This window comes from Barbus barbus, assembly GCF_936440315.1.
Source record: "Barbus barbus genome assembly, chromosome: 20".
Lineage (NCBI taxonomy): Eukaryota > Metazoa > Chordata > Actinopteri > Cypriniformes > Cyprinidae > Barbus > Barbus barbus.
Window position 1 is genome coordinate 15232096 of NC_136748.1, and position 72089 is coordinate 15304184.

At 35.9% G+C, this 72089-nt stretch overlaps 1 protein-coding gene across 1 annotated transcript; it reads right to left on the reverse strand.

The window, feature by feature from the left end:
- Nucleotides 1-4978: 4978 nt before the first annotated feature.
- Nucleotides 4979-27249, reverse strand: LOC306886728 (spermatogenesis-associated protein 17-like; the record flags this gene model as incomplete). Its single annotated transcript, XM_079444052.1, has 6 exons — nt 4979-5059; nt 16143-16257; nt 20299-20447; nt 23851-24036; nt 26431-26554; nt 27191-27249. The coding sequence occupies 6 exons, from the start codon at nt 27247-27249 to the stop codon at nt 4979-4981; spliced, it is 714 nt and encodes a 237-aa protein (XP_079300178.1).
- Between the last annotated feature and the right edge of the window lie 44840 nt (nt 27250-72089).

Sequence of the window (72089 nt, forward strand, 5' to 3'; positions counted from 1 at the left end):
TACAAACCTGTCAATATACCTGTTTAAGACAGACACCTGTCTCTTTGTGATGCAGCGGGCAGAACAAATGCTTGTCAATACCTCTTCTGATCAGTATTCATCATCGCCTCGGCTGTTGGATTACATTTGGATCCCGATTTGGTGTGTGGAGATTCCTGTGTGTTTGGACTTAAAACACAAGGGCTTTTTGTTAGTGTCCTACAGTGTCAGGAATGTACCAGCTAATCCATGCATGATAACAGCACTGATAACAACATTATGTAGTTAATCTTAGTCTCTGCATTGTGGAGAACCATGATATTCAGCTCAGGGCTATGGTGTGCAAGCACATGCCATCTGTGAAAGCATCATTTTCACACCGCTTGGCCCAAGAGTGTCATGGATCGGTTTTATTTGAAAGGGCACCAGTGGCATTAAAACACCTTTTAATTTTAGAAGTTCATTTACTAGTAAATGCTAGTTCAAAATACAGCTACAAAGCTTCGGTTGTCATAGTTCAACCTCAAATCAAGAGATTTTTTAATTTCATTTTTAATAATAATAATAATAATAATATCAATAAATCTTTTATTAAATCAGCATAAAATAAAAGTAGCAGAACAGATTTAATATAATAATAATAATAATATTTTTTAATGTAATAAAATAAAGGAAAAAAATCTACTTTTCAATAACAAAGGCCAACTTTTTCAGTTATAACCCCATAATCAAGTGTTTTTTTTTAAATCAGCATAAAATAAAAACAGTAGAACATATACTAGTATTTACAATTTAAATAAAATTCGTTCATTAGTATTAATAATAACAATAATAGTAAATATTTAATATATATAATTAAATAATACTAAAAATAAATTTTTTTTTAGGAAATAAGAATGAGACTTTTTGCATTACAGTAATTGGAATGAACACACACACACACACACACACACACACACACACACACACACACACACACACACACACACACACACAAAACTGGCAGTGTAAAATGACAGTCATGTTTTCCAGCGTTTAACATCATGCCTTTAATTGTAAGGAAATTGACCATTTTCTGTTCAGTATTAAAAAGTCATGGGAGTTCCTAGCATTGTTTTCCTAAAAATTCTATAATCACTTTTATTAAGAGAGAAATGGTCAGATATTTGGGAATTGTGGATGAAGAGGTATCAGAAAATAGTGTCAGATTCAAACTCATATTACCTCCCCAGCTCAAAGTATTTCTTAACGCTAAGCCACAGCTCTGACTTCTAATCATCATTAACCCAAAGATTCAACATTTCCATAACACAAATCAAGCTTAACCACACTCTCGAGCTCCAATTGACCCATCTTATCTAAGTTAAAACAGCACACAATGAAAACATGGATTGATAGCAGACCACAAACATCTGTTGCTGCTTGCAGCGGATGTTTTGAAACACATAAATCAATAGGATGATCAGTAAATCACACTCGCTACTGTCACAATATTATGCATTAGTCTGAAGGAAGTCAGAAAGGCTGAGGCTTTCGTGAAGCAGCATGAAATGCCTGCTCGTATCTGCATGCGAAATGTAATTATGGAATCACCCAAGTGAGAATGGGCCACACATCTGCCACAGCATCTGGCAGCCTCTCATCTCGACTCGCCCGCTCCGTTCTGTACAATTCAAATTCCATGCCTACAAGCACATTAACGCAGATTACAAAGCGCTCAGTCTCTACTTAAGGTTCATTCTCCGCTCAGGGGACGATAGAGGAGATTTTTGTCTTTTAATTTTGCAGATTGCCGTGTGTTAGTCTCAAATGAGATGCATTTGAATAAAAGACTGCAAACGGTTTCCAGGTTTCGGAAAGATGGATGAAAGCCGATGTGTTACTGTAGGCGGCAACACAGATTTGGCATTTAATCATGAACTGAAGCAGACAAAATTCCTTCAGAATCACAAATGCATGAAAGGATGATTTAAATGTTAATTGTCTTTAACATTAGCTTCAACTTCAGGGTAATAAGATCACCACCTTTACAGAAGAGAAAAACTTTAAACATTTTCCGCTCTCATTATGCTAAGCAGGATTTCTTTATTTTTAAATTTCTAAAATTATAATGCTAAAATGTACACAAAAAAAAAACAATATAAAAAGTTAAACTTTATATACAATTAAAAATATATATTTCATTTTAATCAGCATAAATTAATATACAAACAAATATAACCATGATGTATAAATACTTTTCAATTTAAACAATATTTATGATAATAATTATAACAAATAAATAATTATTTTAAGAAAAAAAAACATTATTTATACATGGTAACATAATTATTGTACAAGGTAACAAAATTAGATTTATCTATTTATTTATTTTTGCATTAAATTAATGAGAATTAATGGGACATTTGGCTTTTTGTTGGAAAAATAATGTAGAAAATCTCAATCATCCTAAAATTGGCTTGTTTCCTTTGATTTTGGGACACAAATATGATAACATATGATGCAGACAGAGATTCGCCCCTAAATCATACACTTCCATCTCATACAATCTTCTCAACTTTTAATACCGACACTTGAATTTTATGCTTGACTGCCCCTATCTTAAAGGGGCAGTTCACCCAAAAAGGAAAATTCTGTCATCATTTACTGATCCTTATGTTGTTCAAATCCTGTATGACTTTTTGAAGAATGTTGGTAGCCAAATATTAGAAGTCAATGTGAACTGAAACTGTTTGGTAAATGAATAAAAAATTTTATTACCCCTTTAAAATTGTATCCCATTTGCATGTGGTGTCATCTCCACATTCTCCAGGCTAATTACAAAGAAAAAGTAGGAGAGAGGCAGAGAGAGAGAGGTCTGCTGGATTTTGAAGTGAGTTGAGAAGCTGGTTGGGGTAGACAGACAGGTAGGAGGCGAGCCAGTGCAGGGAGCGAGCCTGCAACTCTGACACATCCTGCTGTGGCTCAGCGGTGAACTAAGACAGCCCATCACTTCACTGTCAGCACTCTGACCCCCTCTCTCTCCCCCACACACAAGCCATTGGCTTTGATTCCAAGTAGAAGGACCCCCCACCCTCCATGCCTGGACCCCTCTCTTCTATGTGAGTGATAGCCTGAATGATGACTCTGACCCCAAACCCCGGACCGACCCAGAGTCTCACCACTAGCCTCACACAGTAATTCTCTCAAAGCCAGAAAGAATGAATGATAGCTCGGGTTCTTTAGAAAAAACTTCAGCCAGTTTTACAGCATACATTCATGATTAATATCACAATTAATTCGCAAACAAGACTTTTTTTTGGTTAAAGAAGCTGCAAACTTAGTTTTTTTTCTTCCTTTTGAGTCTTCTGAAGCTAACAAATTATGTAAGGCACAATTTATAGTGTTTTAAAACTGACCCAGTTTGACATCTAATCTTAATTCAGTACTTAAAAAATTCTAATTATAAAAGAGGCATATTGTAAATGCATCAATTGCATTTTTTTATATCTTCTGTAAAAAAAAAAAAAAGGAAATCTATACATGTTGCTGAAGTAATAAAACTAAGAATCTAATGTATCACATAAAAAAAATCACATTTCAAATCTATTACACCCTTCTGGCCAGGGAAAAAGTTTTCCCAGAGACAGGAATATGAAGACGAGACTTTTTCATATTTTCCCTGTCTCTACTCATTAGCAAGCTTTACCGCTCTTCTTCATTCTTTCCCTTCTCAGTGGCGTATCCTCTCTCTTGCATATGGCTTCACTCTGTGAAGAGGACGTCCCGCCGTCAGCGTGCCTCATTCTCTTCGATGCATGTTGGCTGGGCTCCACGGCAGAGTTGAAGCCAAGACCTGTCTAGATAGCCCATCAAAAAGCACTCTATGTGAGCCCACACTATGAGATCTGGTTCTTCTGTGAAGTTCTTCATTACTGTAACTCTCTTTATTTCATTATCTAATAAATGAATGGCAAACTACATGCTATGATAGTATTGTGAAAAGGGAGAATAATGTCTTTGAAATGCTTTCAAAAATTGCACATCTAGTATGTCGTTTTTAGCCAGGTGCTACATCATCAGCTGATAATCTGAATGAAAGTTTTTCCATGAACCATCACAAAGGCCATCTCTTGAGTGCATCAGCTCTGGGATGTTGTCTAACGCCCACATGTCCAGTAGCTATAAGCAGTGTGCTGCTTTCCCAACATGGGGTCAAACTTAGCGTTAAAACAGGGAGTAATCAGATCAGCCAACTAGGGCTTTTTCTAATCGCCCTGATGGAAAAGCGTGTTTTTTTTCAGAGGCAGGAGTCAGCAGCAGGGTGAGTTATTGTGAAGTGATGGACTACCTCAGACCAGGAGCAATCAAAGAGATAGCCCTTGCATCTCCAAATCATTGCTGCCTGTGCCTCAGATTCATCAACAGGGTGCTGGTGGCGATGCCGGCCAGGAGGCTTTGTACAGTTGTAGGCCCTCACACACACACACGCACACAAACACGCACACACACACACTATAGAACAAAGCACTCAGAATTATTTGTGGAAATGAAACCTCTGTAGCAGAAGACTGGATCAGTGCTTTCACCTTTTCCCACTCACTGAAATTAAATGATATTTATTTTCTATGGCAACAATGCATGGGAAATGTTTCAAAACGACTGATTCCGGGAGCGATGCAATGAGGTGATTGATGGAAGTGATGTAAGAATCTGCGTGTGACATCTTTAAGTGCGTAAACAAATGGGGGGGATTTCATTAGTCTCTTTTCCAGGATCAAAATCATTGCTGTTAAAGAATTCTTTCATCAACGGTGCTGATATTGAGTGCAAAAAGCAATTGTGCGTAATACAAATAGCATGTAATTATGCTAAGAGGATGAGATGCTTTTACTCTGAATGTGGTACTGAATGATTTCTTCACCTCATCTTACCTTCTGAACCAGACAAACAAATGATGCATGATTAGATATTTAATTTCATTTATTTATTGATTCTGTCAGTTTTCCATTCGGCTATCTCATACAATATTACCAGAGTTGGAGTACAGTCGTCCAAACTTGTCAAAGACATGGCAGGTAGTGAAGACGGTCTTGAAGGGCTGAAATGATAAGCACATTGATTGGATGTCAGCAGTCAGCAGAAAAACTGTTTTACACTCAGAAGAGATGGTGCAATTATTAATAGTTTTTCCATTTAACACACACACACACACACACACACACACACACACACACACACACACACACAAAACAAAAACAAACAAAAGTGCACATGCTTCCACCAAAGGAAAATGTTATTGCTCAGAGTTCTCAGTTATGTCAAAATATCAACAAATATGTCTCTTTAAAACCTTTAAGAATAACTTTTTGGGTCAGTAAGATATTTATAAAAATATATATTAAATAAAATATATTAAATAAAAAAGATATTTATTTATTTAAAGAAATGTATCATTTTATTCAGTAAGGATGCATTAAATTGTTCAAAAGTGACAGAAAGACAAATGTTACAGAATATTTATATTTTAAATAAATGCTACTCTTTTAAGTGTTCTTTTTAAATATATTAAAATAGAAAACATAAAAAAATAGAAAATGATATTTTACATAGCAATAATATTCAATAATATTATTATTTTTATTTATATTATATATTATTATTTTTAACTGTTTTTATGCAGACTTCTTTCAAAACCTTTCAAAAAATCTCACTGACCCCAAAACTGCAAATAAAGCAAATAAAATGCATAAGAATAGAATAGATGAGAAAATCGGGTTTCTTAGAAAAAATAGGACAATTTGATGGGAATGATTTGAGTTCATATTGAAATCTTAATTTTGATGACAGATTATTTTTTCAAATCTGAGCACAATTTGAGAGATAATTGAGATCAATTCTGAAATTCTAGAGCAGAGATGTCAGATCACTATGGTTTTTTCACTCTGCATGAGAAAAATGTTTAAGTCTCCATTTGTTCTCAATTTAATCATCTTGCTGTCTAAGAAAAAAAGTGAGATATTAAAAAGATCCCATATGTGATTTAAATGTGTCCTTCTTCTAGATAAGATTTTAAATTTGAGCTTTTTGCAAAAGTGAGTGGCGAGTAGCACTCATGCTCTAATGATGCAAATATGCCAGTAAATTGCATGCAAATAATCCATCCATCCATTTTCCAAACTACTTGTCCAATGTAGGGTCTGGACAGATGGCCAGTACATCACAGCCATGCTAATCATTTCATTTCCAAACACGCTTAACATTTATTAAAAATTAGTGTGTCTATTATAAAGTTTTACAGTCTATTTCCACTTAGATCTAAAATTAGTAGTTAAAAGGTGTTTAAAATTACTACACGCAGAAAGAAAGACTATCGTTCTCTCTCTGCTCTCTTCCCTCGATCCCTGGATGACCACGCTAACCTCATACTAGCTGCTGTGACTAGCATTGGCTCTTCATCACTGCTATAATACATTCTCCCAGTCAGCCAGTTAATGATGAATACATGAGCCACAACAAATCCTGCCCTCTATTTTTGCAGCACTGCACAAAATATCCGCGTCAGATATTTTTAGTTGGACTGGATTCAGCTTTTGCTAGTGGCCTAGTTGCTGCAGCAGCTACACAGGCTGTCTTAAAGCGTCTCTCCAAGCACGCTGGCTCTCAGTGACCCCCCCTAGAGGCTGACCTGGTCTAAAACACGCCACCTTCATCTCCACAACTGCTTAATACAAGAGCCTGTGAGGAGCGTTGCTGCGTTGAAATGGAAATAACGGGCTGGAGTAAGAATGGGAAGAGGAAAGAGGGGTTGGGAGAAAGGCGATTTAATTATATATTTCAAAAAAAGCCGAAGTTGAGTAAGGACAAACTAATGTCATAGACTGGGGTGCTGACTGTTTCCCTCTGGCAGGCATGCATGTGATCCCTCTGTCAGTCAGCGTACGCTACCATGACAATCATCTGTGTGTCTTGGCCTCGGGAAACGCTGCAGCTAGCTGTCCTTGTAAACAGCACCCGCACTCTTAACAACTGCACAAGAAACGCAAAAGGACACTGTCTCCAAAGTGGAAAATAGATTCATTCACAATGTTCGCTATATGAAAAAAAAAATCACATTTAAAAAAAAAAAATATTATTGCAAATACTTTGATTGTTGTTTTCATAACGAGGCTTAGTTGGAGACGCATAATTAGATGACTAATGACTGATGCCAGTCGGTGTAGATTGCTACAGTATGTCTGAGTTGAACTATGACTGGTTTAAGGTTAATACAGGGGGATGAGAGATTAGTTGAGTTCGCAATCTTACAGTGGCAAAGGCCGGAGGAAGGAGCAAATACATAAAAATGAAGAAGAGGAGGTATTCAGAGATGAATGACTGTGAATGACAGAACTCATTCTCGTGGACAGAGGTGAAATTGGGGCAGCAGAAACATTCCAGAAACACTCATTTGTACTGACAAACACTGACAAATAAGCTAATTACATAAAACAGATCATATTCTAATTAAGACTGTCAAATGTTTTGATTGTTCGATTGTCTTGTGTACTGTTATATGCTGCAAAATTATAAATATATTAAATATATTATATATATTGAATTATATTTAAGCTACAACAGTTTATTTATGAATTTTTTTATTATTATTTGTGCTTTTTGTGTCTTCTTTTACGCCTAATGATTTTATTGATACATGTTATATTCTACAATTTTATTTATAAATGAATGAATAAATGAATAATAATGATTGAATGATGCAAAATTAAATAAAAATCATATATTATATATTGACTTATTTAAGCTATAACAATTTATTATTTATTAATTTATTTTATTTGTGATTTTTTTATTCCAGAATATGTATGTATGTATGTTCTTTTGTCAAATTATTTTATTAATACATATATGAATTCTACAATTTTATATGAATTTTATTTATAAATGAATTAATGATTGAATAATAATAAATGAATTGATTAATTAATGCTGCAAAATTACAAATATCTAAAATATTTTATATTTACTTATATTTAAGCTATAACAGTTTATTATTTATTAATTTATTTTATTATTATTCATTATTTGTGTGTGTTTTTTTATAAAGGATATGTGTGTGTGTTCTTTTAATTCAAATTATTTTATTAATACATATATTATTTTTTACCATTTTATATACATTTTATGTATAAATTAATAATAATGAATTAATCATAATGAATGAAATGATAAATGAATCAATGAATTAACAACAACAATAAAAATGTTAATGTTGTTATATATATCAAATATTTATTCTGTCTACAATCAAATATTGAATGTTTCAGAATTCTAGCATGTGTTCATAACCGACTATAACAAATGCCCTTAATTAGAGTCAGCCAGACACATTTCTAAAGTGCCCTCAATCCTTTTGAATGTATAAAATGAATCTCTCCGCTAGCTGATGTTCTTATTTGTCACGTCAACCTGTTCTCTTAAAATAGCCGTAGCCCATGTTCTTTGTTATCTTTCACCTCAGAGTGTGTTTCATTTAACAGCAGTGGAACAACAGAAGACTTCAGATAAGCACTCAGGGCACTTAGACACTTTTTAGCCCATCGAACCCATATTTTAACCAAACATTTGTTGCCTCTCCCTTCAACATTACCCAATAAAAACAGACAAGGGATAAAAAAATATGAGATTGATTTATTTGCTCCAATGTTCTTCAGAATGAAGCTTTTCTATTTTTTTCCCCTCACAACTGAAACCAATTAGCACAGCTAGCACTTGTAGTGCAGAAGGTAGGTCAGCCCAGAGTAATAAAAAAGTATTGACTTTTCTCTGACTGTAAGCAGGCTGAAAGGGGTGCCGCGGCCTTGTCGTACATGAAAAGAGCTCCATTAATTTCACTTATTTCAAGAAGGGCCCCTGTCAAGTCCTAATGCGTCCAATGCACTTTTCGCATTCATACACGTTGACATCTTAGCTGGGCCTCAGCCGAAATGAGTTTACATTATTTTAGCTAGTGAGAAGTTGACGGCATAATTCCCACTGCACAGCTCTATACAGGCCGGTAGGGAAATGGCAGAGGTCTCTTTCATACGTGGCTACTCCTGGCCCAGTCTAAAGGGAACTGAACGTAGCCTTTGTGCTTTTGACTGCTCAAATGCACATTAAAGTATTTGTTGTTGTTTGTGGACTGAAAACATTTTTGGTAACATGTGAAATGCTATTTTATTTTAATGTTAGATTTTGCACAAAATAAAAAAAATGTTGCACTAAGATTTTATATTTTAAAGAGCTTATGTTCCCAAAAGCACATTTGATATGCACATACACTAAAAATGGTCTCCAAAAACATCAATCAAAAACTTAATCAGTCTAAGGTAAAACAGAAGCTATTTATGCTATATTGTAATCAGACCAATTTGACATGGCAGTGCATAATTATATCACCTTAATCAAATGCTTGATTAAACCTAAAGCCGGGCTCACACTGTGTGATTTTTAATCGTCTTTTGCGATTGTTGCTTGTCACACTGTACGAATATGATCCCCATGTCAGACTGTAGGATCTCAGTTGTCTTAATGTCAGACTGTACGACAGTCAAGACGCGACAAAAACGGACGTACTCAAGAAGACTTGTCCGGAGTTTTACGTCATCAATACGTGACCCGCGTTCTCTCGCTATAATGATAGCTAGCAAACAACAGCAACGTGTAGCGTTAGTTTTATTAATTACATGCCTTGATGTTAAAAAAAAAAAACGAAAAAGACGACGTGTGTGGAGCAAGTCATGGCTGTGCAAAAGAGGACTTTATGGACTTCCAGTTCTACAGAGCGAACTTGAGGTAATTTTGTTATTCGAGTTTAAACATCCTGCCCCTTAATAAATAAACTTTAAGTAAACTTTACTTTGTACATATATTGTTTTTACAAATAACGAAGTTGAAGTTTGAAGTTGTCGCGCTAATTGCGTCATCAAGTTCAGTGCTCCTACTGGTTCTTGGTTTGACGGTCGTCGTAGGAGATGTCACACTGCAGGAAAGTGTCTGAAATCTTCTGACACTGCCAGAATTTAATCGGAGGAAAAAATTTATCGCAACGGCCATTAATGGGCTGTCGGTGAACATGTCAAACCAGCGATCTAGACAACCGATTTTAGCCTAGGATTATAGGAATCTTTTAGGATTTTAGGATTTTCAAAATTTGTCTCAGACGACCAAATCGTGGCCAAAATCGCACAGTGTGAGCCGGGCTTAACATAGTTCTTTTTTTTACGCTGAAAAAGTCTTTTTAGCTTTCAAAAATGCTTAATTAAAAAAATACTTCCTTTTGAAAAACAAGAAGCTACATGCACTAAAAATGTTGCAATACGTTTTAAAGATGGTGGTGGGATGAAAAAAACAAACATTAAAAATAGATTTATGACTGATAGCTGGATATGGTTTTAGGCAGTAACCCTAAATTAAGGTTTTTCACTAAACAAACATTTTATTTTGTGGATAATCACTCTTATCTAAATCCTTAATTTACTTTATTGCACTATTCAGAATGCTGTAGATTTGACAATTAAGTCACTGAAAATCATAAACTTGATATAATCAATTTATTTCAGGTGACACGACCCTAATATGGCTCTCAATCAGACAACACACACTAACACACACAGGCAATTTCAGTTAGATTAACTGGCAATACCAGAATGATGCAGTTTTCACACAATTACGTAATGTTGTGCGGCTAAAGTAATCCTTCTGTCTCAATTGAAGAGACCTAGTGCATGGCATCTAAATGAGATTTCTGTTGAACTGCAACAAGTCTCATGTAACACAAATCCCTGTCCTTGGATGCTAACGTACAGTAACTGTGATTTCATTCATTCATTCACACTGTGAAGAGAAAAATTATTTAAATTCATGCTATGCAAAAACTTCAATAGCTGCATGAGCCACAGCACAGATGAAATTCAGAAGGGTCTGTTTTCATTGTAAAAATGAGGTACCAGTTCATATTTGTGTAACACGCATAGAAGAAAGCACAGATGGAGGAAACGGTGTAAAAGAGCTGGGGTCAGAAAAGTACCGTACATGGTACTGTGGAGTCATTTTATTTGAGCTTTTCTCACTCCGCCCTACAATACAATGTTTATTTGCATTGTGTTTTTTCTAAAACTAAATGCATGTATAATTTTATATCTCGTAATGTGTCTTTATATTTCACAATTTTCACAAATTAAGTCATATTATATATTATATGTTTGCCGTTTAAAAGTTTCATGTTGGTAACTTAAGTCACCCGTGATTGACTTTGTTAAATTATCTTTGCTGCTGAAGGATGATATTAATTTTCTTAATGTTTAAGGCAAAGGCCATTTCAAATCAATCGCAGTGCAACATATTTATTTACTATTTATATGAATGACTATAAAAAAGGAAACGCTGACATAATAGAAGAAGGTGTAAAGTTAATTGATACATATGTAAGAAAAATGTGAGAGACATGTCAGGCGAATTGTTTATTACGTGGCAAATGAAGGGGCCGAGGGATTTTATATCCCTATAAAAAGGATATAGTGAATCACCCAGAGGCTCTTGGTCACTAATGTAGTCCGGTCTGGAATATGAGCATATGTGTGTGTGTGCGTAATAGAAACACTCACATGCCATTTCCTATCCTGGAGTCAAAGCAGGTTGTCCTACTTTTATATCACTTATTTATTGCTCATTATGAATATCATTCGCATTTAAACACACCTCATATATCACACATATCATGGTGATGCATTATTCCGCCAGTGATTAACAAGAGCAGCAACTAACAAAGCATCATTTTAGGCTAAATATTCCAGTTGCCTACAACAATAAAAAAAAAAAAAAGAATTCTGCTCCGGTTGTGCTTAGAGGCAATATTTGGTAGGGGGACAATGGAGATGGTGGTCTAGCAGAGGGTGTTTGGAAAAGCAATTACTGAAGCAACACTAAAATAGAAGAGAGAGAAAATAAATGTAGGCCCAGGCTGTGTGCTGGTATTCTGGCGCTAAGATATATCAGTTTGAAAACATGATTGATGAAAGTCTAATGCAAGACGATGGAGAGGCTTTTGCACTGAGGCAATACACTTTATTAGCCACCATAATTAGCCCTTGTGGTTCAATTTGTTAGAATCGGTGGTGATGATGCAAAAATCAGATCGCAGGGCTGGCTAGTCAGCGGCCGGCGTACAGCCTGATGAAGGGTCATTCTTGTCAAGGGACTATTAACTTATGCACTAATTACAGAGGAGAGGGAAAAGCGCGGACCCCGTGCCTCTCTGTCTGTCTGCATCACTTCTGATCCGCAACTGGGCTGACTACACACCGCTGTGGACCGTCACTTCATATCTGAAAGAGCTCAAATCACTGTAATGCCACCTTCCACTGATTCCATTTAAGGGTGTTTCTTCAGCTACGAGAACTTGTGGACATATAGAAATTAATCTCTCTTAAAACACACTTTTGATACTGACCGGTGTATTTAATTGGTTTACTACCAATTTCCAACAGTGTGTATATTGTACATGCACCACAGAAAATAACTGTCATTTTTTTTCCCTGAACCATCTTAAATAAATGTAATTTCCATCTCAAATCGCTATTCAATTTTGAGGTGGAAATGACATTTTTACGCATTTTTGGAATAAAGTACAATTAAATAGTATTTAATATTTTTTGTATAACTTGGAAATGACGCAAAATAAAAATAATGTGCTCACAAGTGATATTAACAGATTTTCTTTGTCTTATATTTAATCGAAAGCATTCTCTTTACGAACACCATTGTAAAATGTGCTTAACTTTTGATAAAAACTATTATTTTAAAACTATAACAAACTTGTTGGAAATGAGAACTAAGGGACAGTCATTTTTTTAACTGATCAATTCAAGGGAAAATGTGGCTTCACATAATAAAAATGTAAATATTAAGTTTATTTCACACTTTTTAGATTATCTAAAAATTGTATATAATATTTTGGATATATGTTTGTATTTTAAGATTAAATACATATAAATAGCAGTTAGCCTAAAGAAACGGAAGAGGAAAAACGACAAAAGGACAGACAATGTAGATTTAATGTTTACATTTAACGTTTATATCCATAGCAGTTATGTTCACTTTGTTCAAGAAAGCTTTTGTTTCTAATGGACTTCAATCTTCAAAAAAATAAATAAAAATAGGACCTCAAAAGAGCTCTATAAAAAGGACCTAGATTCAAATATCAGAGGCAAAGTTCATTAGTTATGTATCTGAGCATGTCTGAAGCCTCTGTAATCCTTCCTGCATCACTTCCTTTTATCTCCACAATTGAGATAAATCACCAAGCACTGCTTTCAGGTTAAGACATGTTAATCTGGGAAATAACACATCTCAAGGTGTGGGTCCTATGAGGGGTGGGATGAACAAATGAACGGAGAAGAAAGGAAAAAGAAAATGGCTATAATTAAATCAGAGATGCACTTGGAAATTACCATATCCATCATTATCTTCATGTGAGTCAATGCAAAGAAAAAAAGTGAGGGGCTTAGGAGATTTATTAAAAAAAAAGATTGCGTGCAACGTAACCGAGGTAGGCAAACGTGGAACATTTATCAAGCCACAGACAAATGACACTGGGTTACTAGTTAGACAGTGTAATAAGTGCCATCTAATTTCCTCTTTAGAATCAATTTATATTTCAAAGCTCGGGATCGTCATCAAGGGACAAAGCTTTTCCTGTGAGAAATTAGAAATGTGAAAAATGTTCTTTTTCACATAACGTATCTAACATACCTAGCACAAAATACCTTTTTAAGGCATTTTCCATAGTACATTTTCATATAGAAAAATATATGAAAATAAGAAATGTTTTACTTATTTTTTACATATCTATTATTATTATTTTTATAATTTTTTACGGATCTATTTACCTCAGCTAGATCTATAATAAAATGTTAATAAATGTTATATACATAACATAAAAAAGCTTCAAAATGAAAATATATAAGGTACACAACGGCAGGCAGTATTTTGTTTTATAAGACAGAGATACATATTCTAACTGCAGTTTGCATAAATCTAATATCTGAATCAAACCCATCGAGAGTGCCGTCATCTTAACGTGTGTAATTCTCACGGGAACATCAGTGCCTCTGGCGCCTGGGTCTCTGTGTGACCCGGGTTAAATGGAGGGCATCTTTTGGAGTACATTACTCTCTTAGAAGTCTAATGCATTTTGATTAATCAAAAACAGCTCTGCAGTCGCACTCTTCAGAGAAAGATGTAAATAAATATATAAGCAAACTAAATAATTAGACAAGCAAAACGTACCATGCACCCCACGGTGATAGAGGAATGGATGGGCTCCTTGATGAGGAGGTGGGAGAGAATGAGCGAGTTCTTCCAGATAACTCATCCAAATAGTGTTATATATAAGAATAATCCATTCAAAGCAGAAATGCTGTGCGTACGTTGCATGAGCTTGCTGCATTAATTACAGACACTGAGGCAGCTTTGCTAAGGGTTAATGAGCCTGGCATGTGCTAACAGATCAAATGCAAGAATGCCATGAACAATACTGTAGTTGGTTACTGCTCCATGCCTGTTCATACGAAACCTCAAGTGTAAAAAAGCAATGGGGACTTTATTTCATGAAATGTGAGTTTATATCTTAAAAAATATATATAAAAAAAATCACAGTAAATATATGTATCAAAATATGAACTGATGTAATCTTTCACAATATGATTTTATATTTCACAATAGGAATGTATATTTATTATGCATTTACCATGCAAAAGTTTGGCGTCTGTGAGATTTTATTTATTTATTTGCATTTAAAGTCTTGTATTATTAAGGTGCATTTATTTGATTATTTGAATATTGTGGCATATAATATATATATATATATATATATATGTGTGTTCTATTTTAATATATTTTATATTATATTATAGTAATTACTCCAGTATTCAGTGTCACAAGAAATCCTTTTAATATGCAAATAAATCATTCTAAAATGCTGATTTGGTGTTAAAAAAAACATTTATTATTATTATCAGTGTTGAATAGGGTTCTGCTGTTTAATAATTTTCTGGAAACCATGATACTTTTTTTTTCTTACCAAGATTCTTTGATGAATAGAAATAACAACGTCAATAGTACAGCATTAATATGGAATAGAAGTCTTTTGTAACATTATAAATGTCTTTCCTTTCGCTTTTGATCTATTTAATGCACCCTTGCATCATTAATATATATAAAAAAATCGTATTGACCACAACATTTTTTGAACAGTTTGAACAGTAGTGTATGTAATACTGTGGTAAAGCTCTTCTGGGTAGGGAATCACCCCTGGGGTTGAGGGTTTGCCTCCTGTTTAGCTATGGATCAGTGATAATCCTTAATATGGTGTCCTCTGCCACATCAATTATGTTGATCATAGGCACGCTCGTTATGCTGAGTCTTCATTACTGTCAGACGGTGTGAGCACAAGCCTCAGACCTTCACAGTATAAATCAAGACACACTGGGCTACTTTCCAAAAGAATCAGAGAGAATCACGCACCACGTCTTTTAACTTGTGACGTATTACGGAATGGCATAGATATGGTGAAGCTAGACTAAGAACTTTGTGTGTCTGATATATTCAGGGAATGACCTGATGAATTCTGTTCCCTCTCAAAAAAAAAAAGTCCAAAATTGTATGCTATACAGATAACAATTAAAACACAGAGCGGAACCGAGCTGCTACATCTAGTATCAACCAAGCATACATGAGCGGTGTCAGCAGTAGGGGCTCTCTTATTTATTCCATTCCGGAGGAGGTATTTCCGGGCAATTGCGCTGGATGCAGAGGGTAGTGCCTGCTGGTAAGAGCCAATAAAGAACTCTCATCCATGAACGGCCTTCAGCAGAGACACAGTCAATTACCTAATGTGAGGACTTTGAGGGGGGAGAAAGCCTTTTCTCCTCATTTACTTGTGGGTATTTATTAAATTCCTGTCAAATTTGACAAATTTGCGACGCTCAACATGGAGGTTGTTTTGGTGGGGGTGCGTGGGTTTAGAATGAACACCGGTCCCCCTCCCACCACCATCACAGATCCCATATCCCGCTTCCCGAATCATGCCAGCACACAGAATGCGTTTTGGCAGTTCTACATGTGCATGCTAGCGAAACGTGTACCTCTTTCCCCTTGAGGTACTCCTTGTGCTCCTCTCGGAAGTGCTTGGTCCCATATGCCACCTGCTCAAAGGTGGTTGAGGTGTGCATCATGGCCTCGTACTGCTTATTTCGGCTTCTGAAAAGAAAAGAAAGAAAAAAGTGAAAAGAAAACAGAAATAGGAATTAAGATATACTTCATAAGCTAATATTCAATGAAAACACTACTGTTCAGAAGTGTGGGTCAGCAAGATTTTTGTAGAAGTGTCTTATTCTCATAAAGGCTGCATTTATTTGAACAAAAATACAGTAAAATCAGTAATATTGTGAAATATTATTGCAATTTCAAATAACGGTTTTAAAATGTAATTTATTCCTGTGATGGAAAAGATGAATTAATATCAGTCTTCAGTGTCACACGATCTTTCAGAAATCATTCTAGTATGCTGATTTGCTGCTGATTTGAAACATTTCTTTTTATCATCACAGTTGAAAATGGTTGTGATGTTTAATATTATATAGGATTTTTTGATGAATAAAATGTTCAAAAGAACAGCATTTATTTAAAATGAGAAATCTTTTGGGTTACACTTTATTTTAAGGTCCGATTCTCGCTATTAACAAATCATTAACTATGACTTTTGCCTCAATAAACTTCTAATTTTCTGCTTATTAGTTATGTTTTGATAAATATAATGCGACTATGCTGGATAAAAGTATTAATAAAAAAAAAAAGAAAAAAAAAAAAAAACCTTTACTGACCCCAAACTTTTGAATGGTAAGATATATAAATAGCAAAATTGACATTTCCAACATTAGTTCTATTAGCCTTAATGCATAAAAAAGTAGAGCATAATCTCAGTGTCGGCCCAATTACTGGCCTCTGGTCTTGGCTAACGCGCCTGCTAAGAGCTAACGCTCTGCTATTTTCACAACACAGCACATGTTACTTATACATCACCACGTCGCCTCATCCCTCCCTCACAGGCACTTTTCATTCTAGTCCAGATCATTTCCAAACCCAAATCGCTTCTTAATCGTTGTGATGTCTTGTGGTGGTTTTTGCACATGCTGCGTGTTTGCTGGGCACACGTTCAGTGCAAATAGCGGTTACTTAGGAAAAATGCCAGATGTTAATTACAGCGAGGTTGATTTTGTAAATTGTACCCAAGACACTTTGCCTGGAGGAAGATTTATCCAGTGCGGTACAAGAGGTGTCTGCGCGAGGCTGGGTAAACGTCCACTGGGCATTGGTTTGGCTTGTCACAAAACAAACAAACAACCAACAACCTTGGCACTTTCTGTGAACACAATCTGCAAAAAAAAAAAAAATATTCCCAATGCTTGTTGTGTCCGTTCCCTTTTTTGATGATGAAACCAGAAGTGAAGCCCTGTCATCTTTAATGAAATCAAAATAGACAAATATGGAAAATTTAACATTAATCGCTCCGCCTGGAAAAGCAAAAGTTGCACAAATACGGTGCAAAACTGGCACATATTCAGAGTAAATAAAACAAAAAACAGATGGGATCATTAGATCAAAGTCTTTGTCTCATATTTCTGCATTGATACTTTCTGAAACATCTGTTTAGGAAAAGAAGGCTGGGCCAACTGAAGTGAAACTTTCTGGCAGAACTGGAGTTTGTTTGACACTCTCTTTAGTCATTTCCTTAAAGAACCATCCTGAACAAGATCATTATTTATTAGAGGGCCTCTCCTGTCACATAAGTACCACATAAGCAATAATGCTTGGTAAAGCTTTGATGGCGCAAGGCAAAAAAGGGGGTGACATCAAACACCATGCTGGCCCTTTAAATAATGGCCCAATCTCCCACAGACATCCTTATCCACTAGAGACACCAGCCTCCCTACAAGACAGATTACAGTGCAACCCATGCTAATGTGCACATGGGACGGACATCACAGAGCAAAAATTAATGTGGCCCCAATGTCCCAGAATACACAACGCTTCTGCTGCTTGCCGGCTGTTTCACTTACTGCTTTCATTGCCACTGAATTGCATTTTAATAGGGTAGTTTTTATTCATTGAAAGCCATTAAGGAAAGTTTGACTTCTCGCAGGGGATCTTTTGGCAGTGCAGACCAATGCCCAGTGACAACACCCTAGGAGGCCACCAAAACAGCAAAAAGGGGGAGTGTTTGAGGAAGTAGAGAGAAAGAACAGAGAAGAGGCAGAGGGAGAGAAAAAAGAGAAATTTGTAGAGATGCAAGTATTCAGTTTTCCCCTTGCACATTTGTAAGCCAACCTGCTGGGTAACATTGGTTTTAAATAGAACAGAATTAAAGACTAATTAATAATAATAATAATAATAATAAATAAAAGAAAAGCTTATATGCTTATATAAATCATTCCTTAGATATTATAAAACTGTTATTCTATTTACTAATTTATTTTAAATATATAATTCATTTTAATTGTTTGTGCAACCTAATTTAGTCTGGTTGATTCACTAATATTAACTAATATTTCTGACTTTAATAAAACAAGTTTATTTAGTGTATTTATTATATGAAACATACTACTAGTGTACTTGACAAAATATATTATAATGTAGTTCTCAATGTTAATATATATATAAATATATATATATATATATATATATATATATATATATATATATATATTTTTTTTTATATCAATAAGCACTTCACAGTCCAAGTACTTATTCCTTGTCAAACTAAAAGCCAACTAGTTTAGTTCATTATGGAGCTGTTTGTTTTTCTAAATAATGGTAATCCATCCAGCATTATCTGCATAGTATGCTGAGGAGACATCACTAGGACTGAAATTAAGCTGGTGGTGGAAAAAAAAAAAGAGAGTAGCAACATTTCGGTAACTCTTTGAAACATTCGGGAGGAAATTAGCAGGAAACGATAGTGGGATCCTGGATCAAAAAGACTCTAATCATGCTTCACCATGCCCTGCAGACACCACATGTATAATACGATTTACACAGTAACCACCTCTCCTATTACAGCCTGTTTGGGGTATTCTGTGTTAATGGGGTTAGCTAATTTACTGTTTAAAGTTGAAGCAAGAAGAAAAAAATAATAAACATGATGTGTTCAAAAAACACTGCACATTGAGCTTGTAATTAAAATAAAATGAAAGGGTTTTAAAACAGAGATACCACTGTTCAAGTAACGTTGTGAAAAATGCTATTATGATAATCCACTGCAATAATTATATAGCAGAGAAGACAGCTAATAATGTCTCTGCAATGATGAATTGAAACACAGTATAGGCATAAAAGCTGAATTTTTGGCCAGAGTTGCTGTTGTTTGTTAACTTATTTAGCAACTAACCCCACTTGAGATTTTACCATCTGCTCCGAACTTTGAGAAAATAAAGTGTGGGGCTTCTCTTGATGTGTGATTAATGTGCATCTAGATAATGTTATATATATAGAGACCAAGCACTCAACAATTTACACTATTATGTTTCGAAACATAATTCTACATTCATCTATAGTGGCATCAAAATGTATTGGGACAGTTAACTTTCACCCCAAAATTTAAATGAACACTAAGCCTTCTTGATAATGCATTGTAAAAGTACTGTACAGATAAAATAAGATGTACAGTGGCTCCAGAAAGTATTTGGACACTTATCCAGTGCCATTCGTACATTTTTAAATTTGCCTTAAAGGCATAGTTAATGAAACAATGAAAATTCTGTTATAATTTACTCACCTTCATGTTGTTCCAAACCTGTATGACTTTCTTTTTTCTGCGGAACACAAAACATGATATTTTGAAGAATGTTTCAACAGTTTTTATTCATATAATGAAAGTCGGTGATGTTTAGGACACCACTGACTTTCATTGTAAAAAAATCATAATAATCTTTTGTGTTCTGCAGAAGAAAAAATAAAGGCATCCAGAATTGAAATGACATGAGGGTGAGTAAATGATGACTGAATTTTAATTTTTCCCTTGAAGTCCCACTTAAAATTGTATGAATGCCATAACATACGTGTCCAAATCCTTTTTGGATCATATTGAGATCTTGTACAGTGAATTTACACTTCATTATTAAGTACTGCTACAGAATATGTTCCATTGATTATATTCAGCTCTAAATCAATACATACATGCATTTCACACAATCTCTAGTGCAGGGATGTGTAGATGCAAGCACTTGTGTGTGTGTAACTTACGTCTGGTCGATGACGTGAGTCCTCCACTCCTGCCGTTTGAGCTCCTCTCTGGCCTCCTCCAGGGCAGTGATGGATGTGGCTACGCGCAGGCTTGGCTCCAGGGGCCGCTGCCGCTGCTGCTGCACCTCCAGAGCTGGGCGAAAGGGCCCCTGACAGGTACGGGGGATAAGGTAAATGTTTTATTGCCCAGACCCGCCCGCCTCGTTATTGATGAGGCCCCTGTGGACGGCCAGCTGGACCCTCGAAAGCCCCAGTCTTTTCATCTAAGACATTAACACACCTGACCAGTGCTGATAATGATACCTTGACCATATAGTGAAGGCCCTGTAGAGGCAGAGGCGGTAGAGACTTCAAGTGAATGCACTAGAATTCACTATCAAATCTACATGCCAATATAGAATAGCCGTGTAAACAAATGTCTTTTTTAATTTGAGGCAATATTTTAAATTTCCTCTCTGTAATTTATTTTCAGGGACATTTTTACTCTTATGAGGGCATTTCTGTGTGCTGTTTATTAATGTCAAACACTTAATTCAAATTAATCATTAAACTGATTTGCAAAAAAAATAAATCTCAGTCTGGACAATTATGGCTGTTATTTGTCAAATTAAATTAACATCAAATACAAAAATCGGTGTACATAATGCATATTATTCCACAATAATAACAACAGATTTTTAATAACTGATTGATCTTTATGTTCTCAATCGCTTAACATCACATTACATTTCTGAAGTTTAGGCTTGCACATGCTCTATAAATAAAGTCTGACTTGACTTCTTATCCACATCACCAAACCACTAAAGTACCTCCTTTACATTATACCTTGGATTTAAATGGAAATACCTCGATATATGAATGTGGTAATCAAACAATATCATGGTAATGCCATTCAAAATGAATGGCATTACCATGTTATACCATTACTTTTAGACAGATACCATGGTACTGTACCACAAACCTAAGTTATTTTGAACATAAATACCCAACATGTTGACACACAAGCTTTCAGATGTGTTTAGTTGCCCAAATAGAAAGTTTTCCTTTTGAACTGGCACAAACACACTTGCGGCACGGCTCTACATGCATAACTTATTGTTTTGGTTACTCTTAGTTTAAATGTGACCTTCAAACATGGCTGCTTTTAATTCATGCTGGCGCAACATTCTCTGCCCTTGATACTATCAAGACCAGATCAGCACCTGGCACTGACCAATCCCCTTACTTCCCCTAACAATACACATAATCAATCTATCACTCGCAGATGCTTATCACACAGGGAGAGATGCTCCACCTCAGACCACAAATAATTGGGAGAGAGAGAGAGAGAGAGAGATGGCATGAGGGAAGGGGAGGAGAGAGAAAGAGGGTGGGTGCTTATTCTGGGGTCTTTGTAGATAAATAATGCATCTTCATCTATTGCACATTGTGTGAAAGATGTGGCAGTTTTTTTTTTAATGAATTCCCACTAACTGGGCCCAGCTGGAGTGAAAAGCCAGCCCAGGGAGAAGAGCTCGGACTCTAATAAAAAGAAATGACTTACGCTTCATTTCTGCTCACTTATGTTTTACATTAATAGAAACCAATAATAAGAACCAGTTACCATAAAAGTCACGGACCGTAAATAACACAAATGGCAAATACGTATCATCAAATCTCCCTCACAGCTGGACAAGATGACATGCTAGATTTGGAAGTACTTAAAGATATTCTTTATCGGGGCACCTTTACATGTACAAGGTATTCCCTTGCTGAGAGTCCCTTAATGGGATCCATGGAATAAAAGGGGCTTGGGTTGACAGGCGTGCTTATCACCAGTTATCTGGCTGTCCAAATGCTTTGGTGGTATCCAGGCGAGAAGGGAGGCCCGTTTAATGATATTATTCCATTTTTATGGCAAGTTTTTCAAAATGATCTCACAGTGGCAATAAATCCTGGCTTTAATCATAGTTATCTCAAGATCTCTTTTGTTAATTGTCACCACACTCTTGTCATCTTTTTGAGCCATTTCATTGGTAGAGTCTAGAGAGGGACGTCAACAAATGCTGTTGATAAAATATCCCAGCAAGGGGTGTGAGACATTTGTTATGAATATAAATGAAGATTTTAGTGCGAGTTAGCTAAAAGACAAATACATTTTCCTATAACAACTTCAATGTCAGCTTTTTGCCTGAATTTCATAATTCTTCACCCAAAATAAAAAATTATGTCATTATTTACTGACCCATGTTGATCTAAATCTATATGACTAAGAATGTTTTTGTAGAATGTCCTTACGATAATAAGGCACTGGAGCTATCAAGCTTCAAACAAGACAAAAAAGTATCATAAAAGTATCTTATGAAGTCATGAGAATTGAGCTTGAGAATCAGTTAAAGTGCCCCTATTATGAATTTTTTGATCCATTTCATCCTGCAAAGTTTTACATCTGAAAGTGCACCATGTATAAAGTTATTGTCTCTCAAAACAAAGAGTCGAAGCTGAATAATTGAAACAAGTCGTTTTTAAAACGAATCCCAAGCCATTTCCTGTTGACGTCAACATGAAACATTAGCATATTGCCCGCCCACTTGTTGGCCTTTTCCCTTTGGTCTGAAGGAAAATGCAAATTTATTCTTTGCCACTAGCTGCCGCTTTTAGAGCGGTAAAAATAGAGGTTGTACACAAAGCAGCACTGCACTCACAAACGCTGCTTTATCAGGCATTACAGGCATGATGAAATTAAAATGAGACAAATCGGACCAATCACTGCAGATTAGCGTCACGCAAAGGAGGGGTTTGGAAAAATGAATCGTTGAGCGAATCGTTTGGGAGTCGTTGAGCAAGCAAGTTAAAAATAAAATGCATGGTCAATTATAGGACAAAGAAAGTGTTTTTTGACCTTGCATGCATGTCAACCTGTTGTTGAGGACTCCCAAAACCAAAATATGAACCTTTCATTACCCATAATAGGGGCACTTTAAGTCTGATTCATGAACAAATCATTCAGAACAGTTTTGTATCAACTGGATCAACTAATACAGGGGTCACCAAACTTGTTCCTGGAGGGCCAGTGTCCTGCAGAGTTTAGCTCCAACCCTAATCAAACACACCTGAGGCAGCTAATCAAGGTCTTGCTTGGTATACTTGAAACTTCAAGGCAGGTGTGCTGAGGCAAGTTGGAGCTAAACTCTGCAGGACACCGGCCCTCCAGGACCGAGTGTGGTGACCCCTGAACTAATACATTGAAGAGATCTGACTCATGAAAACCATTTGTTCATGAATAAGACATCGCGACTCATTAAAACAACAAGGACAGCTAGTACAGAAGTCAAGATTTTCAGCGAATAACAATTTTTATTGTATGACTTTAGAAGTCTTAAAATAAAACACACAAGCCATATTGATTGGTTTTTTGATTATTTTTCATCTCTTTTGAAGCTTGAAAGTACTCTTGTGTTCCACTAAAGAAAGAGCGTTATACATTTTTGAAACAAGATCAGGATCCGTAAATGAAGACAATTATTATTTTTTTTTTTTGCATTAACTATTCCTTTAAGGGCAATGTCTCACCTGTGGCTTTTTGTGAATGGGTGGTATACGCTCCCGGTTTGGCATCAGGTTAAAGAGATTAGGGGTTATATTAGGGGTCTTCCTCTCTTTAGGAGCCGATCGTACTAGAAGCGGCTTCACTTTTCTCAGTCTCTGCTCCATCTCATCAGGTTCTGCTCTGAACGGTGAACTGAAAACACCTGGACACTAAGATAAGCACACAAACACAACAATCCACCAGTTTGGATAAGCAAGATGAACAAAACAATGTTATGCTTCTGTTGGCATAATGAAGAGAGTCTGTTTCTCTAAATGACTGCCCTTAAACCTTGCAGAGCAAACCTCCAAACACATCCTCATGCCCTCTTTAATAACTCATTTGCTAGCAATGGACTGGTAACAGCTTCCATTGTACCTCTCATCATAGGTATCCATGCAAAGCCTACAGCAAAACACATTTAGCTTTCAGGAAAAGGAACCCACTTTATTCGGTCGACCACAGCAAAACAATTATACTTGTCACCTCCCCTGAATGGACACACATCCATCACTCTGGCATGTGTCATGTCTGCTGGCGTAAATGTCTGCTAGCTAACTATGAGCTGTCTGGTCTTACCGTAGCACTTCGGTGGTTCTTGAGAAATAACAGCTAGAATAATTAGTCTCTAATCAGACGATTCCTCATATGTGCTTAATTAGCAGCGGGAGCTTTTTAAGCTTTATTGCTATCTATGCTAATAACTTTTACAGGTAATATGCTCCTGCACCCGTTTGGATAGTGTAGCTTTGGGTGTCACATGGTGGGGGGTACACCACAAACTCCCAACTTGCCTCGGACTTACAGGAAAAGAGCAATGATGTTGACCCTCGTACCGAGGAACTACATCTATGTCAGTGCAGCCACTTTTGTCCAGCGGAATTTTCTCTGGTTAACGATGAACCATGGGAGACCCATCCATTTCACAGAGACAAGGTCAGACTGTGGGAACATAAGTTGCCCAGCGTAGAGACAGAGAGAGTGAGAATGAGAAAAGCAGGGAGGGGGAAAGAGAGAGAGAGAGTGAGAAAACTTGGAAGAGAGTTAAACCTTTCTTGCACTGACAAGCACTTAAGTCGGAGTTTGAGTTTTGTGGTTTAAATGATTGTCCTCCTTTGGATGTATTATCAGTCATGAATAATGTGCAAGTTTGGGGTCAGTAATATTTTTTAATTGATCAAAAGTGACATTTAAGACTTTTAAAAATTGTAAAAAAATTAATTATGTTCCTTTGAACTTTCTATTTATTAAAGAACCCTGAAAAAAATTATCACGGTTTCCACAAATATATTAAGCAGAACAATTGCATTCAAAATTGAATTGCATTTCAATTGCATTTCAAAAAGCACCAAGCACCAGCATATTAAAACGATGTTTTAAGGATCATGTGACAGTGAACACTGAAAATTCAGCTTTGCTATGACAGGAATAAATTACATTTTAAAATGTAATTTTATATAAATAAAATATATGTAAAACAGAAAACAGTTAGTTCACAATATCACTGTTTTGTTTAAATTAAAGGCAGCCTTGGTGAGAATAAGAGACTTTTTATTCAATGTTACCAACCCTGAAATTTAAATATTATCTCAGTAACCATTTCTTACTAATCATAATCATTTAAAGCATTGTTTTAACACATATTCAATTATAAAATATTTATCTGATCATTATCTTATTTCAAGTACATAGAATTTTATTTTTTCCATTAATTTTTTTTTTTTGTGGTCCACGGCCCTTTTCCCTTGTTGAATACCCTGGTGTTATATGAATTATATTTACAAAATACTTTTGTCAGCATAGAAATACTTCCAGTAATCAGATTTTTCTAAATATCTTTATAATAATTTTATTTTATATAAAAATAATAAATTTAATTTTATCAAATATTTTTTTCTCAATAATTTCAATGGGACAAAAAGGGAAAAAAAACAAAATGTAAGGTAACCTAAAAAAGAATAAGAATAAGAAAAAATCTGGTGACTAGTAAACTAGTCAATCCCAGCATCCCCATACAACACACCCCTCTTTTTCTCCTTATCTCCCTCTAAAGCATCTTTTAACTAGCATGTGGTCCCTCGCATCTGTTGTCCATTAGCCATTAGCTGATGTGTATTATTTCTTGGTTTCCTTCATCAGACTGCAGGCAGCTGGCAGTAATGTCCTCTTGCCCTGTTCGTGGTGTGGCTGGCACTAAGCGTCCAGTGACCAGAGCAGGAACATGGGCATGGGCAGTGTGGCCACAGGAGGCTGTGATGACCATAAAAGCATGAAGGAGAGGCCACAAAATGAAATATCTGCTCACCCCACACTGCTGCTGAATCAACAACGGTCAGAGCACTTCATCATAATTATCAAGGCACATTATAGCCAGAGGGATTTCTGAAAAGAATATATATATCAGCAGATGATTGCAGCAGTTAGGAGCCCTGCTGTAAGAATAAACGCAGGTCTTCATACTCCATACCGACACAGTTTCTTTTCAATTGGTGACCTCAAATAAATGCACATATATGTGTGCCAGATGTACGTACATCATGTGCGTCTATTGATTCGCCTCTGACCTGTTTAGTACTCAGGAGGAAGTGGAGTCTCTGAGCTTGGATGTTTTTCTCTTTTTCCTCTTTTTCTAGAGTGATCCGTTCTCTCTCTCTCCTCTGAAGCTCTGCAAATTCCTCCAGGTCTCTCCTGGGAAGCAGAGAACAGTACACATAAACCTACAGTTTTTCCAAATTACTCTTCTGTAAAATCTTGTCTCAGTCCCAATACATCAGACGATGTTCAATACTCTTGTGGGCTGTTCAAGAAAACAGCATGGCTGACATAATAATATTACGACAATCTGAATATTTCATACTAATACAGGACAGACGTTTGCAAAAATGTTTTTTTTTGTTATTTATATGATAATACATATAAACATAATTGAACATCAATTTATATTTTCTACCACTACATTTATGCCTGTGCTAGAGTAAGCATAAAAGAAAAGAAAATAATAATGAACATAAAATGCACAAAATACTTTCTGTTACATAGTTATTTTGCTCTGTACACTGACCTTTAAAAATCACCTCACTTTTCCTATAATGCATTTTTCTCTCTCTGTAAAAGTAAATCCCAAAATAAATCAAGTATGCAGAGTAGTCTGGGCTGTGAGAGTGCTTTCTGTTGTGGTCTGAGGTTGCAATGTATGCAACGCTGTCTGACCAGCCTCGGCTTCTTTAATGTGGCATCACGCTGTCTGTGTGACCTTTGCTAACCTATATCCCCCGCTTATTATTAATTGCACTGTAGTGGACAAAAGCCAAATAGATTTGTAACCGTGGAAGGGGATCTCGATCTGTGTCTAAGAGAAGGCTGGGGTAACACATAAACCTCATTAGTGTTGATGGGCCAGTAGGGAGACATGGGAGCAGCTAACACAGATGACCTTTGTGTGTCCTTAAACAACACACAGCTATAAGCACCCTGCACCCACTGAATTGCATCCACTTACTGTGGAATCCACCAGGTGCTAATCACCTTTACCTATCAATAGCAAGGCATGTGGTTTTCAGTCAAAAATACAAGCCGTTTACAGTAGACTTCAGTCTAGCTTGTTAGTTAGCTTTCTGCAACATGCATATACACATTTATTAATAGTAATAATACGTAGAAAGATATTCATTATTAACAGTACATTAAATATGTATATAAATATGACAGCATTGTGTGTGTTCATATATTTATATTTTTTAATGTATTGATTTATATACAATATTTTGGTTGATTTATGAACAACACAGAGCTATTATTATTAATTAAAACTAAAACCATAAAAAGCATTACTTTTATTAGAAATTAAATAACTGTTAACTGAAATAAAGTTTTTTATTCTCAACTGTTTTATTGGAGCTAGTTACCAAGGCAATTTATAACTTTTTAGTTCAACTAAAATAACTCAAATAAAGAAATACTAGTATCAAAACTATAAAACATAAAATATAAACAATATAGAAATATTTGGGAAAAACACCAAAACTAATAAAAAAAAAAAAAAAAATTACTAAAATGAAAATGAAAACAAAATAACAAAATACGATTAAATACATAATAATAAAATAAATAAATAAAAAGAATAAAATATTTAAGTAAAACTGCTAATACTAATAGTATCTAAGTGAAATTAAAATAACACAAATAATGGCACACCGAAGGAAAATAAAGAAATCAGGCAATGTTGCAAATGAAATATAATTAATATTAATAATGAATGTTTTTTTGACATTTGTCATAATGGAATTTCAGTATTATCTATACATTCCCAAATTTCTGTTTGCTGTAATTTAATAAAACAAAATGGTAAAGACCAACAAAAGCTGTTAAGAGAGATTTTGAAATAAACTAAATATGATTAATTAGCAGAATTTAAATGCTTTAAAGGTGGTAAACATTAAGATCAATTTGCCCATAAAATGGGATTTAGTATACTTCTCTGTAATGAATGCTGTAATTTGTGTGATTAAGCATATGCATACCGCGGCCTGTGTATTTGAGTCTTGTTTTGATAAAAGACCTGCCCTAAATACTATGAAATGTTTATAAAGAAAAAAAATTAATAAGGCCTGCAGTTAAGGAGTGAGTTTCACAGATGTCCTTGAAAGGGACACGAGAGCGGAAAAAGTAGCCTGAGCAATGGGAGTCCATAAATTTCCTCTGTGCTTCCAAAGAGTTAAAGATTTGCCATGCACAAACATTACAGAGAGAAATTTATCTGATTATGGAAGTAATAATTACCCAGCTGTTTATTACAGATAGAGAAATAATTCATGCAGGCAATAGGCCATGATGACAATGACACTCCACATTTAGTAAATATGCAAGCCGCTCAGTTCTAATTACTCAAGCCCAGAGGAAGCCCTTATTAAGTGCTGGAACTTTAAGTGTCTTCTTGACAAGTGATAAATTGTTACATTGCACAAACTCTTGCTGTGGAATTGCTGTGGTGAACCCGGGTCTTGACTTCATTAAGGTATGCAGAGAAGGACAACTGAATGAAGATGGACACTGGAACATAGCGGGCCTTGTCGTCAGGCTAGAGCTAATGAAACGACACAGATCGTTTTGAACAAGGAGGGGGGGATCCTTGACTGCTGGCAGGGAGAGAGAATGAGAGAGAGGGGCCGCCCTGATACGGGCAGTCGCTGGCCTCCTATCATTGGCATGCCGGGCTGATCTGCTTGTGCTAAATGGGAACCATTAGGAAAATTTTGAATAATTTATTCAGGCGCCGGAGCTGTACGGATTAAAATCCTGGCACCGAGACCTTTGAGGGGTGACTAATCAGTCAGTGGGTGATCCTGAGCCCAACGTGGAACAGATTGTCAGAATCAGCGCAGTGATCTTTCACTTCGCATCTTTGACTGATTCATCATGACCTCACAAGCGTTACATAAACAACTAATTAATGCACTAGCAGACAGAGAGAGAAGGACAGGCGAACAAAAAAATGGGACGTTGTTTGTAAAACACAGCTGGACAGTTATCAAAAACTCACTGGGACAAGAGTTTCTATTCCCACAAATAACAGTTTAATACTGACCAGGCAGGTTGATCAGACAATATTTGAAATTCTGAGATAATCAAATGAGCCAATAACTAAATAATTAAAATGTAAATTGTACTTACTTGCACCACTTGTCATGTTTTTAATATATATAAATCAGTATTTCACAATATATAGATATTAGAGCTGTCAGTCAACAAAATAATCAAATTAATTACATTAAAAGGCTGATGAATTGATTTAATCACACTTTTTTGCCATCATTTTAAGTTAAAAAATGTGAAATAAATTGACAATGCTAATAGATATTACAGAGTTCTATTTTATGTGACCTCAGCATCTGCATGGCTAACTGAAAAATATAGGTTTACAACTATCTTGTGCTAAATTTTGGCCTCTCCCAAAACAGGAAATAGAAAAGAAAAAAAAAAAAGTTTACAATATAAAGTATAAGACACAGTGCCATAATTGATAGCCCAGTGTTTTTATAGAGAAATGCAATGTGTTAACGTGATTCATAGGTGAGAAACCCCATTAAAAGAGAACATTCCCTCTTAAAGAGAGGCTGGAGCAGGGAGATGGAGGGAGGGGGTGGGGTGTTGGGAGTCAGTGATCCAAGGAGCACTTAACAGATTTACATTTAATTTTAGCTAGACCCTTAAGATATTTTCCCACAAAATATATTGGTCACATTAAAAAAAGTGACTTCGTTTTTATCAAAAGTAAAAGATGGCATCTTCCTTCAGCCCCTGAAGCAGGAACTTTTTATTTTTTTTTATAAATGTGGGGGCAAACGCAAATCAGAGGCTAATTTTGAATTTCATGAAGTTATTCATTTTCAGGTAACCAGAGGCAATTTATGCATGACATGCTGCTAATGTATATGTCTCAAACATGCCGTTAAAGGCATGACATTCCTTTGTCTTTGCAAGAATTTCAAACAATGGTCATCTGTGAACATTAGTCTAATGTAATATTATGTACAAATATTACTTTATTTGGAGCTGTATATGTATAAAAATGTATTTTTTTCATTCTTCCTTGTCAATCTCTCCAAATATCTCTTGCATGCATAATAATTGTGTACATAATTCCTCACATAATAGCCCCGCCATCTCTGCTGTATCTGCAAAAGAAATGTCATTTTTGATTGATTACATATACCTGATTATTATTATTTCCTTTAGTATTTCACTGTGTGACAAATAAAGAGTATGAAATGGACTTTTATTTGGGATTTTAAAAAGTATTTAGAAGTTAAATTCGCAAAAGACAAATCAAAGTCAGAGCAAATTAAAGAAGCCCCTGTCACCTTAGAGCTTGCAGTCATTGTCACTCCATGAAGAATGAGAGTGATAGTTAGTGCCACCATGACAGCACCACTGAGGACCCAAAACAAAAAGGACAGATGTCCTTCAGGCTAATTAGGTACTTAAAACAATAGCAGGTGAAAAAAAATAATAAGGCAAAAACTAAACAAAACAAGAATTGCCATTGATCAGTAGTCAATAGATAATTTTAAATAAAGTAATTGCAGGCTTGGTTTCTGAGTTGTTTGTGACCTCTTAGACTAGTAAAATCAATGATGCATATTGCTCAATTAGATCTAATACAAATCGGGCCTCGCTTGTAAACACTGATTTCTATTAAAACGCTAACACATTGGCTTTCGGTAAAGAGCATGATAAACACCTTATAGAACAAAGGAAATGGCTTAAAAATGGCAATGCTGAAGCTGCAATGTCTGTTGTTTTCAGCTTTAATAGACAAGGGTTAGGAGGAGCAATGACCTTGTTTTGCAACTGATTAGATGCAAAGTACTGACTATTTTGATTTAAGGGAAATCTATTCAATACAAGATATCTATCTATCTATCTATCTATCTATCTAATTTGCAATACGTGGCCATTTTAACAAAATAAGCAGGATCATGATTGCATTATTTATGGGATCATAATTGCAAATTCTGCAAGGTGTATGTAAACATATGACAACAGTTGTATAAAGTGACATTCATTAGCAAACCTCATACATACTTTCCCATGAAGGACTCAAATGAAGAACTCAAAAAGAACAATTTACAGTCCATTTTTCCCATCCAACTCACCCAATCTGTGCTTGAAACAGATCCCTCAGTGACTGTTTTCACAGTCGCCCTCTCTTTTTTTTCCTTCAGCAGATTTTTACATTACCGGTGCTTCCCGGACATAGCACTCTATCTTTTACAAGGGCTATAAAAGCTGCCTGTCCTGTTGAACAGCTTCTGTTTGTGTCTAAGTGGTGACAGGACCTTTAGTCTTATATTCTCTGACCCCTGAGAAGAAGTCGAGCTTCATGTTTCAAATTAGACTCACATAACAGAAGTGGGAGCAAAGAATACAGGGTGGGCCCTAGATTTACCACAAAAGATTTGCGTATAAATCACTCCCTCAGTTCAAATTACTTGTGATTTCCAGTGATCACAGTAGAAATATGCAATCCTCCATAGAAATGAAACATTCTTCAATAAGCTATGAAATTTTGTAAGACTTATAACATTCTTTAAAAGTTTCACCTCAGGGAAAAACAATTGTAAAGCTAAAGTTTCTATGCACACCAATAGCTCTATAAAAGTGCCAATATATCACTCAAATATAAACGTGTTTGATTTATAGGCTGTGAAACAGAGCATGCTGAATTGATGTAGCTACCTTTCTACAACTGTAGGCCTTCTAACAGATGAGAAAATATGGTAGCAAATTCATTCATATTTGGATGGACTTCTGTTAACATCCCAGTATATGTAAGGAAAATATTTCATGTTTTTTTTTTTTTCAAGTCTTATGTTCACAAATTCTAAAATTATTTGATCAAAAATACAATAAAAACAATAATATTGTGAAATAAATCATTTTAAATAAATTTTTATTTAAAGTAATGGCTGAATTTTCCGCAGCCATTACTCCAGTGTCACATGATCCTTCAGAAATCACTCTAATATGCTGATTTGATGTGCAAGAAACATCTCTAACACCATTGAAATGAGTTGAGCTGCTTTGTGTGTGTGTTTTCAATTTCAATTTCAAAAGAACAGCATTGGTTTGTTACAGAAAACAATGTAAAGTTCTTCAATGTCACTTTTGATCATTTTAATGCAAATTCAATGCGAGTAAGTTTCTTTATATATCATATTTATATATTTACAATAGCTATGAAAACATGAAAAAAGTATGTAAAAAATATTGAATACATGTAGGCATTTTTAAATATTATGCTCCACTTAACATTTAAGTGCAGTTATCACAAAGCAGTAAAATTTGTTTACAGATTTCATCCAAATCAAATGTGTGACCCACTGACTTTTCACTCACTAAACAGCAAGATAAATATTTACCTTGACAGCCATCTTATTGTAGAAACTCATCTTCATGATAAAATATGCTGTCTGTGAAGAGAGGGAGATAGCATTACATTGTGACTGGGCCCTCTGATGTTTTCCCAACATGCGAGGAATAAAATCCTCTTTATACATAATACATAAAAGTCATGGAGACGTAGCAGCAGATAAGAGGGTGGAGTGGCAAGTCACACTTTGTATCGAAGGGAAGTGCCTGTTCTTAATACATAATGCAGACATGGCTGGGAAAATCTATGGAAGTCATGCTGGTAACTAATGGAGATGTATGAAGGTAAAATGCTCTTCGCTGAGTTTGATAATCAATGGAATGCTGCTGAGGATGGACCAACTAAACACAGTCAGGAATATTCACAAGACACAAGGTACAAAAGATTCACTCACTGGGGACACAAAGATACTTGATATTGCTTCTCTACATGATAGTAGAGAAAAGATGTACATATTTTCAAATATAGGTGACAAGAAATTTACGTCACCTTTTTGTTTGTGACAACAAACAAAAAGGACACCATGTACAGTTTCCTTTCTTTTTATATAGAGAAAGTATTTCATGATTTATTTTCTCTTAAAAAAAAAGTTACTCCTCAAATAATGCAGAATTTCCATATTATTTATATTCCATATTATTTAAATATATTTCCATATATTTTCTGGATTTATGTAAAAAAAAAAAAAAACTAAAACAATACTTTAACTGTACATTTTACAAAATATTAGGCAACCAACTGTAGGTCATAATTACAGAAAAAAACACCAAGACAACAACATTTTCCTGAACAAGTCAAATATAATATAAAATCTAAGGTTTTATTTTAGAAAATTAAGAAATGAAGATAAGAAAAAATAGTACTAATTTGTCAATACCTTTAAAACATAGACTAGATAAAAGCATTCCATTGGAATTGTCAAATTACAAACTTACGCCAGATGTATGTAAGTCATGGCATGCCTGTTAACTGCTAAATGTTAATGAGGGTCATCATAATATAATCAATATTACATGTCTCCACAACTTACCTTTACCCTTTGTCTGAAAAGCACACTTGCAGTGAATCCACGCCATATTTTTTGTATTAATGTTGCATTTTTTTGCAGATGACTGAAAAATAAAACAACATTCAGCAAACTGTAATTATAGTTCTGTAATTTCAAACAGATTAAATAAAAACTTTTTTCCTCGAAGTCCCCTTTTTTTCCCCTCTGCATGCCTGCAGTAGGTCTTTCTTGGACAACTGTACATTTGCATTCATCATTAACCACTCTCTAAATGCATGTCTATGGCAACTCTGAACTCAACATGGCCATCAATTTCCAAAAGGCCATTTATAACTCCAAAAAATCAATGCGTATAGGGATGGTGGCAACCCTGGAGCTACACTCAAGAAGCCTAGATTGCGCTTAATTAGCCACTTAACACATTGATCAATTAACTAAAGTAATCTAAATTAACCTACTGTCTGGGAGTTTGTCTGCTCACTGCACAGAAATATGTTGAGGTTACACACTTCAGCACCCTGTGCACTGGCTAATTCTTGAATTTAAAGACCAAATGCATTAGATTTAGGCTTCAGCAGACACTTACAGGTATATGCTGAGAATATAGAATTATACGCCTGTCCTCATTAACACATCTGTCTACCCTATACATTATGGATCATAGAAATGTCACACATATAGAGTGTAACAGTGGCCTTGGTTCAGGAAGTGTTTGTGTCATTCATTTTTCCCATGAGTATTTTAAAAAAAGTCTTTGTTAAAGAGTTATAAGTCATGAATGAAACCAACAAGGTGAATCACAACCTTACGAACTTTGATTTTAAGCAAAAAAGTAAAAAAAACAATATATTTTTGTATTAATGTTGCTTTTTATGTAGATAACACTTAGCAAGCTGTAAGTATAGTTCTGTACTTTATATATGATTATATATGTACCATATACTGTACACACACACATACATACAGTATAACAGTATATATACAGTTGTTTGCAGAATCATGGGTAAAGTAGTTTTTCATCAAGAATTCTGCTCTTAAACATGATTATTTAAATGGCTGATAGCTTCAACAACAGTATATCAATTGACAACCTTGTAGTTGATTGGTAAAAATCTCTTTGGAGAAAATGAATGGGATTTTTACTTCCAGACTAGATTTAGACTCTTCAAACCTCCAATTAGATTTTAAAGCATTTAGATTTGATTTAAAAAAACAAAAAACAAATGTAATTACCTGATTACTATAGGTAAAACGTGTCTAAAACACTGCCGAAAACTATTATTTATTTATTTGGCCATGTCTTATGTAGCATAGGGAATGAACTGAAACAGTTAATTTTCTGTACATATTGAAGCTTGACAAACTGATGAAAACAAGATCTTACCTGAGGTATGCTCTCACCTGGCAGCCCCTGAACCAGCTCTGAATTCTGACCGCAACCTCGTTCTCTTTCTGTCTGTTTTCCTCCGCAATCCTGTAACATGAGATACTAAGTTATATATCTCGACTGATAATGCCATTATAAATCTTATTAATTGTTTTCTAAAAACTGCTTTTTAAGTTTTTAACGTTTTGATATAACAAAACAATACACCACTGTTTTGAAATGTAACGAACTGAATAATTTACGTTTTTCATGACCTGTTGCGGATAAAATATTGCTCTTTTATGTTATCAACCTGCTTGTAAAGATTCTCAAGTCTCGCCATGTTTCTGGAAGTTTGTTGGTGTCCATGACAACGGAAGAGTCCGTGCTCGAGCAGGAAAGAGAGAGTGCTTGTTTATCAGGCACGCGCACGGAAGGAAATGTCACGCGTTGAAATCAGCTCTTTTTGAAGTTGGTAAGCAACAGTTTAATTTAAATCTCGTTATAAATTATAACGGTATAAAATGTTACAAGTATGACAAACGAATTTTCAATATATGAATTGTTTGGGTTTGCATGTATTTACATATAGTTTTTATGATATTTCAGCCCGTTGCAAACAGTTAATTTATGCAAACCGTATTCAAATGTATTATACTGTATGCATTTAATATGTATACAAGGAATGGCATTACAGTAGGTAATGATGTGGGTGTTATTAATATTATTAAAACAAATCCCCTTATTGTTGTTTTTACTAGGATTTTACTTTTGTATGCTTATAATAGCATATAATGTAACGTTACTGTTTATTAATATTTACTTTAGTGTCTGTTGTTTAATGTTTTATGGTAGTATATATATTTGATTATTTAAATCCTTGGTTTATGTGGTAAATGTACGCACTTCATAACATCTTACTGCAAGAGAAAAACAACACAGAAACATGATTTCCAACAGATCTTTTGAAAATTTCATCCATTTATGGAGCTGGATATCAGGCAAGATACAAGAGGCCCTGTGAGTTCCCGGCAATACAGATAACCGCTGACAGACGCCAGCCAATTTGCTGTCCCGCCGCACCAGAGCAAAGCGCTAGAAATATGGGCAGAGGAGTGACCCTTTGGCTGTGTCACCCATCCATCCGAACTCGGTGGTGGGCTGGCCACCGTGGTAATTGCCTGCGAAACAGTGTTTTGACAAGCCAGACGTGTGTAAGCCATCATTCTAGCAGCACGGTGATGAGGTGTCACCTGGAGAGAGCTGTTGAGAGCCCACATGTTTACATGCAGCCAGGTGACCCAATTATGCCCTGCATCAGACCACCACTGCATTCTTCACATTGGTTTCACTTCTCTAGATCACACTTTGCTGATTTTGAATTGGTTGTCAGTGCCAAAGGCATCAAGGTTCTGGTAAGTTTAAATAGTCTGTATTGAAGCTCTTCAAAATAGTGCAACATTTTTTAGTGTGGGATTTTTTGTATTTGTTGACTTATGAAAGACTCCACACTGGTACAAATAAAAAAAAAAAGCTAATTATTATGCTATGTTTGAAATGTAATGCTCTTATATAAAAGAAAGAACAAACAATGCCAGTTTTGCAAAATAATGAAATATTGCATGCAAGTACTGTAGATTTGTTGAAAATTTCACTCTAAACCGCCACACATTTTTCTTTTTCCTCACAATGGTGCAACCATGTAATTGCAGTGATGGCTGTTATTGCTTTCGGATGATATCACCTTCCCCCTCTCCCTTTGTTTCCCTTAAAGGATAAAGGTGTGACTGTTCCGGTGCAAGAGAAAATCATATTTTTATTAGCTGGCCTTTATCTGGGGAAAAGGTAATGAATTGAGTTTTGTGTAAGATGGTTTAATCTGCAGGTGTTCTATCATTATTTGCAGTGTGGTTCCACTGAGACAGCAGTAATCCATTAAGAAGGGGGCTGATCCTGCGAGGGGTTTGATGAAGTTGAAGCTCCTCTGCCCCATGCAGAAGGGCATTTAGTGCTGCCGGCCCCACTGCTAGTGTGCAGGGATATATCACCTGCGTACTCACTGTTTCATCATAGCTCTGCATTCCTCTACTCTCCAAACAGTCTTTGGTGCTTTAGACTGGGTATCCAATGGAAAGGCAAACTCACCTTTTGTCCACTCAAAATATAATATCTTTTATATGTTTCAAAAAGCTTAACTGATTATGTTTCTACCCGGGTTTCTGCGGTTAAGGTCTTAATTTGGCCTAAAAAGGACTTAAATCGGAGCAGAAATTCTTAAAGCCGTGGCATTAAATGTTGGATGAACTGCCTTCTGTGGTTTTGTTTTGTTTCCCAATACAAATATCTAAACATCTTAAAATAAGATACATTTAGGCTACTTGATATTCAAAATGAACATATGAAGTCTTGCTTTCTGAGAAACTAAACAAAATTGAGTATATGCTTAAAAGAAGACCAAACATCTGGCATTGGGAATGAAACCCATTTTCAGATATTTGTTCTTGTTTTAATCATGAACTCTCTTCATTTTGATCATTTTCTCCTAAAACAAGATTTCTTATATCATTTTGCTTATGAAGTAAATATATTTTGATTTCAGAATCTTAAAGCCCTGTTCACACTAAGAATGATAACTATAAAGATAATGATATTAGCGTCCACACCAGCGAACGATATTCTAAGCGCACATGCGTCTGCTGCATTAAATTCTCGAGCTCGTTATAGAAGGATTGATTCTGATTGGCTCTCAAGTTTTATCGTTAATCAGCTGGAAAAATCATTCTGAAAGTGATTCCTTTTTTTTTTCTGAAAGCGATTCCAGCGATATTGTTTCTCTGTGCCTTTATCGTTATTGTTGTGGTGTGGACGCTGTTATTCTTTAATATTGAGAATGATTTTTAGAACTATATCTTTATCGTTATCTTTATAGTTATCGTCCTTGGTGTGAACGGGCCTTTAGACTTCCAATTTGGACTGGAAAGCAAGACAGAAATACTGATGATGAACTTTTTTGCAATGCAATCAGAAGGTGCAGTAAAAAAAAATTCTATATTAAATTCAAATGTAATGGAAATTCTATTTTATAACTTTACATTTACTTTTACATACGTTTACATTTACATTTAGAGACCATATTGATGCATTGTGTGTTCCATTAAATTTATTCCTTAAATTGTCTTTACTTAGTCTCAGATAAGTCTTAAGTATTAAATTTACCTTCATAAAACCTGCAGAAACCCCGTTCTACTCTGCATGGCCTCATTAGAAGCTTACAGTAGCATGCATGATGGGATTATCATGCAAGCTATAAGTGCAGGATGTACGCCTGCTGCTTATTATTCATCATCAGGTAATTTGTGTTATTTTCCATCCTCCTTCTGTTTTGCATTTTCTTTCTTCCCTCTTCATCTTCTCCCGTTCTCTCTGGCAGACATAATGTCAGCTAGAGGAGTGCTCTATTTCATGTCCTGAAGAAAGGCTTAGCTTACGTTTGATTGCGGTCTCTCCCATCTCACACGAGCGCTGTGTTTGTGGATCCAACGCCAGAGAAGCAGATGCAAGGGCCTATTTCATGGCGGCAAATAATAAAACGTATCATTTGCGTTTGCAGTTTCTCCTCCACTGTATCAGGCGCACAGATGCTACTGCAGTTTTATTTGCCAAAAATCATATGGACTGTAGTTAATGGAATAGGGAGTGTTTGCCATCCAATTTTGAAGAGAGCTGAACAGAAAATAAATCAAGCTGTTCCTCTCTGTTATCTCGCTTTGGCTGTGAACGTCGTCCACCGTAAGCACAAACTTCATTCTTTTTATCGTTTTACTATTCATCTGTCGGTTACCCCTTCATCTCTCTATTGAGTCAGACGGTTTTTGTTTTGCGACTGTTGTGTTGTTGTCATATAGGTATTGCCTAGAGGCCATGAAAAAAAACAATTTAAATTCTCCTGGGCAATGTTACACCATAGTCGTATTTCTGTGGCGTTTACTTCCACTCGAAAATCTTTTGTAGGAGAGGAATGTAGCACTTGAAACATTTGTGAAAAGTAGAATGTCTCTGTATTGGCAAGATTAAGCGAGACTTTGATTTCTGGAGCTCAGCGGTGCCAGAATTACTGTGCTGTTGTTAATAATGTCGGTTTGAGAGTGAATAAGACTACAAGTCTCCTGGGATTTGGTTGTCACAGTGTTGTTTGGTTTTGTGAATTTTATTGTTATACAAATCCCCTTGTTCGCACTTTTCTTTTCTCTATGGTGTACTGTACTTACACTCACTGAAACATAAAATGACATTTCCCTCCTGCAGGGAGCATCTTTCTGACGATAAAAACATGACAGTGCATTTATTCAAATATGGCTGTGTAGTGTGATCGGTAATCAAATATGATGACTTTGGTTATGACTTTGGCTTTGATTATTTCCATTTCTGTAGGGCTAAAAAAAAATGTCTGAAGCAACAGAGTTCAATCTACCTCAATAGCATCATGTATATGAGCCTCAGTCAGAGAGATATACGTATAAAAAAAGGAAGACATATCTCTGTAAAATAAAACGAGGGGAAAATGGTTATATTCATACATTTTTTGTTTAAATTTATTTTATAGATTAATATTATATCACATTTTAAAAGTCATAACATATATTATAAAATCTAATGCATAGATTTATAAAATAAAATGAGAAGTAACAATTAGTATTAAATATATTTTGGATTTATTTGCATGCCTTTATGTGCATAAAATATATAATTCTCTCTCTCTCTCTCTCTCTCTCTCTCTCTCTTTCTCTAAATAGGCCTGTAACAAATAAGTAACATTTTTTCTTTATTTTGTGATTATAATCATATCATATAATAAATAAAGAAAAAGAAAAACCTTCCTTGTTTGTTACCGGCTTGTTTAAAAGTGTTTGTAATAGAGTGGTGGAACAATGATATCACTTTGTAGGCGAAAACCCGGAAGCGAGTTAGCATTTTAGCACTTCCGGGTTCCATCATCCCAGAGTCAATGGGTTTTTTGAATGGGATTTTGGTTAAATCCCTTAAATAAGGTCCGTGGTTTACACAGGCTCAAGATACTTTCACGTTTTATTCTACGACATAAAACACACCAGTTACACCCCACTCGTGATTTTTTAAAGCTGTTACGTTTCTTTAAAAAGACGGTTGCTAACAAGTTGCTAAATGGGACTACAGGCGCTGTCGGAGACATTCAACGTCATCACGCCAGACAGGAACTCATTCTAACCCGCTTTTACAGTCTCGTGCTCTTTTGGATTAAAATTCATCCAGAGTAAATAATTATCATGGAAAATGTTTCTAAAAATAAGTTTAAAAGTGGTCGGAAACATGGTGGTGGTGACGTTGAAGGAGAGCGACCATGGTGCTGTAGTTCGTTTATAGCCTAATGTTAGCTTTTTAGTTCTGGCGCTTGTATTTAGGCTTCAAAATTCATAAAATTTGTATTACTTTGTAAAGATTATCTCGATGGTCAAAACGTGTAAGTTTCATGAACTATGATTGAACACAGAGCTTATTTTTTGCGATTATCCAAAAGCCTATGGGAAAATCCTATTGGGTTTTTGTCGAGGGATCCAGTTTCATGCTAACAGCCGAACCGCCTACAGAGTGACGTCATAGTTCCCCCACTCTATTGCTGTGAATTTAATTCTGTCTTAAACCGAGTAGTATACAAAGCTATCCATCTTGTGTATGGGAGGGGGGGCAGCTCTCGTAAAGACCTTGACCTATGAACTCTGGCCTATTTTAGTCATGGTCCAGTGTGCTCTATCCAGGACCCGATCCCATTTCTAGCTTTTTGTTTGCTTCATTGCCCACCTGAGCCAAGCAAAGGATTTGTTGCCTATTTACTTGCCTCTATTTCAATGGCTATGTCCACTTTTATAGGAGCTATTACTACTGAAAGATTAGTTTTCATGGGCCTGATGACATGGGACTTTAGTAAGTTGTTGGTTTACTATTTGACACTGAAAAGTTTTCTGCTTTCACTATCAAATCAAGAGAGTAAGTGGAGCACAGTGACTGGACACAGGCACAAAATGGATTTCTGTTCAAAGAGACCTTGGTGGGCATTTTATCATTATTATGGACTGACCTAATAGAGTGGTTTGTTGTGGTCAGTTTTAGGCATAGCGGTCTGTTTAAAGCCCAAAAGGGTATTTGTATATTAAGATAATTGAAGATTAACGTATATTGTAAATTGTGTTTTACAATATACATGTTTTACAAAAAATTACATTTTGTAGCCCTATAGTTTTTTTTGTACTGGCATTAACGAGTAACAGTTGAATTTTTGTTAATACATAGTTTATTGAATTAATGTGTGTATCTCCAGTCTAGTGGTTTGTCAGTAAATCTAAATTAATTGACAACAACACACCAGATACATTTCATGAATTTTTCTTTCACTGCTTATCTTTGCATATCTAACATTCTCTCCCCTTTCTCTCTTTCTCTTTCTCTCTCTCTCTCTTTCTGTCTCACTTGATCTGTTTCCCAATCATTATTGCTACAAAATCATTCTTTAAATTACCCAGCTATCATTTAAAGTGTTAACTACTGCCAAGTTATTAAGCCGCAAAGGTCAGACTTGTTTCTAAAGGATTATCCTTGTTAAGGAGTCGGAAAACACTAAATATTTCTAATCCTATGTTATTTGCCGCTTGGCTGGTTAAAAGCTATTTAAGCATTATAAAATAAAAACAGAGTGTTCCCTCAGCTGTGGCGACCATTGAATTTGGAGGAAGAGGTGCAATGCCAAAATGTTGCGACAGAATTAAATGTCAAAAATCTTCTCAAGTTGTAGATATATTGTTCACACTGGGTGATTTTGATTAATACATTTAATCTAAATCATGTGAAGGTTCCTCCTCCTTTTATCCATAAATCGCAATAGGACACAAATCAGTTTTACTTGATAACAATTGGAAAATAATGCATTTTCCCACCCAATAAATTGTTGCTTACACCCCTAACCAAAATCAATTCATCTCCCTCGAATTTATTAAAATCCCAGCCATAAATCTTCCACAATGTTTGTTCATCTGCTTTTGTGATACATTTCTATCACGTTTGTTCTGGTCTAATGTTTTCCCTGTCGCTCCTGCGTAAAATGGAAAAATCTATTTTGGACCAATTGAATAGTTAAAGAAGTGCAATCCTGGTGAGGTGCTGTAAATAGAATCGATAAAGATGGCAGTGTGCAGTGAAGATAGCACCTTTCCCCTTGAGTTTTTGATTAACCCATCCGACAGTGAGCCTGACAGCAATACCGGAGCCGTGAACGCGAGGTATTCCCCGAGGCCCTTTTTTTGTCTTTTCATAAACCGTTCTAGACATGTTTGAAAGAGTTTTTATTGGCCTGAGTGTGTGCGCACATGTGAGCCTTTACATGTTTTTGTGAGGATAGCTTTCTTATTCTTTTTTTTTTTTGCAGAGAGAGTTTTTCAGGCCTAATAACTGCATTCGGTATATTTAGAAATCATTTACACCATTCCATGTGACCAGATCTTTACCTGAGGCTATGAATTGATTGGCCATGTTAAGAGTATGTCACACAGCAGTTCCATTTAAAATATGATGCAAACCTCATCAGATGCTGTCAACATCCAGCTAACACTTTGGTAGTTACCATTTTATGCCAAGAGTTTATATTGCAAAGAGATGGTCTTCAATCCATCTGTGCTCTCAGACTAATGATTTGGGTGTGCTTCAAATATGAGGATACAATACGCCTCATTGCTGCACATTGTCCAATTTACTCTTGATCAATTACCCATTCTAAACCGACAGGGTCAGTCGAGAGAAGCAGAGCTTTGTGATTTATTCTGGGTGTTAAAAAATAATTTGTTTGGATTGATTAACGTTAATTAATTATGCTAATTATATGGGACGAAAACAGATGTTTTCCCGTCTAAGACTTTAATTACAGGCTCTTGCTTTACCTAGAAAACAACATTTAGTGTAGTTTTAAAATCTTTAAGGCTGAAAACCCATCATTTAATAATTAGTCCTGCATGACAGAATTTGCATTGCTTGTGAAGTTAACAAAATAAAGATATGCACAATATATGTCAGTATCATATTGGATAGTGGGCATTATTTATTTATTGGTTGGTTGGTAGGTATCGTTAAATATTGAATATTTGCATGCTCATATCTGCATTTTTAAATTTTGATGGTCTTTGTCATCATCTAACACCTAAACCTAAAGTTAATTATTATAAAACACTAATAATTTAATAACACTGTTAATAGCACTGTTTAATAATACTGTTCATTTTAATCTACTGTATAGAACTCAAAATAAATATCTATTTTCTAAACTGTCAATTATAAATGCCTAAATTCACTTATTGCATTAAAATCTATTTATTTTAGTGTTTCGTTTTTAATTAATTTGAAAACTGTGGTATGACATTTTAATATTTGAAAATAAATGTTGAGCAAAAGGTGAAAATGATTATAGGCTTATCAATATCTGCATATCTCTAAATGAATGACATAATTCTACTAACATTTAAAGATGAAAAGAAAAACTTAATTGTTTTTCCTGTGATCAATAGGCCTCTTAAGCTACACAAACTACAAAATGTTTTCTGGATTCTCTCCTGTTCCTTTGGTGTTGCATGTGTGATAGGGTTGTCCTCTTTCTTCGACAGGAGCTGTCATCATAACATGCCAATCATTCTGTTCTCTTGTCTGTCAGGCTTTGATATGGTAATTCACCCTGACTGACTGCAATAATGACCAGTCTTCTGGGTGTGATTAAGTGCATAGCTCTTCTGCCTGGCCCCGCTAAACCAGAGACAGCCATACTGACCCTTGTGTGACTGCCTGGAGGCCCCTGCTGTCAGTCCCACCGACCACATTAGCACACTTGACTTGAACGTATTACAGAATGAGCCTTGATACAGCAGACTTGAACATTTGTTTCTTTATGTTCAGTTTATGAAATCCAAGCTCTTGGATCAAATTGGAATCAAATATATTTTATTGAATGCCATTGTAGGCTTGTAGATCACCCTTTCTTGCATACACATCTGCCTTTAATGTATAAAGTGGAAGATCTTTAAACAAATTGCAGTATACAAAAAACTAATAAGTCTTAATTGCTTTCATGTTGCTCATGACATGCTCATAAATGATACATAAACACCGCTAATTGCTTGTGAATAATGCACATAATGACTGTGTTTCATTATTCAAAGCTGAATGTTAGTATGGCTATTAGTATAATACATGAAAGCAGAGGATGTTTTAAGTCAGCCTGCATTTAATGGAAGAAAATACTTTTTTATTTTAGAACCTCAGCGATACAGCTGTGTTCTTTTATCCAGGCATGGGGGCATGTAATGCTTTATCATCATCTCTCTTCTCAGGAATTTAATGATATAGAGGTTGATTCTGAAACTCTTGAGCCAGTGACGTCCTGCATGTGGAGCGAGAGAGGAACTGCTGATAAAGAGACACAAGCTGTCTGCTGTGATGTAGTTAAACTGTTATCGATAGCAAGGAGGAGACATAGATCATTCTGGAGTGTATTTTTGCGCATGCCCGTGTACACTCTGTGAGCGTGAGGCCGTTCTTCACATTGCTCAGCCTCAATGTCATTTAGCTTCAATGGCAGTGAGGTGTGGCTACAGGCACTGACTTCAATAAAACATTTAATGTTTTAATATTTATGCAGTTTTAACATTTAACACCTGTGATAACCAGGACATATTTGTACATTTACTGTAGCAACATAATGCACTTAAAAAGGATTTTCAGTGTGGTTAATCCAAGACATTTAAAGATGGATTATATATTTATTTATTTTACTAACATTTTTATTATTTTTTAAAAATGTTTGTGAAAGAAGTCTCTTATGCACACCAAGACTGCATTTATTTGATAAAACACACGGTAAAACAGTAATATTGTGAAATATTATTAAAATGTAAAATAAATGTTTTCTGTGTTAATATATTTAAAAATGTTATTTATTCCTCTGATGGCAAAGTTGAATTTTGATCCTTCAGAAATCATTCTAATATGTTGATTTGCTCAAGAACCATTTCAGATTACGATCAACTAAGATTACTATCAAAACTGTTTTTTCACATCTAAAATTACATCTAAGATTCCTTTCAGGTATATCTGTTTTATATATATATAATATATATAATTTTTTTTTTATTAAATTTTTTTTTTCAAAATAGAAAGTTCAAAGGAACAGCATTTATTTGAAATAGTATATAATTTGAAACACTGTATGTCTTCCCGTTTCTGTATGTCTTCTCACTTACCCCAAACTAGTATATTTTACAGATTATGTTGACATGCATTCTAAAAATTATTATCCTTATTGATATTGTTTTTTAAAAATGTGATCTTATTTAAAAAGCATATATTTAAGCTCTGAATAATTATTTTAAATATAATGGGCGTCTCACAGTGAGCCAGCACAGAGAGAGGTGCTAAACAGGCTTGTGTGACTCTGAGCTGAACTGCAGGTTAAAAAGTCACTTCAGCCAGTCTATATCAGCTGACAGGAAATGTCACGCTGGAGGAGGCTGATCCAGGATCTGATCTACAACAAATTTCTATCTCATCCACCCCCTCCTTTGCCCCCTCTCACCTACTCCCACAACAGCTTAACTGCATGGATTTGCTGCTGAAGTTCGAGCAGTTTGAAATTAAAATGTATTGCTCATTCTCAATGTATTGATTCACACCTCGCTGTGTCAATATTAACTGCAGCTAGTTTTCCAATAAGAAGTAAAGATCTGTGGGATGGGCAGAGTGGGGCTCTCTCTCAATTTTGCTCTTGTTCATTCTCTCTCTATTAGATCTGAGTTAACTTGTCACAAGTTTAAACACAACACTTTCATTTACAATATCATATCAGCATCAGACATCACTGGATATGCTTTGTACTGATGGATATTTCATCTGAGATGTGTATAGTGTCTCTGCACTTGGTTTTTATCTTTTATTTTTTATTGTGTTGCAACTGTTTTTCACTATTAACCCACCACCCCTGTTGTGCAATGCTCATTTGCACATCTGTAATCCTCAAGTTGGTTACTTCTTTCTAAGTAGCCATTTGGATTCTGCTATGGAAATCTATCACTATCACCACTTCCACTTATTTATTTATTTGAAGTTTTTTGAATAGTAATTATCAATATGGATACTACTATCTGCTGAATAACAATAAACTGACTGACCCTGAACTTGGTGAATTAGGGCAGTGGAACTGCAATGTTTAATTTGTATTCCTGATACGGAAACTAAATGCTCATTTTTGTGCCATGGCTTCTCTTGAGAAATGTTAATAATTTTGTTTATTTATTTGATTTTTTTTGTATGAGTAAAATAAGATCTGTGTTTAACATGACTGAAAAAGACTAATTTGTTGCAATGCTTTGCAAAAGTTTGGACTCTGGATTTGATCTGTTTTTAAAAGAAGTCTCTTATGCTGCAATATTGTGAAATATTATTGCAGTTTAAAATACCCGTTTTCTATTTTTATTATGTTTTATGTGTAAATTATTTCTATATTTCAAAATTACATCTTTTTAAAATAGAAATACCCTGTAACAAATATTTTAATGTCAATTTTGATAAATTAATTAATGCATCCTTGCTGAAAAAAAAACGTATAACATTCTAAGTTTTGAACTGTATTGTGAACCTGAAACATCAATTTTTAAACTGTTGTTTGATTTCAAACAAGGACTAAATAAGGACAGCTTTTATCTGATGTCAAGTACATAAACTCACATTTTGTGGTAGTTGTACATCATGACTGAACAACTTTATTTGTGCTCATCGAGGTTTGTTTAACTCTTCACAGAATATTTTCAAAATAGCATCTCCTTATAAAAATCAGAGATGATCTCATATAGAAAATATGCCAAAACGAACATCTACAAATTGTTCCCAAAATAAGCAAACATAATCAAAAGTAAGATATGAACCAGCAAGATGAAGTTCATGACACATCCTTCAGCTGAAACAGCTCTATCTCTCTCTCACCTCAGAGCAGTGGCCCTGTCAGCCTAATCCTATTCCTCCTCTCATTGTCAATACCCATCTAATTCTACTTTAACAACAGTAATTGTCTGGTAGAGTAGAGGCTATAGATTTGCTTTCCTGATGACTCCTTGACTTTTTTCCATTGGTAATACTAATAGAATTCCAAATCCTCGGCACTGTGATCGTGTCATGAGTAGGTCAACAGTTATGTCAAGGTCCTATTGGAAACTACACATCTAACATCTTAATTTAGATTTAGCCATCTTTTTTCCTCCCCTCACGCTCTCTCCACTATCCCTCTCTCGTTCCATCTTTCTTCTTAAACTAGTCATGTATGAGAAATTGCGACTGCGCTTTCAAGCTAAGACGCTCGTTCCATTATTACAGAATTCATTTAATTCTGCGACATTCAATTCTTGCATGTGAATTATTTGGCTCGGGCCATTATTGGATGCGTTCCTGTCGGCACTTGAAGGATTATAGATTTGATTTACATACAGCTGGCACCTTCTGGGAGGGACCGGGTGAATACTGCTCATTTATTTTTATTTATAGACTTTTGAATTGAATTTCTGATCAATGAGGGAGGACGGTTTGTGCTCGCACACTAAGTTTCAACTGAAAGAAAGAGCGCAGGAGAGAACTCAGAAGAACACACAATTGATTGTGTCTTCGTGTGGGGCTAGGTTTCGGAGGATGATGTACGCTGTACCGTCTCGATATAGCAGAGCCACGACTAGGCTCATGAGAGTGCAGTTACCTTGTGAGGACTGTGAAGGGAAAGAGGCCGTCTGTTTGTGACTGGAAATACTGGAAAACACTGTCCTCTGGGAAGCAGATTTTATAAGTCTATTTTAACAAATGACCTTTGTTCAGCTCCTTTGGTACACATTTCCTCCCACGTTTACCATTTTCTCAGTGGGTGTCGTAGTTAGTCAGTTTTGAAATCACTTATTAGGATCCATAGGATTAGGATTTTTGTTAATCTGGTTTACAGTAGATACCTAAATTAAAATGGTATTGCTCCAAGGTTTTCATAACTTTTGAGATGTATTTTTTCAGTTTTCAAATGTTTAATTTAAATTTTTGAAAGGTTTCTTTTTTGAAATTCCTATTAATTAAAGAAATTTAATTATACTAGTATGTACAAATTAGATCATTTGTTTACATATAAATATAGTTTAGAACTATAAATTCATGTCCATTGCTCAAACAATTTGGTACAGGAAAAGTTTGAGAAGGAAGGTACAGGAAGGAACGTCTGACATTATTGAGGATCTTTTTCTCATGAGTAAAATGTAGGAAGCAGGGGACTACAGTGAAAGTAATATTTCAGTGTAAAAAATAATTAGAAATGATAAACTGTTTTACAGATACAGATTGTACAGATCCTATTTTAATCATTTCTTTTAATGACAGTAAAACAGTCAGTTGCTTATTTTGGGGGAAGTTGTCTGTATGGTATCACTTCTTATTGTATTTATATATATATATATATATATATATATATATATATATATTTATTTATTTATTTATTTACTTTTAGCATAAAATATATGGGTCTTTATATATGACATTATATAGTTGCTTCTATATTTTAGGGTCAAAAGCGTATTATAATATTTTGGTGTTTTTGGCATTAAAAGTTTAAAAACTCTTGATCTACTTTAGGAGGAACAGCTGAGATCAAGTTAAGTCCTGTGTGTGTGTGTGTGTGTGTGTGCATGCATATATTTTCACTCAGAAAAGCTCTACAATATATAGCTCCAGTAATTCTGCATTACCTGCTGCTCTGGAATATTTTCATATTGTTTTAAATAAAAAACGGAAATAAATAAAAGATAGAATTAGAAATTGTATTGCTGATATCCTTTTTACAGATTCTGTTTTAATAATTAATTTTTCAGTCATTTCTTTTTGTTTAGGTTGTCTTTATTATAACACACATTTATTTTATTTTTTGCACAATATAAATGGGTCTTTATATAGATGTCTTCATGTATCAGGAAGCGGTTGACTTAAAAAGTTATCATAATGTCAGGGTGTCTTTGGTATCCAAACGTTTGTAAACCCTTGATGTAGGAAAAACAATTAGGAGATCTTTTTCCCCTCAGAGAGGCTCTGCAAAACAGCAAGTTCCACACTACTAACTGCAGTTGTGAAATATTTTTCTAATTTCTGTCCATTTCTTCCCTGATTTTACATGTCTAGCACCTCAAACATCCATGTTCAGCTGCCTTCATCTCATATTATGATACATCTACTCCCCGCTCGGGCCCACCACCTCAACACAAGGCCACATCCAACCATGTACGGTAACAAGGTCAGTGATGAGAACTGGCTCCACAGACTGGGATTAATTTCCCTTTTTACAGTTGCTTTTTATGGTTGCCTGTCTTTTGTTTCATGTGCTCTGGCGGTGCGGAGCTGTTCTAAGTAGGCAGCACTTCATTAGGTCAGCCTGCAGGCGTGAAGGTTCCACTCATTACTGAACACCATACCTCCAGCGCCTCTGCACTGATGGAGCTTAATGGGGTTGAGTATGGACTTAAGGACCTGATTGAGGCCATTTTCCAATTCCTCAATAATTAATATAGTCAGACATTTTGAAAATATTATTGGTCTTGAGTCAGTGGGCTTAAGGAGGAACTTGTGCTGACCAAGCGATCCCTTTCTCATTCTTTTTCTCTTTCCGTCTGTTAGTCTGTCCGCTTGTCTCTTTCAGTATCTCTCGATCAGATTTTCGCTGGTGTTGGGAAGAAGACAGAGCGAAGAACGTACACTCAAACGGGGTGAAAAGGTAAATTAGGTTGTCATGCTAATTTAGTGTCAGGTGACTGTGTAATTGAATGCATAAGGGAGGCAGTGGAGGCAGGCTGAACTTGACCCAGCTAAAACGAGCTGACCTTGAACCCCCCTCCCTCTTCCGTCGCTCCTCGCAGACCCACTTGCACTGGCGGCTGCCGATTCGCACTCGCGCTGCCCTCAAGATCCACGTGCTAGAGGTCAGCAAATTAAGCCAATAAATCTCTCAGCTTCTCCTCGGCTGTAGACATCACTTGCATTAAAATGGGACATTTGCAAATTTTGACTCTTGTCTAAATGTAAATGCAGCCGGAGTTTCTCAAACGCTCGTGAAATTTTAGGTTCGTTTTTGAGCGCCGCGTTCCATCGCTGTACTTTGGTGTCATTTTCGAGGACATCGTTCATGCATAGTCCATGTGTGCGGGCAAACGGTGTTTTGCACATGCAGTACAAACAGTTTTTTGATCGAAGCGGAATGAAAATGGCTTTCTAAAGCTCTTGTCTTGTTTGCATTAGCGCTCGCGCTGGAACAGATCCTTCTCGGAATGTCTTTTAAATAATTCACAACACAATCACACCTGTTTCCCCCCCGATCAAAAGATGGATATCACAGGTCATCCATTCTTCCAGATAAAGGTGACCTCTCCTTTCTCCCTTTAAAAGACCGTCTCAGTTCAGCTTTTACCGAAAGCACCTTTGCTCTTAGGAAAAGACAACTTTACCTTGTACTCACTCTCATTATGCTTTGCATCCAGGCCCTGGTGACCTTCTCCTAACTGTGCGGGAGATTTATTGCTTGAAACGCAACTTCTTCTAGGCATGGGGAAACAATGTGCTGCCCGTGTCATTAGGAGAAAGAGAAAAGGAGGAGTGTGTGGAAGGTGTGTGTGCGGGTGTCGAGGTATAGGATTTAATCAGAGACACAATGAGGGGACGGAAAGAAGGAGAGGACATCTAAGGGATAAGGGCACAATGAGATGCCAGAGATTGAAAGTAGCATGGAGTATTCCGGCACGTGGGCTTATGTGAGAGTGTGTCTGTGTGTGTGTGTGTGTGTGTGTGTGTGTGTGTGTGTATACGTGTGACACAGAGACAGAGTACAGAGAATTCATTAGCATGGAAAGGCAAGAAAGAAGCCTTTGAAGGACAGCCGTGATCCGTCTGTCTGTGTGTGAACTTTGGAAAAGCTCCAGAAGATTGTGTTGTCTGTATTGCTTCAAAATAATAGACATCATAAAAATGCTTTTTTATGTTACTAAATTGTTATGTTATCATATTTAGGACTTTTACGCAAATTATCCAGTGCAAAATTTCTACACCCTTTGGTCTCTCATTGCCTTCTATGAGCATCAGTGACTGTTTGTGGTCTTTTGTGATAGTTGTGCATGAGTTCCAGGTTTGTCTTAAGCAGTGATGTCTCCAGGTCATGTAAGTTCTTTGGTTTCCCAGCATGCTCTGCACATTTGAGTTCCTCTCCACAGCTACTGTAGAATGTTGAGATTTTGCCATTTTATTGACATGTACTGTTCAAAAGTTTGAGGTTGGTAAGATTTTTTTAAATGTTTTTGTAAGAAGTGTCTTATGCTCACCAAGGCATTTATTTGATCAAAGATACACTAGCAGTATAACTACACTGTAACTAGTAATATTGTGAAATATTAGTGCAATTTAAAATAACTTTTTTATAACTTATTTTATATTTGAAATAGAAATATTTTGTAAATGTCATTTTAATGCATCCTTGCCTAATGCTCAATAATAGTATACATTTCTTAAAAAAAAAAACTTCCTGACCACAAACTTTTGAACGGTACTGTAGTTGAAGTTCAAGGAGCCAAAATATATTATTAATAACCAGTGGTATGTGTTTAAACTGGATAGCGTGTTTTGTCTTGGAATATGTAAATATCTGTTAGGCAGTTTCATTAAGGCAGTAAAAAATATATATATGTTCTCATCTTAATATTATATATTTTTACTTAATTTTAGATTTTCCTTTTTTTTTTTTTACCTTACATCATTTATTACATCTTTATTTGATTTTACAAATGCTAAACATCTTACATATTCTGTGATGTATTTAAATATGAACACAAATATATTGTTATAGTAATGTTCTGTATAGTAAAGTTATAGTTTAGAAATAACTGGTAAGAGTTAAAATGTTAAATGAGTAAAATTCATAAGCATCACATTCCAGAGGGGTCATGCTGCCCTTTAATGAATGAACTCGTTTCCCAGGCTAATCAAAAACAAGATTCATTGTTTTCTGTTACGCTTTTCTTATGTTATGTAAGCAGACATTTCAATATGACAATATGGATTGCGCTGTTTTAGAGATGATGGTTCCTAAGAGCGGTTCGGTACTTGTGATGACAGGTGGTCCGTTTCCACCACTCGCTGGCTGCTTTCTGTGTCATTGTCTTTAGCTGCGGCACAGAGTGTGGAGATGGATGGAGCCGTGTGGGTGAAGCCGCTTCAGTTTCCCCACTGCCGGTGCCTGCCTGTCATGCCAACTCTCACTAGACCAATTAATTATGATGGCCTACTTATGATGTTTAATTGTGATGATTTATAGAGTAAATAAATATATTTGCGAGGACAGCATCTGCTCTGTCGGGATGAAAAGGTGCCGCTTTATTTCTGTTGTAGTTGCTTTTTGCTTTGTTTGTTTATTCCAAAGAAAAATAGGACATGAAGCAAACAAATTGAAAAAAAAGTGTGCTCATTGGGCAAGGAGGAAATATCAAAATAAAAATTAATATAAAGCTTACAGGTCAGTGGCTTGGGATGTCACCTGCAATGAAACATTTTTGTGCTGACATGGTGGTGACAATGCTCGTGTCTCTATTTTGAGAAATATTTTGAGTCCTTGGTACATTTTTATGTAAGTGTGTGTTCAGAAGTTCACGGATGCATGAGGCGAGCAGTCCCCCTGGTGAGCAGGGCCGGCCGGGACAGGGGCTTGACCCTTCCTCTGACCCCTCATCATTTCCGCCGGCAGGTGACGCTGGCAATTACAGCCCCGACTACTGGCCACGTCCGACTGCTTCTGTAGGACCGGTGATGAATTGCAAATGGCTGGCACCCAGCACACAACTCCAAACTCAAATAAATCTTCAGCGTGTAATAATGACAGGAGCAGGGAGAAGACTGGCAGCTATAACAAGGCAGCCAGTGTCACCCACTTACGCCAGGCTTTCAAGATCCATCATTACCTGCCAGGCCCCACGCTAAGGTGAGCCGGACATGCAGGCACAAAAGAAAGATGTGTTGTTTGCAGTAGAGCATCCAGCCAGTCCCATCTGGTATGCTGCAAATGGGATTTTTTTCCCTCCCCTTCTTTCTACCCTCTTCTCAGACCGGTCTGACTGAAGCTGTCTGTCACCTCAGGTAGGTTTCGGACGTCCAGTCTCGCCGAGATATTCATACGTCCAGTCTCGCTGGTTATTCTTAGCATATCAGCACAATGATGTCATCAAGACCAGGGAACATAGTTTTGTCCTTTTGACTTCAATTTATGGATTTTTCCTTCTTTTTAATTTTTATATTTTATTTTTAGGCCTAGATACCACTTACTTTTTGGCCTTTTGCCTTAAGCATAGTAGGAGGACAGGAAATGGGGAGAAGGGAGGAAACAAGATCTCTACAAGCCGATCTCAGACTGGTGTATGAGCAGCACGGCACATTCTCGAAGCATGTATGCAAACCACTGCACCTTGACTCCTCTTGATCAAAAATACAGTAAAAACAGTAATATTGTGAATTCTTCTTCTCTTTATTATTATCATTACATTTTAAAATAACTGTTTTATTTATAGTGGTGGCCAAAATAATTAGAACACCAGTATTTTCACCAGCTAAAAATGGTTTTAAGTCAGTTATTTCTATCTTTTGCTGTAGTGTGTCAGTAGGAAATATCAGTTTACATTTCCAAACATTCATTTTGCCATTAATTGTAATAATCCAGTGAGATTTTTGTTTGTACGAGGAGTCTGACAACAGCCAGTGCTCCACACAGAGATCTGATCTCATCATCATCCAGTCTGTCTGGAATGACATGAGGAAACAGAACAAACTGAGACAGACTAAATCCAGAAGAACTGTAGCAACGTCTCCAAGATGCTTCAAGAGGCCTACCTGCAAAGCTACAGTATGTTAAAAGTTTAAGGCACTTGTGTAAAAATGCTGTAAAATGAGGATGCTGTCAAAAATAATGTCATAAATAGATTTTATTTATCAATTAACTTCTATTAACTAAAGTAAATCAACATTTGTTGTTACCATCATTTGCGTTTAAAGCAGCCTTTGCCCTCGGTGCACTTGCACATAGTTTTTCAGGTAGCTTTGCAGGTACTGTAGGTCATCTTGGAGACGTTGCCACAGATTTAGTCTGTCAATTTTTTTTTTCTGATTAAAAATACTTTAATAATAACAAATGTATAATTTATTATGTTTAATGACAATTATAATTATATAATTTATTATAAAAATATTTCAGAATCGCTTTTCTTATAAAGTATGTTCACCATAGTTTTATTAAAAAAAATTATAATAAGCTGTATAATTTGTGACCAATAAATCATATAAAATTATTAACCATAATCTTTTTTATTTTTTTATTTTTTTATATTTGTTATCAATCTATGAATACAAAGTAGACAATCTGCCATTTGTGCTGGCAGTGTTTCTTTTTAATTAATCTCTCACACCGTTAGCGCTACCTGATCACAAATGCCTGCAGTCAATACTTCCTGTGAGTAATAAACTCTCTGTGAGATGGAGCACCTTGCTGTAACACTCATGTACATGGCTCATCAGTGACCTGTGAGTCCTGGACCCAGACCCTGTGAATCCCCTCTCCTCTTTGTATTGTGTGTGGTGATAAATCTTTAGCTCCCTGAGAGGTGCTGGACTGATGCAGATGGGTGAGAGGGTGATGAAGCAGGACCTAACCTACCATGGCCCCTCTCTCTCCTTACCCCTCTCTCTCTGGACTCTGATTGCTGTATAAACAGGGGTGTCAGGAGCTGCAGATATCACAAAGTGAAATTTAGGCAATTTGTTTCCACCCAGTCAAAGGCTGTTCTGTGGCCTATTTTTGGAGGCCCCTTTGGTGGCCTTACCATACGTTTCCACATAATTTATGGTGGCACTGTAACATATGGACTTTTCATCACTGTCCAGCCCCAAACTCCCTCTTGAATGTTATGTTCTCAGCATTGTTGCTATTCTCTCTCTCTCTCTCTCTCTCTCTTGCACACACTCACTCACTCACACACACACACACACACACACACACACACACACACACACACAAGCTAAATCTGAATCATTTCATTGAAGATTTTGTTTTCCTTCTTTCTTCTCTAAGTTTTACAATTCCTTTTAGTTTTGTCTACTCCAGGACAATACATAGTTCATAACTTTTTCATGTAATTTCATTTGCAAATTAAATCATACTGAATACACCAAGGCTATCACTAACTATGGGTTTTTCAGTCACAAATCCAATTACGTAACACCCATATTCTCTAGCAGTGATTTTGTATATTAGTTTCAAACACCTAGTTAATTTTTTTTTATTGGATTAATTTCTGTAAACTAAACTTTATTCCATTATTATAATATTTTAATGGCTTCTTAATAAGAAGTGAACACCTTAAAATACACTGGCATACATTCAGACAAACCTATTTTAGACTAAACAAAATCAAATTAAAGTAGATTTGATTTGTGTTCTTAGACAAGAATTCTTTTTTTTTTCTTTCTGTCCAGTAGGGACAAGTTGTCACGTTTTTTAAATTTGCAGTACTGCTTATTGTATTTCAATCTATTAATTGTAACTTACTGATTGTTATTTCTGTTCCACAAATTATTTTACTTTATTAATTGCTTTTTTAAATTAGATGAAAAGCCCTGCAGGCTCCATTGCGGCAACTTACCTTATAAAGCGTGACAAAGTCTCCGTTATTGTTGTCAAGACTTTAAGATATGTGCCTACACAGAAAATGAAAAATAAATCTTGATATGAATATCCACTAGAGTAAAAATCTGGGACACACACATAGAGAGAGAGAGATAATTAAACAACAGTATATTGAGATTTATATAAAAAAAAAAATTATATATTTATACAATTATAGTACTTTTCTTTGTCACACCTCTATTGTAAAAACGGAAACTGGGCAGTAGTTTTTAGAAATTACTTTATTTGCTGCAGCCATAGTCAGATTAATTCAGTAATGTTCAGTATTTTCGCTTGAATAAGAACACTTGCTTCATGAATCACATTCTAATGTTGCCTTTAAAATTATATGTATTTTCTTAGAGGAGATAAAGGAAAGGAGCCTAGCAGCAAAATAACACACACTGCTAATTAAGCAGCGGCCAGCACGCGATAGATTTATCACTGTAACTCTGATTGGTAATTTGCCGGCGTTTACATGGCTGATGTCTCTGACGATGGTACGAGAGGGGAGTGACTGATGTGTGACTGGACACTAACCATTTCAAGGACTGCATGTTCTGTGTATGTTGAATAATAGCTTCATACTGGCTCACGGTTGTGACATATTTATGTTATCACACAACATTTCCTGCCATTACTGAAGCCTCATCATACTGAATATAAATTACTGATCTTTGCTCGCCAGTGAAAAGTCTTTGCGTCATTGAAATGAAATTGAGCAAAATGTATTTTTAAGGGAATTTTACATTTTTAAGAAACTCTTGAATGGAAAATGTTTTGATAATCTGTATGCCTTCATGTATTTTACTATGAACTAAAATAGGATTAATGACATAAATCACTAAAGTATTTAAAAATACATTTTGCAGCAATTTTAACATTAAAAATAAATACTCCGGTTTCACTGGATATTTGTAATAAATAAATAAACTATAGCCACCCCTATAACATTAAAACTACTACAAATAAACATTATGCTAATTTACTTCATGTTCTGTCAGTGGGAAATTGTTATATTGGATAGTTTCAGTCATATCATATTTGATGCGAGTGTCTTTTGTAAAACACTTGCACTTATTAGACACATGCTGTAATTTCTCACTGAGACACTGAGAGATATTCAGTGATGCTTCGCTGCAATCTGCTTGTGTTTAGTTAATGGATGAGAAGTGTTACTGATGTCTTCTTCTCTGACGTGCAGGAGCCGGGACCTTCACAGACAGCATAGTAGTGCGTTTCTGACTCATCCCCCCTACATTTATAAACATCAGCATCAAATCTTTGCTTTTCAAATCCCCTACCCTCAGACGCACACAGACGTGGATGTCTGTTTTTGTCACATGACTGCATTCATATGAGGTCACGACATTGTCCCCTCAGCACTTGGTCTACTTTTAACATTTTTTATGTATGGTAAATATATTGATTATAAAAAAATCTAATTAGAATTGTTATTATTATTATTATTACTTTGACTGAAGACTGAATGTTTATGATTCTTTTTTAGTTTCATCAATTGAAAATTGCTTACTGTTAATAATAATAATTATAAATTGTTTGTTTGACAACAATTTATTACAACGTATTTTTCATGTATATTTACAGAAAAATAGCACAATTCATTCAATTTGTTCTAAGTGGCACAAGATAATTAAGACTAGAAGCAGGATCACTTTTTGTAATATAATTAAAAATATATATATTAAGTAATTACATAAAAAATTGCAACAAAATATTTTTTCCCCAACCAGATTGCATTTATTATTAGATTAAAACTATTAAGTATACTGTTCAAATTTAAAAAATATTAAATGATGATCATATTTTTTGAGATTATATTCTGTTTTGTTGTGTTGCAGGTGAGTGATTTAACTCCACAGTTAAATATTACTTAAATTACAAAATTAGAAATGCATTTTCAATGAATATTTGTACACATTCCGTTTGGGCCTTTTGTTATTGAGGACTGGCTTGTCACTCTGACATTGAGATGATTGCGATTGTTTAAAGTCCTCTGCGGGAATGAACCAATCCCTATTAAAACACTGAAAGCGGTACATTTTTGTAATGCCTTGCGAAAAAAATGGAAAGAGTCAAAACCGAGCCTCTGATAAATCTTCCTACTGCGCCGTGCTATTGATTATTTCTGCCAAAAAGCTCCCCTGAGGACCCCCTCTGTGTTTATGCCGCCATTCATTCACATCAATATATCTATCCAGTATATTCATGTCGCTGTTCAAAACGGGCTGCACTTATGAAATCCACGTAGACCACGCAAGTCCTGTTGTCTTGTTGAAGCCGAACTTCAGATCACTTCAAACAACAGCAGCACTTGTACAAATCTAGCTGTGGAGGGTTTAATAAGTTATATCAGGATGTTGCATATACTCTTTACTAATTATGGAGGGGAATGTATAGAAATGTGGATTGGTGCGGTGCGTGTAATAGCATGTGACAGCCAGGGGCAATTCGGGGGTGGATGTTAGATAATATATTGTACCCCACCCAGCCTCCTGCCCCTCATATTAGCAGAGTCTTTTGTTTCAGTGAAGTCAAATACAACAATGTCTTGCTTCGGTGAATGAAAAACAGAGTGTGTGTGTGTGTGTGTATGATTGCAGGGTTGCTGCTCTATGACTCATATTGCCCTCAGTTAGCCAGCAGAGGCCACTCACAGCATATCATACAGCTGACAGTCAGACGCGACACACAGATCTGACTGCGTCCACAAGCACACACACATTCCCACAATCAAACGTTCACACACACAGTCATTAATATGCTATGCATACATAAAGCATTTCCTTTAAACAAGCTCTGCATTACATAGTTCAATTTGCATTTTATTTTTTTCTCAAACTTGCATCCTAATTTTTTCTGTATGCCAAGTAATTTAACTATTTGATAATTAAAATGTCTTTGTATTTTTTCATTACATTTTTAAAATGACAATAATCATATTTGGTATTTTTAACAATGTAAATACGCATCTAGTCTTTTGTTCATGTTTTAGCATTTCAACAAGCTTTCTGGGCTGATCTGATGCTGAAAATCATCAGTCTGTTGCTCGTAAAAGCTGATAAATGATTTATCCATGAAAAAATATTAACTGGAGTCTGGACAATTGATCGGCCGATGATGAATGCGAGACATGTGGATTACAAGGGAGAGCGGAAAGGCAGTAAATACAGGTGTCGTTTTGCTGAAGTACTCCATGTTACGCTGCTATCACTCGGCTCTAAAATCACCTAAGAGTGACATGTTATGGATTCATCACATATGGCTTTTTATCCGTCTTTTTATGCCGTGATATTGTAGTCCTGTGAATCTTATATAATCAAAATGGAAATAAGTTTTTTTGTAATTGATTTATGTTCTAAAAATACATACAATTTTTTTTAGCTTTAGACTTAGAAAAAATAGTTTAATGACCAAATGATAAGAATTTCATAATTGTACTAACCATATGTACTTATGTTTTAAAAACAGAATAGTTCCGGTGTAAAACACACAGTGCCGGTCTCATCTCCCAGATCAACTCAGCAGCTCATCCTGTCATACAGAAGCGTGCGGTACACCGTGATCCGCCTGAGAAATTAAAAAAGGGAAGTGTTTCTGCCAGCCTAAGCCCAGGATTCACGACCCAATCCACCACGGAGGACTAATGAAATCATCCTAATCCTTCCACCTCCCCTCACCCTCCTAATGCACATTCATTCACTATTCTATCCTTACCAGGGGAAGGGGAAGCTGAATCAATATAGTCCACAGCTTTGAAAACCGTCAGGACAGAGAGAGGAAATAAAACCTCAGAAATGAAGACATATGTGCTGGTTTTGTGCATCACGCTGTCTCATTCCATATGCTTTATTCAATTGGCAGTAAGTAAAGGAAATATCTCACTGATGAAGGCATATAAGGGAATAAACCTAATCAGTCTTCAGCCCTTTTTCTTTCTCTCGTTCTCTCTCCCTCTTTGCGCTCTCTCTCTCTCTGAAGGTTGAGGAAATTCCAAGCTTTGAAATGAATCTTTTCCTGTAATCGGTCCGAGGCTGTGTCATAATTCTGTATACAGTATCACGATAATGACATTCCAATAATCATACGCATCATAAACCCAAGCTCTCGGGTTCGCAGAGTGAGGATGATCAGACGCTCTGTGTCACGCAGCTGACCTGTAATGTTACAATGATGTGATTGGCCACAATCCCACTGTGAATATGTTTCCTCTTCATTTTTAGTCATTTAAAATTTATAAAAAATAAGTATAAATAAAAAAAAGTGAAAGTTTAAGAAATTTATATTCCTCTAGTGTAACCAAACGGAATTACTGAAAAAATAATTATTGTTTCCAGTAGGTTTAACGAACATACTGCCATTGGTCAGACAAACATACAGCTCCGCCCCAAACTCATGCCATTGGTTAATCCACTGTTGCTATTATTGGACTGGTTGAGGTAAACAAACACAGAGCAAGTTGCTCACACTTTCTGGAGTGTAATGCAAATTATTGTGTGCATTAAGGTGAAATTGGAGAAAGTTTTTTAACTTAATGTTAAAATAGTTCAATAATCGAAAAAAAATACACATGAATTGTAAATCTAAACATTAGATTTCGCACAACTTCACCCAGCACACACACACACACCTTTTCCACTCTGTTACTCCCACTTCTCAAAAGACTACTTTCTTAAACCCACAGGTAGTAAACAACCGATTTTATTCTCAAGAATAGCCTCAGCTTCCATCAACCTCATGTTTATTTTCGAGCAGTGCGAGGGGAGAGAGCCCAGCGCAGAGTGGTATTGTGATATTTGTGCTACGATAAATCCATAAATAAGATTAATACGGCGTAGAGGAGGTTGTCGGCAGGCTGGGCTAAAGGAAATAAGTTGGCTGTGAACAGAGAGTACTGTAAACTGAATGAATCAGTGGGGTCCAGGGCCAGATAATGTGATCATGAGTCCATGTAACTCAGCATGACAATGGGCGCAGGCTTCTCTGCCTCCATGCTTCACTGTTGAGAATGGATTACAGAGCTCCAGTGGCACGCCATAGACCCATTTTCAACCTGCCACAGAGATAGCAGCCAGATTAAAGTCCACACACGCACACACACGTATGTAGCCAGCCAGCACAGAACCAGACGTGAACACTAACATAGACATGTCTGTATACGCCATGGACACACATACTCCACATACACTGATTAGAAGTGAATATATCTGACTGTTAAAGATCAGAATTGTTCAGCAACTTGTGTTGATGCATTTCCTATTGAAACAAGAAGTTTGGGAGGGACCTAAAGAATAGCTCGTCTCTTTTGTTTTACAATGCTAAATTTTTGTTTTAAAATCATTTACTTGCTAGTTATTAGAAAGTGGTATTTCTGAATAGAGAAATTCATATATTTTTAAATGCACATATTTTCTAGAAGTCAATTTTGTCAACTATTAAGGGGAGAGTATATATACACTTTCAAAAGTTTGGTGTGCATAGGTTTAAATATTTTTGAAAGAATCTTCTTATGCTTACTAAGCCTGGTTAATTGAAAGTACAGTAAAACAGCAATATTCAGAAATATTACAGTTTAAAAATAACTTAAAGTTTTAAAAATTGACATTTAAGACTGGTTTTGTGGTCCAGGGTCACATATGATTTCTTGCTTTTGATACTATATTTGAACTAATTATTATTGCATCATTGCTATTATATAGGTATTTTAAGTAATTTTAAAAGATATTGTTCACTTACATCTATTTTTATTACCACATTTTTTTTTATATATTTATAGGGCCCTATGAAATCCGTTTTATTTCCAAATTCAGTTTTTTCCATTTTCATTTTTATATACTCTGTTTTAATGGTTAAATAAAATCAAAAAGTCTGTCTAATTAATAGAGTTTTACAGTTTTATCTTTACCAAATTCTGCTTTCCATTATTTTCTGGATTCCATTTTAATGGTTCCATTAAATTTTAATAATCAAAAGCATCTCCAATTAATTGATTTTATGTTTTTAACAAAGTTTTTTATTTATTTTTGTTTTTTTTTAGAAATACTGCACATTTGCATTTTTCACCTAAATAAATTCTGTTAAATACTCCTTTAAAAAGTGTTTTTGATTTATAGTGTTATTATTATTAGACTAGAATACGTGGATATGTTGTCATTCTTACACTATAATACTAAACTTTGATTTCAGTGATTTGGACTGAGATGGACACTTGCTTCTTGCAGTCTATGATGCACTTTACTTTTGCTTTAAAAAATGATTTCATATAAATTTGGATTTTATTTGGTTTAAAAATATATATATTGTGGGAAATAATCATTTAGATTAATCGATAAATTAGTCGATAGATAAATTAGTCGAAATAAAATAGTCATTAGTGGCAGCCCTAATGTAATATATTTCTGATATGTCAAAGCTGATTTTACCATTACTTCAGTCTTCAGAGTCACTTGATCCTTAAGAAATCATTCTAATATACTGATTTAATGCTCATTAATTTGGACACTTAATTATATATATATATATATATATATATATTATACATACATAGATACACACACACACACACACAAACACACACACACATATATATATAATTCTTTGATGAGTAGAAAGTTTAAAAGAATGACATTTTATTTGAACGCTGTAAAAAAATTTCACCTGTTTCAACTTAAAATTTTTAGTTCAGTTGCTGCCTTAAAATTTTGGTAACACTTTATTTTACGGTTACATCTATTAGTTGCTTATTAGCATACATATTACTAGAATATTAGCCATGTATTAGTGATTTTATTCTACATGACCTTATTCTACATCCCTAATCCTACCCAATACCTAAACTTAATAACTACTTTGCTAACTATTGATAAGCAGCAAATTAAGAATTTATTGAGGGAAAAGTCGTAGTTAATAGTTAACAAATGTTATCTATTCTAAAGTGTGACCAAAATGTTAAGTTAAATCAACTTAAAAGTACAAGCTCACTTTATGTTGTAATGAGTTGAATAGTCTCTCGTAGCCAGACCTTCAGACTGACGGCTGAAGGTCTGGAATAGATGTCCGCTTTCATTGGCCAAGGCCCGCCCATGAAGCCATTTGACCGACATGTCAAACAACCAATCAAATTTTGTTTAGTTTAGTGTCACGTTTCGGGGCGTGGAAATGTCGCCACAATAACAAACCGGTGTGTGAAACTCTTATGTATTTTAAAGATTCTATGCTGCGAATTTTAAATATTTCACATACTTTTGAAAATCCAGCTTTTATTGAGCCTGATAAGCTTTTGTCGTAACATTTGTAAACACAACGACTTTCTTCTTTCATGAGCGGGTTTGTCGCCACGGCATCTTTGTTTCCCGGCGGTCCGAAAATTAATGCGACACTCGCATCTCCCGGAAATCCGGTTTAATTCAACCAGTCAGATGGTGACTTCGACATTCCTGAAGTGTTTCCAGAAAAGTGTGCCAAATGCATCAGACGTTTAGCCAATGTTCCGTGGGCGTGACGTCTGAGGCTGAGACTAAGAGTTGAATGACTTGTACTTTTAAGTAAAATTTTAAGGCAGCAACTGAACTTGTTTAAACAGGTGAAATATTTTTACAGCAAATGGAAAGCTTGAAATGTTCAATTAATTTAATGTGTCCTTGCTGTACGAACGTTTTCATTTCTTAAAAAGAAAAAAATAATTTCAACAATAGTATAGTGGACCTCAAAGCTAAATAACAGGGACTAAAAGCCACAAAAACTCAGATTTCCACTGAGTCATACATTGACAGGCAAAAATTTGAAAGAGACAGATACCATCTACACACACATATATATACACACATTATCAAAATACAATATCCAAATTAATCCATACAGCACACTTGCATGTCTGCACACTTCAGTAGTCTGCAGGCCAGGGGCACATACGTACAGCACACAATGTGAGAAAGACTCACACAATCCCAAAGACATCTGACAAGTTTTCATTGGCCTGTTGTATGGATTGGTATATTCACAGAAGTAATCCTTATTACCCACAGTCCTCAGGGACCCATTTACATCGATTTCTCTTCCTCCCTCATTTTTTCTCACTTTTTAATGCTTATTCCATGAATCATTTGCCTTTCCACACTCTCGCTCGCGGATTACACACATTCGCCTCCTCTCCTGTTCTCACAGGGCTCACACGCTCTTTATCTCCACATCGAGTTGCCTCCCGGTGCTTGGCGGCGATTTCAATAAGTTGTGGGTTTGACGCCCTTATTTAAATCACTCAGAGCGGAATGGCACATAACAACAATAACAAATTACTATACAGTTGGTCTCTGGTGCAATTAGGTTACAGTATGATTAAATACGAATGCCGTCTGGTTGCCAGTGTGTAATTTGGACCTAGCAGGAGGTTGTGGGAGGCCAAGATGATAAGAGTTTGTGTACATGTGCGTGTTTGTGCTGTCTGCCAGTGGACCACTTCATTACTGGTGTGTGTACACTCGGCACGCGTTGGGAGGGAGATAGCCTCCCTGAGGAAGAGCGCACTGCATCTTCCCCCCGCTGACAGCCCTGCATACATCACCACCCTCCTTCCAGTCAGATGCACTTCTCCCTCCGCACTCTCCCTTTATTATCCATTTATTCCCCTTGCTCTTTCTGTCTCTTTGCTTCTCTCTCCTCGCTCTCTCTCCCTTTCTCTTATCCACCCCCTTTTTGTCACCCCTTTGATTTTTTTCTTTTGACTTTCTTGCTCAAGAGTCTCATTATTATTGCTGGGCATCATTAACATTAATAATTATTCTCAACGTTACCCTTGTGCTGTTTTATGCACAGAGATGGATCCAAAGTGAACTTTTTTGCAACACCTACCAAATTGAGAAAATTAACTATGGTAGATTATATATTATTTTTAACTCAAGTTACAATTTCAGTGAAGGTTAGACTATAATTATGACATTTCATGTTAAAATGATGTTAATAGTTAATGTTATAATTATATAATTTGATTTATAGGAGTAGTTCACCCAAAAATAAAAAATTGCCAAAAATGTATTCACCCTCAGTCCGTCCAAGATATAGATATAGAGTTTGTTTCTTCATTGGAACAGATTTGGAGAAATGTATCATCGCATCACGTAGATTTAGAAATGTTTCGAAATTTTTGACTGTTTTCACTGTTTCATAAACAGGTTCATCTCTGCATTATTTCTCTCCTGATTCAGACGAGATGACTTTTTTTACTGGAGAAAGCAATGCTCATTTTAGTCTGAAGCAATGGTTTGAAGTTAAAAATATAAATTTGTTTCTTAAAAATCAAACAGATTTTTGCTTTACAAGACGTTACTTGATCGACTGGAGTTGTGTGAATTATGTTTTTATCAGATGATGAACTCTCATTCACTACAAAGGATGAAAAACAAATTCATCTACATTTTGGATGGCCTGAGGGTGAGTAAATTTTCAGCAAAGTTTTATTTTTGGATGAGCTGTTCCATTAAATTTTTTCATTTATTTGCCAAAGCCATTTTTTACCCGAAACGGTTGCCTCCTGAGTCAGTTTTGGACCCTGTTTGTTCACTTCATTTAATTGAATTAGGTGCTTAGCTGTCTCTCCTCTCCTCATATTATATGTTCATTTTCAGGTGGATGATGCCCAGAATTCTTAAATTTAAAGTTTAATCAGAGCCTCTGTTTTCATTTCATCCTCTCCATTTTTGCCTTTTTTTGCTTAATGTGTTGCACCATCAAGGCAATCGATACCATCATGGCAAATATTGATATCAGATATTTCCCAGACTATGAAGCAGTATCCCATTGAATGCATAGATTACCATGCTTTGTTTTTTATTCCACTGCCTTTTGCTAAGCAGTAGGAGCAGGCATGTAATCATGCCAGAGAAGAACTTAATGATATGAAAGAGAATTGATTTTCCAGAAAGAGATTCAACTTTGATAAGGTATTAGTATAAGAGAGAAAATACTGTGAATCTTCATTATGACACTTTGATATGCACTGGCACCATCATTAATAGAGCAAAAGAAAGACAAATGAATCTTGAAAACAGATTCCCACATTTTAGAAGGAGATAGAATTAGGTGTCTAGTTTAAAGAATCAGCCGCAAGTTTTAATAACACTATTCCCTTGAAGATAATACTGACATTAGACAAAAGTGGAGATACAGTGAAAGTTCATTGTACGTATTAAACACAGATTAGTTTTGAGTTGCTTGGGCTCAGTTTTGACTATATTAATGCAGAGCAAACAGTGAGAACCCAGAAGAGAGATCAAATGGTTTTAAAGCTCCAGATGAAATCTGTTGACTTGACTATTCATTTTCAAGAGTATTACTGAAGATCGGAAATATGAGTTTGAGGATCATGGGACACTGACTTTACCGGGTGATCTTTTCTTTTTCTTTCTTCTGAAACTCAAAAATCAGAGAAGCAGGAAACATACTGTAAGTAAAAGTGTCAGAGATCATAAGAAAAATACATTAAGTTTGTGCATCATGACTGAAATTAGTTTATTTATTCTGAAATATGTCCTTTAACTTTGATTCATTTTATTTAGAAATTTTTATTATTCAGTTTTTATGTGGCACACATTAGGATATATTGCATTACACTATGGTGTGCTACATAAATTTGTTGTTGTTGTATGCATGTGTGAGAGTGGTCTTGAGAAGTGAATTGCTCATTAAAAACTGCCTGCAGGTAAAACCTCTTTCCTCTTCTAGTTGTCTGCTTCTCATCCCCCTCTCCCTTCATCTCCATCAGCATCATAGTATTCTGTTTTTCTCAGTAGGGTTGGTCACCCTTGTTGATCCTGTCCTGGCTCAGCAGTGTTTGAACTGAATTGTGACTGTCAATCATGAAATATACTGTCCTCAATGAAAACAGCACTGGGGCAAAATGCTGATGGTGCTCGGATGTCTGGGAAATAATTGGCTTTATGGTGCAATTACAGTAGAACGACCTCAAATCAGGTATAGTGACCAATTAAAGCATTATTTTAATTCATTCATCAAAACAGAGAAGACTTATTAAAATAAAAAATAAATAAAAAAAATGCTTAATTCAAATGAATTTTACTTTCATTCAGACGCATTTAACTTTCTATTTTGCACTGATATAGGACCACCCATATGATCGATTGCATTTTCCACAATGAAGTAAACCACACTGACCCCAAAGCTGTGTAAAGTGTCGAATTCCTTAGACTGCATGACTTATGCTCATATAAAGGTAAGACAAGTGCTGGTCATTGAGGGATTGTTTCATTTACAACTCTGAGGTCTTTCCTGATGTTCATCAGTGGATACAAATCACTGTCTTTTATCACTCTGGCCCAACATAGCAAATTATTCAGCTGTTATTTATCTTCAAGAGCAACTTGATATAGCTCACCCTTTACAATCACTGCTTTATCATTTGTTAATAAGGGTTTATTTCATTTGTTTGACGCAACAAACAAAAAGAGGTGTTTGACACAAATTTAGTTGATGGCAGAGATCATTTCATAATAGAAAATGTCTGTTAGTCAAATTTATTTGAAGATAGTTCTTGGCTGCAGTTTTTGTGGTGAGTTTATTTTGAAAGTGCAATTTGTAATTTAATCTTAAATGTTTAATTTCTAGAACTTAGGTTTACACGTTATCCCCCAGTTTCACAGACAAGGCTTAAGCTAGTCCCAGACTAAAATGCATGTTTGAGCTGTCTCAACTAAAAATATCTTGCTCTGACTTATCTTAAAATATGTAAGGGTCACTGCTCTGTGTCAAGATGCACACCTGTAATGTTTTCTTCTAAGGCATTGTAAAAATTGCTTAAATATCTTAATTTAACTAAGGCCTAGTCCTGGCTTAAGATAAGCCCCGTTTGTGAAACCGGGCCTAAGTCTCCCCCCCCCCCCTTATTTACATATATTGTTTCCTATAAAATCATGAAAGTGCACTTACTTGGTTTTAATAATAATAATAATAATAATTGTTTTTGACATGTTTTGTGTAGTCTAAGGCTGAATACAAACTTAAAATTCAATACAGGTGTATTTCTCACATCAAAGAATAAGTACCGTATAGGTACAGTATTTACACCATGTTTAAAACTAAAATTGTTGACAGTTATATCAGTAATCAGATATTTTTAAAACAGCTTGTGTAAAATAAATTTGGAATTGTTAGTAAATTGCACAATTAATACAAAGAAACACCAAGTTACAGTGAATTAAACATCCTTTAAACATCCATTATCCTTGTAACACATACTACAATAATCTTTGCTTACAACTTCGAAAAAAAAAATGATGGTGTAGGAATCAGTTAGACCCCAAAGGCCAATGAATGTCAGGCTATAATCAATCAAAATATAAATTTGTAGTGTTTGAGATTGTTGTAATTTTTGAGGTGATGACTGGCAGCTGTTGTGAGCTAATGGTTCATTCGTGGTGACATTTGTTGTGTTACACACAACAAGGGCTTGAGTAACACAGTTGAGGGTTCGATGCTTTCAGTGCGGTGCCAGTCGCAGCCTAATGAAGATTAATGCACGGAAGCTCAGACAACAGGCGAAAGAAAGAAACTTTGCTCTGTTAGTCTGAGCGTGTCTGCAGGGCCGCCCCTCTCCCACCAGCCACACCGATGAAACTAGACAACTGTCACACCGCGACACGTCATGCTCCTGACACAGACTGCTCATTGTCACATGACAGCTTTTTCACACACTGTATCACTGTGTTGTTCCGTCATGCACCACACAGACAGCATCACTTTTTTCAGTTTCGGCAACATTTTGCCATCGCTTCAGCGCAGTTATATTTTCTATTTGTCCTCTCAAGCTGAGGCCAAGACTTACATCTTGCAGATGTCTTCAGCAATTTCCCCATGTGCCGATCTGGCCACGGGTCATCATCCTCTTGCCCTTTTCTTTTCTTCTAAATGCTGTTTTGTCTTCCTGCGCAAGTTTGTTTGTTTATCTGGCTTTGGCCAGCTCTACTGTGTCCGACTTGGCAATGTTATAAAATTGCAGGGGGAAAAAACACCTCAAGAGTATGCATGTAATATCGCATGTGACGGCGCCTTTTGTGGCCACTTAGCTTACTAGCGCGAACACCCAATCCTCTCCTCTCCTGACTCTGTGCTGTGCACTTGCAGTTTCCCCTGTGGGGCGGTGATGGCTTGTGACAGTGGGTGCTGCTGGCTTGTGATTGCGGAGGGAGAGTCGAGGAAGGAGACAAAGAGAGATAGGGTTCTCGGCCCCCCCTTATGTTATGACACTGCCAGGGCCCCCTGCGCTGGCACTACAGCTGATGCTCTGTCCGGCCCCATCCCCGTCTGCTTGATGCTGAGCGGTCTTGCCAAATGCCAGGAACCATAGTCACATCTGCCCGTTTCGGGCGGCCTGGTGGCGGCAGGCTGCCTTCAGGCCGGTGCGGGCTGGGAGGTACGGGCTAGCCGCTGCTGCTGATCCACTGACTGACAAGAGAGAGAGAAACGGAGAAAGAGAGTACCTGTTGTCTACGCTTCACTCTTGATCGCTGTTGACACATATAGCTGTCACCACTGCATCAGACGCTAGGCTTTCGGGCTATGCAGACTTTTTTTCAATAGCAGATATCTCATGTGAGGTGTCTTTGCCCTGTTCAGATGCTCTAGCTTGCAGCACGAGGTTAACAAACTGGAAGAAATGCAGAGAGAAAAGGCTACCAGGAGCCAGATGTTTGTGTGTATGTGCGGATGCATGTCTTTTCCTTATTGGTAGATTTTAATAAATGCACTGTGCATTCAGTATCTACACAACCTGGCTTAATTGTTAAAGTATGTGATTCATGGTTAATATAAAGTTCACATGCTCCTCTCTGTGTTCAAATTTTAATTGTTCACTTGTAGATGGTCATATATGTGGTGGCAAAAAGCACTTAGTGTACAGTTTACATTTTATAGATGGATATATTATTAAATTAGATTTCAAATGCATGTTAGTAAAACAATACATACATTTATTTTTTCCATAGTATAAAACCTGTTTTTTTTTCTTAATAAATAGAATCCTCATATTGTTCGAACATTTTGTCACTATACAAAAGGTAGTTGAAAAGTATTTGTATATAACTGATATGTTATATACAAATGATATATAATAATATAATAACTGAAAAAGTTTAATTTAACTTTTTTTTTACAGAATGTATTCAGTTAGGTTTATGTTTATTTATTTATACAAATAAATACACTATGTTCGGTTTCGTTGCTAATGTTCATTCATGATACATCAACTAAAATATATACAACTTGAAAAATTTTGAAAAATTTATTTTTAGGAAACATTGGACTTACTGTAAAATAATGATTCATTGTTATTTCCTGTTAGCTTTTGCATTAAAGGGTTAGTTCACCCCAAAATGAAAATTATGTTATTAAATACTCACTCTCATGTCGTTCCAAACCCGCAAGACCTTCGTTCATCTTCGGAACACAAATTAAGATATTTTTGATCAAATCGGAGAGTTATCTGACCCTGCATAGACAGCAATGCAACTGAAATGTTCCCAGGTCCAGAAACTCTCAAAAATACTTTGGTAAAACAGTCCATGTGACATCAGTGGCTCAACTTCAGTTTTGCGACGCTACAAGAATACATAAAAGAATACAATGCATAAGCACGCTTTCACCTAAGCGTAAACAACGCTACATACACAGCTTTCGGTCATGCACGCGCTCTCCCCAACCCCACCCCCCAAATGTAAACAATGCCATTAACGTCATATACATTCTTGGGTACTCTCCAAAATGGAGGAAGACATAACTCGGGGGAGAAGATTGGTGGAGTAAATTGTTATTTTTATTTTCTTTGCACTAAAAAAAAGTATTCTTGTAGCGTCGCAAAACTGTTGAGCCACTGATGTCACATGGACTGTTTTACCGATGTATTTACTACATTTCTGGACCTGGAAACATTTCAGTTGCGTTGCTGTCTATAGAGGGTCGGATAGGTCTCCGATTTCATCAAAAATAGCTTGTGTTCCGAAGATGAACGAAGGTCTTACGGGTTTGGAACGACATGAGGGTGAATAATTAATGACAGAATTTTCATTTTAGGCAGAACTAACCCTTTAACTGAATCTCACTGTTAAATGATCAGCTGATGATACTGTATGAAAATCAGTTTAATTGCAGCATGTTGCTTTTAACGTTATTTGCGGCAGTTCACACTCCAAAAAAACCCATCAAATTCATCCAACAGCACACAACTGTGCCTAACAAAGATGTGCATCGTCACAAGAGTCGCAATGATGTCACTTTTGGCTTAAAGCAGAAGCTGTGGTTGTAATGTGAGATACACAGGTTTGAACCTGATCCCACCCCCTCCCTCTTCTCTTTCACCATAATTATATGTTCCATCTCTTTTGATTGTAGTCCATACCTAATTTTTCATTATAGCATTTTCATACCCATATTCCAATATACAGGCAATTATAGACAACTAATGTAGCTCATGTATCCCCCCTCCCCCCAAATAAATAAATAAAATGTATATATTTAAAAATAAAAATAAAATAATAATAATAACCTGAGGTTTGTCACCTTACTTCAGGGCTGTCTTCGCCTCCTTGCTTTAAAATGAACCGCGTGAGCTGCACCTATGCAGTGAATGTGGAGGAACTGAACTCATGCCCCTCTCGCTCCCCAATGTGAAGGGCTGCATATTCTGCTTAATGGAAGTAGAATTACATGTTTTCACCAGGGGAGTGAAGGAATAGAGGGAGAGGGGATAGGTGAGAGAGAGGGAGGTCAGACTGTTTAGGTTTTCATACTGGCACTGGCTTTTATGATAAATACATTGAGGTGCGCTGTGACTCTCCATTAGGACATTAGAGTCAGAGCGCACAGAGGTGATTAAAGGCCTCACCTTGTGTGTGTGTGCGTGTGTGTGTGTGTGTGTGTGTGTGTGTGTGTGTGAAGGGATGAGGGGTGTGGTTTGGTGTGTTTGTCATGATGCCATGTCCGTAGGCTCAGAGTCAATTTGAGCTATAGTGGAAAGAGAACATAAACTGAGAAAATAACAACAGAAACAGACACTATTTTATGTATATATTATTTACT